This window comes from Delphinus delphis, chromosome 15 (genome assembly GCF_949987515.2).
Source record: "Delphinus delphis chromosome 15, mDelDel1.2, whole genome shotgun sequence".
In the NCBI taxonomy this organism is placed as follows: Eukaryota; Metazoa; Chordata; class Mammalia; order Artiodactyla; family Delphinidae; genus Delphinus; species Delphinus delphis.
Genome location: NC_082697.1, coordinates 30,414,024 through 30,486,112, shown reverse-complemented (window position 1 = coordinate 30,486,112; position 72,089 = coordinate 30,414,024). Strand labels below are relative to the sequence as shown.

Genomic DNA, 72,089 nt, shown 5'->3' with positions numbered 1-72,089 from the left:
TTTCTGGGAAAGTATATTTTAAAAAGGGACATATTAACATGATTGGCTTAACCAACCACGATTTGTCTTCAGAAGCTGGGCACATTGCCACCCTAAACAAACTCCTCAACAGGGATTATCTGGGTGATAATCCATATTTTATTAGAACAACAATCAGTTATTTTAAGCTGAATTGTAAACATGTTTAAAATAAATGGTTAAATAAACCTTCAAACAGGCTAGAGGTATGGCCATCTGATTGTCTTCACTGAGAGCCTAGGATAGATAATAACCCATATGTTAGTGACCCCAGGTGGGGGAAATTTAGAGGAACTGTCATGAGAAGATGGAACAGCAGTTCTCAGAAGGGCACAGGGTCTGCTTTAAGCTCCCAGACTATTCTCAAAGGGCTAGCAACAGGACCCAGAAACTGCCAACAGCCCGATCTTTTTTGAGGACATAAGTTGCACCCATGTCTCTTTCTTCATGGGGCTGGGGACTCCCCTCAGGACCCAGGTAAGTTGCTTTGTCCAAGATGCTGACTGACAGGTGAGTTCTACCTAGCCCAAGATACTGATTAGCACCCCTGCTGGAAAAAGGAGTGATCTCACAAAATGCCATGAATCAGAGCAGGATCTGAGTTCTTGCAAAGCTGTTACACTTTCTAGCAAGTCTCTTCACCGTAACAGTATTCAGTTCCCTCATTTGTTAAATGAGGCAGATGGATCCATAATCTCAAAGGCCCCTTCCTGGTCTGCAAGGCAACAAACATTCTCCATCCACCACAGCCTCTGTGAAATTCACTCTAGGGGTCCAACACACCTGGATTCAAATCCCAGCTCCCCCCTTACAAGGTCTGTGACCTTGGGAAAGTTATTTACCCCCTTCAAATTCATTTCCTTATTTAAATAACAGAAAAAGTAATTCTTCACAGGAGAGGAGGCTCACCAGGTTTCCACTCCAGCCAAACCTACTCTTTCTGGGGTCCCAAACCAAGTGGGCATTCCTCTGTCCTTATCTTGCCTCTTTGCAACATCTGACAGTATCTCTTACATCCTCCTCAACATCCTTAAAGTTCTTCCCTCTTCTTCGACCCCAGCCTCTCCTGGTTTTCTGCTCCTTCCCCAGCCACTGCTTCTCATTCTTTCTTATGTGATTTTCTTCATCAAATGTCAGTGTTTTTAAGCACATAAAAAGATGCTCAACTTCACTCACAATAAAGGAAATGAAAATTAAAATGAGATCATTTTTCACCCATCAGGTTAGCAAAACATGAAGAGTTTGGCAAAAGTCTGTGGGCAATGACGTAGGGAAACAGGCACTTTTGTGCATTGTAGAAGTGTAATTGGTAAGCCCCTTTGGAGGGCAATTTGGCACAATCAGAATTTTTAATGTATAAGAGGATTTAACCCAGCAATTCCATTTATAAGAATTGGTACTAGAGAAAAAATCTACTAGACACGTTCCCAAAGCCCATTCTCTCCTTCTTTACAACAGAACCTAACTTTGTTGATAGAGCAACAATCCAAACTAAAGGACATTTCCCAGGTCCCTTAAGATAGGGATGGTTGCTTGACACAGATCTGGCCCATGAGATATAACCAAAAATTTTTGGAAGGCTTCCAGGAAATCTCCTTAAAAGAATAACAGACTCAGCTGACGATGTACCTTTCTCCCCTCTGTTGTCTTCCTTCCTGCCTGCCTCCTGTCTGGAATGTGTATGTGATGGCTGGATTTGGAGCATCCATCTTGTAACATGGAGAAGGACATGGAGACTTTGTTGTGATATTATTGAGACACTAAACCAATGCCAGCATTTGCCTACCCAGATTTTTCATGATATGAGAAAAAAATATATATATATATATATTTTTTTTTTTTTGCGGTATGCGGGCCTCTCACTGCCGTGGCCTCTCCCGCCGTGGAGCACAGGCCCAGTGGCCACAGCTCACGGGCCCAGCGGCTCCACGGCACACGGGATCCTCCCAGACTGGGGCATGAACCCGTGTCCCCTGCATCGACAGGCGGACTTTCAACCACTGTGCCACCAGGGAAGTCTGAGAAAAATAAATTTTTGTATTGTTTAAATCTCTATAGTTTGAGTTTTCTCTTACATTCAGCCAAATTTAATACCCAAATTATGTTTGTATAAACAAGGATATTTTTTCAATATTGTTTATATAGCAAAAGCCTGGAAACGTACTGAATTCCCACTTGTAAGGAACCGGTTAATTAAATTATGGTATATGCATATGATAGAATATTATAAAATTGTATAAAAGAATGAGGTAGATTTTTAGCACTAATAAGAAATTATTTCCAAGATATTTAGATAACTTTTAAAAGAATGATATAGAAAGGTAAGCACAGTGTGCTAACGTTTATATAAAATTGCTTTACAGGCTTAGAACTTTTGCAGAATACAGAAGAAACTGGTATGCCTCTGGAAATGGGGCCTGGGTTGCTAGAGATCAGGAGTGAGGGGGACTTGCCATTCACTGCATACCCTTTTGTATTGCTTGGATATTTACCACCTGCATATTTTATCTTTCAAAAAAGTTTGTTAATTAGAATTAAATTGTACTGCTTTATCAAAAAGAGAGAGAAAGAGCAAGAAAGAGAGCAATAAGAAGGAAAGTCAATGATTTCCATCACTCATTCTTTTCCCTTCATTCTTTTCATTAGATGACCCTGTCCCATGGCCTCAACTACTACATGATGGACCCAAATCTGAATATTCAGTCGTGAGCCCTCTGATGAATCCACACTTACCCATCTGACCACTCTCTGGACATCACCATGTGGAAGTCCTATGGACACCCAAAATTCAATGTGTCCAAACATGCAGTCCTGCTCCTCCACCTGTGTTCTCTGTAAAATATGCCAGCCTTCAGCCAGCAATGTCTATTCAGTGGCTCTGCCATCTGTGAAAGGAAAAATCACTTTCAGCCTTGCTTTCTACCCTCTGTCTCAAACCTCACCCCTCTCCCATCTGGTTTCCTTGGTCTTCCTAGAGATCCTTCACTAGTCAGAACCTTCCAAGAGTGTAGCCAGATGCCCAAAACCCCATTAGTGGCCACTTCCTTGCCCCTTGGTAGCATACACCACTCTCATCATTTCTTTTTTTTTTTTTACATCTTTATTGGAGTATAATTGCTTTACAATGGTGTGTTAGTTTCTGCTTTATAACTAAGTGAATCAGTTATACATATGTTCCCATCTCTCATCATTTATTTTTCACTCTCTTCCCTCCTCAACTGAAATTCCCATGGGAAGAGGAACCACTTCTGTGTCTTTCTCTGATAAATTCCTCATACTGATAGCAAAGTCTGATAGCAGGAGTCACAAACCAATTGCACAAGCTAAAAGCTGTGGCCATGAACTCACCCTCCACGTTCAATCATATTCCATTAATACAACTCCCCCACTAACCCCAGAACCATTCACTTCTCTCCATCTCCAAACCCACTGTCCTAATCCAGGCCTTGTCACTTCTCCCCCAAATCCATAGCCACAGTCCTCAACAGGTCTCCGTAAGTCCAACTTGGGCCCTCTGATGCTAATGTCAGAATGGAATATGTAAAATGGTAATCTTGTCATGTCACTCACCAAATAAGTAATAATAATTAATAAACAAGGATTGTAAAGGCTCACTGTTGTGTTCAGACCTTATTACAGCCGCTGGGCCTCCAAAAGGCCCTCCCACCCCTGCCTCTGAACCCATCTCAAAACTTTGACCTCAGTTACATGGAACCATTTATGCTTTCCTCAAAAGTGTCACTGCTTCAAACCTCTGTGCCTGCACACAAGTTCCTTCCTCTGCATGGAACACAGTGACCATTTCCCACCACCACCCTTTAATTTTCCTTTTAATTAAATTGTTCAAACTTAGCTCAAAGATTACCTCCTTCAAGAAGCCATCCATGACTACCCAGTCTGACAGAGGGGCCTCTCCCATTAGTGTCTTCACCTCGGAACTCTCAGAGTGAGCTCTCAAAGGGATGGGCCATGTTTCATTTGACTTATATTCCTGCTGCCTAGAAAAGTACTTAATATATGGAAGGCTCTCAGTAAATATTTGTTGAATGACCAAATAAATGCATGAATGAACAGATGAGTGAGTTCTTGCTGAAATAAAATGAGGTGTGTGTGAAGTACCTTCTACCATGCCAGGTATATAACTGTCCAACAAATTTACTTTCATTCTGTCCTGCCACTCTCCTGTGACTCCATTTCCCCAGTTTTCTTCTAGCCTGTGGGTACAAGTAGGGTCCCTTTGACAAGAAGGGTGCATATGCTGCTCTTGTTTGGCCTTCCCTGCTCCCCCTAGCAGGCCCCTTCCTCCCGAACCTACTGTGGGGCTCCCTTATAGCCCTTGGCCCTCCCCAACCCCTTGGTTCCAGGCAGCCCCTTTCCCTCTTTCCTTTCCCAGACTTGGGGACCCACCCAGACTTCTCTGAGTACATTTCTGCCTCCTGGGCCTGGCCTTGGCTCTGGAGTCCTGATTGCACAGCTGGGAGCTGGATCCCTACAGCCACGAGGAGACCAGAATGGACAAGGTTTGTTCTCATTGCCGCTTCCCTCTAAATCTGAACCATGGCCAAGAAGGTAGGGGGGCAAAATGCAGAAGAGAGAGAGACGAGAAACCATAGGAACAGGACACCCTTTTCAGTTGCATTTCCCATTCTGTCAGGGGCTTAGTCCAAAAGAGGCTTTAATTGGTCAAACTATGTGTTTTTCACTGAAAGAAAATGTCATAAATGACATAAAATCACATTTGGCATAGCGAGGCAGGGGGGAGGAGGACCTCGCCTTTGTCAGGCCCTTCAAAAGGGAATTGGGGTGGGATAAGCAGGGCTCAGAATCCCCATGACCCGCAGGGGGACAAGGACACATCCCAGGGGCGCCATGGAGTCTGCATCTTGTGTCAGGCCACAGTGGTCAATACTGTCTTCCCTCGCTTCCCAGATGGGTGCCCAGTACTGACCTCACATGGCAGCTGTACCCTAAGCGTGTGGGGCCTGCAGCCCAGGAGCACTGGAGCCTTGAGCAGGGGAGGCCAGGAGGAACTTCCAACCCCTAAGAAGAAGAGGCACCCAGAGGCCTGTGCGAGTTGCAGACAGGAGCAGCAACCTCTCTATTACCCACATCTGCTCCCTTCCCCCATCTCACTCCACACTCAACAGCATCCCATTTACATAGTCCTGTGAAGTCCTTCCAAACAGGGAAGAGGCTCCCTGTCTACTAGGAGATAAGAGCTAGAGACAAGATGTCAAAATGACAAAAAAGTAGTCAATTCAGTGTGTGTCACAAACTCGGGACCAACCACCCTCTGGTAAATTTCAGAATCTCCCAGATAAACTCACCCCCTCACCCAACCCTGCCCCTACTGAGGCTTGGAATTCCACCATGAGAGCTCCATCCCACCAACTTGAGATCTGAAAAACCTGTGGGAAGGGCATATCAGTTTCCTAGAAGGTTTTGGTTAGGGGAGTAGGGAGTGATCATGAGGACACTGTACATCCCCTGTGTGTGTATGATGACAGGGATAGCAGGAGGGGGAGAAGGAATGCAGGAAGATGGGTGGATAAAAGGTGGAGGAAGGAAAGCCCTAATGTAGAAAGAAGTTGGGGTCCACACCCCCCATCAACCCAGCTTCCCAGAAGGTCACAGAAGCCCAGGATCTGGATGGACCAGAGCAATCAAGAAAGCCTTCCTGGAAGAGGCAGGATTTGAGAGCTCCTGCAATGAAAGGGACAGCATAGGCCAAGGTGAGTGGGAGTACTGTTCCAAGAAGGCTCTTTTAAAAACAAATGCATTTCTCCTGAGAAGACAGAGACGTGGAGAGGTGTCCTCTGGCAAGCAGTTTGTTACTTCCATGAGCAAAGAGAGCTGGATCCCAGGAAGGAGGAAGTGGGGCAGGGGTGGACCAGGGAAGGGAGAGACCAGCAAGATGAAGCCAGGGCGAGTGACCTAGGACCAAAGGAGCAGAAATGTGCCCAGAGGCCAATGTGAGCTGTTAAAAAGGTTGGCATGACAGAGCAAGGAGCCCAGAAGGGATCCTGAAGACCATGTGTGCCCACGTGGCACCAGCCCTGGGATATAAACAGGCAAAGTGTCCTGAAGGTTTGTTAATGTGCCCTGGTGTCTTCAGTCCCTGGCAAGTCCTAGAACTCACTTAGATCTCATCAGGGTTTCAAACTCAGACTGGCATTCAATGCCCCTATGCTTACTTCCCTCTTCAGAACCTGATTCCCTGAACCCTATCTGGGCCTACCCAAGCATATGTTCAAAAGAGTCTCTGTCCCAGCCTCTTGCCATGTAGGTCCCACCAAGCACCTTCTGCCTCTCTCTCTCTCTCTCTCTCTCTCTCCCTCTCTCCCTGTCTCTCTCGCAATGTGAAAAGAACCTTGTCATGTCAAAAGGAGGGTCTCTGGAGTGTGGACTTCTGGAGTTTGGAGGTCTCTTGTTACCAAGAAAGTGAAGTCCTGGGTACTGGTAATTCCAATTAGAAGGTGGAGCATCCATGTGGCTGACAGGGTCTTGGTGCTCCAGCCGGGTGTCAGGCTTGTGTCTCTGAGGTGGGAGAGCCGAGTTCAGGACATTGGCCGACCAGAGACCTCCAGGCTCCATGTAACATCAAGCAGTGAAAGCTATCCCACAGATCTCCATCTCAACGCTAAGACCCAGCTCCACTCAACGACCAGCAAGCTACAGTGCTGGACACCCTATGCCAAATAACCAGCAAGACAGAAACACAACCCCACCCATTAGCAGAGAGGCTGCCTAAAATCATAATAAGGTCACAGACATCCCAAAACACACCACCGGATGCGGTCCTGCCCACCAGAAAGACAAGATCCAGCCTCATCCACCAGAACACAGGCACTAGTCCCTTCCACCAGGAAGCCTACACAACCCACTGAACCAACCTTAGCCACTGGGGGCAGAGAGCAAAAACAACGAGAACTACGAACCTGCAGTCTGCAAAAAGGAGACCCCAAACACAGTAAGTTAAGCAAAATGAGAAGACAGAGAAACACACAGCAGATGAAGGAGCAATATAAAAACCCACCAGACCAAACAAATGAAGAGGAAATAGGCAGTCTACCTAAAAAAGAATTCAGAGTAATGAATAGTAAAGATGATCTAAAATCTTGAAATACAATGGAGGAAAAACAAGAAACGTTTAACAAGGACACAGAAGAATTAAAGGGCAAACAAACAATGATGAACAACACAATAAATGAAATTTAAAATTCTCTAGAAGAAATCAGTAGCAGAATAACTGAGGCAGAAAATGGATAAGTGACCTGGAAGATAAAATAGTGGAAATAACTACTGCAGAGCAGAATAAAGAAAAAAGAATGAAAAGAACTGAGGACAGTCTCAGAGACCTCTGGGACAACATTAAATGTACCAACATTCAAATTATAGGGGTCCCAGAAGAAGACAAGAAAAAGAAAAGGACTGCAAAAATATTCGAAGAGATTATAGTTGAAAACTTCCCTATTATGGAAAAGGAAGGAGTAAATCAAGTCCAGGAAGCACAGAGAATCTCATAAAAGATAAATCCAAGGAGAAACACGCCAAGACACATATTAATAAAACTATCAAATACAAAGAAAAAATATTAAAAGCAACAAGGGATAAAAAACCAAATAATATACAAGGGAATCCCCCTAAGGTTAACAGCTGATCTTGCAGCAGAAATTCTGCAAGCCAGAGGGACTGGCAGGACATATTTAAAGTGATGAAAGTGAAAAACCTACAACCAAGATTATTCTACGTAGCAAGGATCTCATTCAGATTTCATGGAGAAATTAAAACCTTTACAGACAAGCAAAAGCTAAGACAATTCACCACCACCAAACTAGCTTTACAATGAATGCTAAAGGAACTTCTCTAGGCAGGAAACATAAGAGAAGGAAAGACCTACAATAACAAACCCAAAACAATTAAGAAAATGGTAAGAGGAACATACGTATTGATAATTACCTTAAATGTTAATGGATTAAATGCTCCAAACAAAAGACATAGACTGGCTGATGGATATAAAAACAACACCCATATATAGTGTGTCTGCAAGAAATCCACTTCAGACCTAGGGACACATACAGACTGAAAGTGAGGGGATGGAAAAACATATTCTATGCAAATGGAAATCAAAAGAAAGCTGGAGTAGCAATTCTTATATCAGAAAAAATAAACTTTAAAATAAAGACTATTACAAGAGACAAAGAAGGACACTACATAATGATGAAGGGATCAATCTAAGAAGAAGATATAACAATTGTAAATATTTATGCACTCAACATAGGAACACCTCAATACATAAGGCAAATGCTAACAGCCATAAAAGGGGAAATCGACAGTAACACAATCATAGTAGGAGATTTTAACACTCCATTTTCACCAATGCACAGATCATCCAAAATGAAAATAAATAAGGAAACACAATCTTTAAATGATACATTAAACAAGATGGACTTAATTGATACTTATAGGACATTCAATCCAAAAACAAGAGAATACACTTTCTTCTCAAGTGCTCATGGAACATTCTCCAGAATAGATCATATCTTGGGTCACAAATCAAGCCTTGGTAAATTTAAGAATGTTGAAATCATATGAAGTACCTTTTCCAACCACAACGTTATGAGACTAGATATCAATTATAGGAAAACAATCTGTAAAAATACAAACACATAGAGGCTAAACAATACACTACCTGAGAACCAAAAGATCACTGAAGAAATCAAAGAGGAAATAAAAAAATACCTAGAAACAAATGACAATGAAAACACGATGACCCAAAATCTATGGGATGCAGCAAAAGCAGTTCTAAGAGGGAGGTATATAGCAATACAATCCTACCACAAGAAACAAGAAACATCTTAAATAAACAACCTATCCTTATACCTGAAGCAACTAAAGAAAGAAAAACCAAAAAAAACCCCGAAGTTAGCAGAAGGAAAGAAATCATAAAGATCAGATCGAAATAAATGAAAAAGAAATGAAGGAAACAATAGCAAAGATCAACAAAACTAAAAGCTGGTTCTTTAAGAAGATTAAAAAAATGATAAACCATTAGCCAGACTCATCAAGAAAAAAAGGGAAAAGACTCAAATCAATAGATTTAGAAATGAAAAAGGAGAAGTAACAAATGACATGGCAGAAATACAAAGGAGCATGTGAGATTACTACAAGGAACTTTATGCCAATAAAATGGACAACCTGGAAGAAATGGACAAATTCTTAGAAAAGCACAACCTGCAGAGACTGAACCAGGAAGAAATAGAAAATATAAACAGACCAATCCCAAGCACTGAAATTGAGACTGTGATTAAAAATCTTCAAAAAAACAAAAGCCCAGGACCAGATGGCTTCACAGATGAATTCTATCAAACATTTAGAGACGAGCTAACACCTATCCTTCTCAAACTCTTCAAAATATAGCAGAGGGAGGAACACTCCCAAACTATTCTACAAGGCCACCATCATCCTGATACCAAAACCAGACAAAGATGTCACAAAGAAAGAAAACTACAGGCCAATATCACTGATGAACATAGATGCAAAAATCCTCAACAAAATACTAGCAAACAGAATCCAACAGCACATTAAAAGGATCATACACCATGTTCAAGTGGGGTTTATCCCAGGAATGCAAGGATTCTTCAATATATACAAATCAATCAATGTGATACACCATATTAACAAATTGAAGATAAAAATCATATGATCATCTCAATAGATGCAGAAAAATCTTTTGACACAATTCAACACCCATTTATGATAAAAAAAACCCTCGAGAAAGTAGGCATAGAGGGAACTTACCTCAACATAACAAAGGCCATGTATGACAAACCCACAGCCAACATCATTCTCAGTGGTGTAAAACTGAAACCATTTCCACTAAGATCAAGAACAAGACAAAGTTGCCCACTCTCACCACTATTATTCAACATAGTTTTGGAAATTTTAGCCACAGCAATCAGAGAAGAAAAAGAAATAAAAGGAAACCAAATCAGAAAAGAAGAAGTAAAGCTGTCACTGTTTGCAGATGACATGATATTATACATAGAGAATCCGGAAAACTACTAGAACTAATCAATGAATTTAGTAAAGTAGCAGGATACAAAATTAATTCACAGAAATTTCCTGAATTCCTATACACTAATGATGAAAAATCTGAAAGAGAAATGAAGGAAACACTCCCATTTACCACTGCAACAAAAAGAATAAAATACCTAGGAATAAACCTACCAAAGGAGATAAAAGACCTGTATGCAGAAAACTATAAGATACTGACGAAAGAAATTAAAGATGTTACAAACAGATGGAAAGTTGTACCATGTTCTTGGATTTGAAGAATCAACATTGTGAAAATGACTCTACTACCCAAAGCAATCTACAGATTCAATGCAACCCCTATCAAACTACCAATGTCATTTTTCATGGAACTAGAACAAAAAAAATTCAGAATTTGTATGGAAACACAAAAGATCCCGAATAGCCAAAGCAATCTTGAGAAAGAAAAATGGAGCAGGAGGAATCAGACTCCCTGACTGCAGACTGTACTACAAAACTACAGTAATCAAGACATTATGGTACTGGCACAGAAACAGAAATATAGATCAATAGAACAGGAGAGAAAGCCCAGAAATAAACCTACGCACATATGGTCACCTTATCTTTGATAAAGGAGGCAAGAATATACATTGGAGAAAAGACAGCCTCTTCAATAAATGGTGCTGGGAAAACTGGACAGCTACATGTAAAAGAATGAAATTAGGACACTCCCTAACACCACACACAAAAATAAAATCAAAATGGATTAAAGACCTAAATGTAAGGCCAGATACTATCAAGCTCTTAGAGGAAAACATAGGTAGAACACTCTATAACATAAATCCCAGAAAAATCCTTTTTGACCCACCTCCCAGAGAAATGGAAAAAAAAATAAACAAATGGGACCTAATTAAACTTAAAAGCTTTTGCACAGCAAAGGAAACCATAAACAAGACGAAAAGAGAACCCTCAGAATGGGAGAAAATATTTGCAAATGAAGCACCTGACAAAGGATTAATCTCTAATATATGCGAGCAGTTCATGAAGCTCAATATCCAAAAAACAAACAACCCAATCCAAAAATGGGCAGAAGGGCTTCCCTAGTGGTGCAGTGGTTGAGAGTCCGCCTGCCAATGCAGGGGACACGGGTTCGTGCCCCAGTCCGGGAAGATCCCACATGCCACGGAGTGGCTGGGCCCGTGAGCCATGGCCGCTGAGCCTGCACGTCCGGAGCCTGTGCTCCGCAACGGAAGAGGCCACAACAGTGAGAGGCCCGTGTACCACCAAAAAAAAAAAAAAAAATGGGCAGAAGACCTAAACAGACATTTCATCAAGGAAGATATACAGATTGCCAACAAACAGATGAAAGAATGCTGAACATCACTAATCATTAGAGTAATGCAAATCAAAACTCAATGGGGTTATCACCTCACAGCAGTCAGAATGGCCACCATCAAAACATCTGCAAACAATAAATGTTGGAGAGGGTGTGGAGAAAAGGCAACCCTCTTGCACTGTTTGTGGGAATGCTAATTGATACAGCCACTAGGGAGAACAGTATGGAGGTTTCTTAAAAAACTAAAAATGGAACTACCATACAACCCAGCAATCCCACTACTGGGCATATGCCCCGAGAAAGCCATAATTCAAAAAGAGTCATGTACCACAATATTCGTTGCAGCTCTATTTACAATAGACAGGACATGGAAGCAACCTAAGTTTCCATCGACAGATGAATGGATAAAGAAGATGTGGCACATATATACAATGGAATATTACTCAGCCATAAAAGGAAACAAAACTGAGTTATTTGTAGTGGGGTGGATGGACATAGAGTCTGTTACACAGAGTGAAGTAAGTCAGAAAGAGAAAAGCAAATACCGTATGCTAACACATATATATAGAATCCAAAAAAAAGAGAAAAAAAGGTTATGAAAAACCTAGGGGCAGGATAGGAATAAAGACGCAGACATTGAGAATGGACATGAAGACATGGGGAGGGGGAAGGGTCAGCTGGGATGAAGTAAGAGAGTGGCATGGACTTATATATAATACCAAATGTAAAATAGATAGCTAGTGGGAAGCAGCCGCATAGCACAGGGAGATCAGCTCGGTGCTTTGTGACCACCTAGAGGGGTTGGATAGGGAGGGTGGGAGGGAGACGCAAGAGGAAGGAGATATGTAGACATATATATATGTATAGCTGATTCAATTTGTTATAAAGCAGAAACTAACACACCATTGTAAAGTAATTCTACTCCAATAAAGATGTTAAAAAAAAAGAGAGAGAGAGAGAAAGAGAGCCTTGGATGAGGAGTCCAGGTCTGGTCAGGGCCAGAGACAAGCCAGCACCCATTTCTGGGCTTCTGTGCCCTCCATGAGGAAAATGGGAGCCATACCACCATCCCTGCCTATGTCACAGGGCACTTTAGGATAGAACAAGGTAAATACATGGGAAAGCTCTTTGGAAACTTTCAAATGTTGTGAAGGTTTATTATGATTATTATTCATGTCTGATTTTGCCGCCTCTGTGGAGCCCCAGCTCAAGTTCCTGCCTATGCAATGCCAAAACAACCAGTCAAATCCATCAAAAAGTCACTCAGTTTAGTGGAAAAAAATGCAGGCAGCTCTGTTGCATGCTATCAAAAAAATAAAGCCACCAGACGATCACTGGTGTTTTTGAGAATGTGCAGTGGGTTGTTTTAGGCACTATTTTTGAGTTTTTCTAGGGCTTTCACCTCCTGTGAACCAAAAAAAAAAAAAAAAAAAAAAAAAAAAGGACAATGGATAAAATCAAGGCCCTCAATTGTTTCCCAGAGATGAGTACAGCTTCAAGATTTCAGGCTTAGGGAAAGGAAGGGAGACAGAAATTCATGCAGGGAAGGGTCTGTGTGTCACTCTTGACCTCCTCACTCATGACAGTTCTTAGGCCAGTGGATTGTATTCTGTTGGCAAGATCACCTTCTCCAGCTGAGAAGGGACTTTGGAAGATCCCATAAAGGTTAGGGAGAAAGAAGGAGATATCTAGACAGTTAGCCAAACCAGCAAAGGCTGAAGGAACCCTGGCCCTGACCCAAGGGGTTGGCACCCAGGAGATGGAAACTGGGTTAGAAAGGGTTGACATCTAGGGGAAGAGAAGATTCTGAGATAAGATGTTTTTAAAGCATAATTGTCCCAAGAGGGTTGCCTCAGAGTGGCAAGTAATTCAAGCCAGTTGGTTTTGCTCCACACGAGCAGTTCTAAGTGTTTTGCTGGGGGAAAAGATGGAATCTACTTTTTAAGAAGAGGCTTGGCTGTCATCCATAAGTTTTATTTATGCAGGCCTCCCCAGCACAGCATTCTCCTCAGGAGGCATCTGCCTCTAAAAGGACGTTTCTGGATGAAAATGGGGATATATATGGGTGAAAAAAAAATAAGTCATATCTTGAATTTAATTCTATCAGTTAACAAGTCCTGCCTCCCTCACCTCACTGATGGGGTAACTGTTCTTCACAGTCATCCAGAGTTGCCCATGGGAAATAAGCCTCAAATGCCACAGTGGTAACTGGTTTGATAACTCACCTTTACTGGTTTCCTTCCCATCTGTCTCACTTCTCCACTCAACCAGTGTTCTCTGGGATCACCTCCCAAATAAACTACTTGTACTCAAATCCTTGTCTCAGGGTCTACTTCTTGGGGAACTAAATTCTACATGTATTTTTATCATCCTTTTAAGTTTAATTTCATATTTTTATCCTATTTAATCCTCCAGCAGCCTGAGGAAGTAGAATTATTCTCATTTTTCAGATGATGGAATCAAGACCCTGAAAGTTGGTAACGAGCTGAAGCTCACATAACAAGTAACTGACAATTTACTGGGTTGTGTTTAACGTCCAATTTGCTGACTCTTGGTCTGATACACTCTCCACCACACCCCACTGCCTCTGGTCATTCCCGTCTCTAAATATATTCTGCACAATAATGTAGCTCTAGAGTTCACTGATGGCAGTGTCCTTGCAGAAGGGGGCTATGGAATAATGCATTTTCTAGGACTTTGCATATTTAAGCTATAAAAAATACATTCCTGTTACCTTTACATATGAACAACAACTTAGTGGAGCCAAGAATTATTGGGTCACAATCCTGGGACTCTGTTCCTAAGTAATTCCCAAAGTAGTGGGAATTATCTATGGATATTAACAGAGGCATAATATTTGTTAAAGGGAAATATTGAATAAACAAAAATAAACCATTTATTTTTTACTAAATTATGGGACTTTGTAAACTTAAAAAGGAACTATGTAGTTTCTAGCATTTCCCAAGCATGTATCTTTCTTCCAGGACAGTGATAGACTTAACGTCCTCTTAAGAAATGATACTGCAGCATTTACCCCACTTTCTTTATCAGGGAGAAATCTGAGTCCAGACTGAATTTCTTTTCTCAATATATCTGAAATATGAAATCTTCACCAGAATGCATTAAAATATCAGGCTCTTTGTTACTCTTTTTTATTGACACACAGTTCAGTTCTTTTGATTTTTATCGTTTCTCATCTCAGGGAGTACTATTTATGCCTTTAATTATTGCTTCCATTTCATTTTTGTAATGGGCTCCATGCTGTCTCTTCAGAGTTGTTATCCTCTCTCTCATCAGTTTCATCTCTTTGACCTGTTGCATGGCATTCTAGGAGATTTTCCTAAATTGCCCTCTCCATCCCTAATTTTATTTTCTACAATGTCATTTAGGTTCTTGACTATTTTCAATGCATACTTAATGGTGTTATTGAACTTTTGTCTTGCTTGAATAGATAATGCACAAACAGGAAGCAAAACTGAGAAAGGAAAAATGCAAACAGTGAAAAGTAGGTCTTCCTTCCAACCCTGTCCCTGAGGCATTTCTCTCCACAGAGGTAAACATTGTTCCCAGTTTCTTAATCCTTCTAGAGATTATCTATATACAAGTGTATATACAAACACACACACATACCTATCTATATATTTCTTTATGTTTTTAGTGGTAAATCCCTATACTGTTTGGGATGGTAATATGTATGACAAATAAGTATATTTTCTAACTTTCTCCAGCCTCATGGTGTCAGTTATTACAGCAAAAAACAGATAGCCCAACTCAAAGTAGAATATAAGGACATGAACTGTTTCCCACAACAGAATGGCAGCTTCAGGGCTTCTTGACTCACCAGCCCACACAAGTCATCAAGAACCCAGATTCCTTCCATCTTTTTGTTCCACCAGGTCCACCAAATTATCTTGTTAATGCGAGTCTTTGTGGACCCAAGATGACTGCAGGACTTCCAAGCATTGTACCAGAAATAATAATTTCTATCGAAAAAGTGGCTATCTTTTCCTGTGTCTTTTATAAAGAATTATAAAATAATTCCCAGAAGACATCCTTTTGCTTTCCATTAGACAGAATTTCATTTCAGGCCTATACCTCAGCTAAACATTAGGTACAAAAACAGGATTTTTTGATGGCTTTAACCAATTAGGACCCACTCCCTAGGGCTAGGGAAGGGACAAATACAAAGCTTGAAGATAGAGAGCTAAACAACCACAAGGCTCTTTTAGAAAGGAGGAATTGGGTGGGGGAAAGTACAGCGAGGAATGGATGTTGGGTAGGCAGTAAACCATGTCTCAATGCCACACATCCTTAATCATATCAGTTACCATTAGTCCTCCCAAAACTCCCAAATCCTCAGCTAATAACTCCCTGTGACTACCTTTCGTGATGTAAACCACCACCTTTCCCTGCCCTCCTAAACACTTCTACTGTGTCCTCCCACTCTGTGAGAAGCACTCCCACACTACAAGAGAGGAATTCTCAGGACATTCCACTCACCTCTTGCTTTAGTCTAGCTGCCCCTATGACACTCCTTCCCTGAGACCCTCTCTAGTGGTTATCTGTTTCATCTTTCACATCCCCAAAATCTCAGGCTTGGATAATTGCTATGGACTAAATGTTTGTGTCCCTCACCTCCAAATTCCTATGTCAAAGTTTTAACCCCCAATGTGATAGTATGAGGAGGTGGGGCCTTTGGAGGTAATTAGGTCATGAGGAAAGAGCTCTCATGAATTGGATTAGTGCCCTTATAAGAAGACATAAAACAGCTCGCTTTCTCTCTCTGCTCGCCACCATGTGAGGATATGAGAAGATGGCCAACTGTAAACCAGGAAGTGGACCCTCACCAAACACCAGATCTGTTGACATCTTGATCTTAGACTTATCCAGAACTATAAGAAATAAATGTTTGTTGTAACCAGTCTTTAGTAATTTGTTATAGTAGTGCAAAACAACTGACAGTAGTCCTATTGCTTCCTAACCCAGGTCTCCCCACTGGCTTATTGAAACTCCAGACACTTTGAGGTTCATGTCATATGGTTTTGTCACCTTTTCCTGTTTCTCACTGCTGCCATCCCTCAACCTCCTAGTCACTCTTCCCATTTGCTAACAATCATAGCACCTAATGACAGTCTTCTTCTCATTTCCAGTTCTTGTGATTTCAACATCTACAACTATAACCCCACTCAAAACCCTGGTCTTAACTGTGACACTTCCTTCTCCACTCGTCTTCCATCAACTATTCCTAACTCACACTCTAGACTTTTGTATCACACAAATAATCTCTAATAACTACTTGTTTTTTAAAAGCTCTCTCATTTGACAATACCTAGGAAAATTCACATATGTATGTACTCTTCGATGCAGTAATCTCACTTCTAGGAATCTATCCCAATGCTGAACTATCAAAAATATAAAAATGTGTGTGAGTAAAGCTGTTCATGGCAGCAGCATTCTTTGTACAGTGAAAGACTAGAAACGATCTAAATATCAAAACATACGGAAGTGGTTAAATTAGTTACAGTTCATGTATGCAATGGACTACAATGCCACTATAAAAAGCAACAAGGAACTCTCTACATACAGTTAAAAAGTGATCTCCCAAATATTTTAAGTTCAAAAAGAATCAAGGAGTAAGACAATGTGTATAGTTTGCTATCTATTTATAAGAAAAGCAAGAGAGAGGGAGGGAGGGAGGGAGGGAGAGAGAGAGAGAGAGAGAGAGAATGTGTCTAAAAGTTAGGTGTCTTAGTCAGTTTGGGTTGCTGTAACAAAAATACCATAGAGGGACTTCCCTGGTGGTCCAGTGGTTAAGACTTCACCTTCCAATGGAGGGTGTGCAGGTTCTTTTCCTGGTCGAGGAGCTAAGATCCCACATGCCTCGGGGCCAAAAAAGCAAAACATAAAACAGAAGCAATATTGTAACAAATTCAATAAAGACTTTAAAAGTGGTCCACATAAAAAAAATCTTAAAAAAAATCATAGAATGGGTGGCTTAAGCAACAAACATGTATTTCTCATAATTTTGGGTGCTGGAAAGTCTAAGATCAAAGCACTGGCAGAGCCAGTGTCTGGTGAGAGTGCACTTCCTGATTTGTAGACAGCTGCATTCTTGCTATATTCTCACATGACTGAATGAGTAAGAGGAAGCAAGCTCCTTCATGTCTCTTCTTATAACAGCACTAATCCAAATTGCCTCCTAAAGGCTCTACCACCAAATACCACCACATTGGGTATTAGGGTTTTTCAACATATGAATTTTGGGGTAACCAAACAAGAAGGTAAGCCAAAAACTAATTGTTTAATAGTTAATAATAAGGAAAAAGGGAGAACTTAGCAGGTGAAATGGAATTTTGGAATCATGTAAATGTTTCATTTTTCTAATAAATAAGTTAATTCAAAAAGAAAAAAAGCATCTCTACAAGTAAAAAAGTAAACTGAAGCAAATGAACTGACTGTATACAAATTTGGTGGAATAACCATACAGAGGCAAATTATTTCAACTGACTTAGAAACATAGTATTTTGATGATGCATCCCTAGTGAGTCATATTCTAAAGACAAAATGAACCACAAAGAAATCTTAAACTATATGCAGTAGTCTTTTTGGTAGAAATAAAGTTGGTGTCTTGGTTTTCTATTGCTGCTGTAACAAATAACCACAGATTTAGTTATTTAAAACAACACAAATATATAATCTTATACTTCTGGAGGTCAGAAGTCTAAAATGAGTCTCACTGGATTAAAATCAAGGTGTCAGCAGGTTTGTGTTCACTTCTGAAGGCTCTAGGAGAGAATCTGTTTTCTTGTCTTCTCCAGCTTCCAGAGGCTGCCCATATTCCTTGGCTTTGTGGGTCCTTCCATCTTCAAAGCCAGCAATGTCCAGTCTAATTTTTCTGCCATCTCTCCGGTTCCAACTCTTCTGACTTTTTCATCTCCATTTAAAGACCCTTGTGACTATTTTGGCTCACTTGGATAATCCAGGATACTCTTCCTGTTTTAAGTTCAGTTGATTAACAACGTTAATTCTCCTCTGCAGACTTTTCTCTTGCCATATGATAAAACATATTTACGGGTTCTAGGGATTTGAAGTGGACATCTTTGCAGGGCCATCTTCCCACTGGCCCCCAAATATTCACAACTATCCCACATGAAAAATGCATTCGCTCCATCCCAAGGTCCCCAAAGTCTCAATTCATTATAGCATGAAGTCCAAAATCTCATCTAAATATCATTAGTTCAAAAATCTCAAATCTCATCATCTAAGTCAGGTGTAGGTAAGGCTCTGGCTATCATCCACCTTAGACAAAATTCCTCTCCATCTGTGAGCCTATGAAACTCCAGAAATAAGTTATCTCCCCCCCACCAAGGACAATGGTGGTAAAACCAATTATAGATATTTGGTTCAAAGAAGAATAAAGTGGAAGGAAAAAAGGAGTAACAGATCCCAAGCAATTTCAATATCCAGCTAAGCAAATTCCATTTGGTTCTATGGTCTGGGAATAACCCTCTCTAGCTCAAGCCTCCACCCTTGGAGTCATGCTCTCTCTCTTTTATGAAAGGTCTTGGGTCTGCAGCTGAATAGTTTTATCAGCTTGTTTCTTTCCTATAGAATTTTAGGGGTCCAGAATCTTTCTTTCATTTTCTCCTTTCTCTGTACCATTTGAGCCAAGTTGGCAGTGTTTCTGCTGGCATAAGTTCTCAAAAGCCTTGTGGATTTCCTGCACATATCTCAGGGATTCACTCCACTAGACGAGAGGTTCCCCTACAGAAATTTCCTGAATGATCCCATCTCTATTCCTGGCTTTGGCTGAGACTGGTGAGGGATCCATGAGTCACGCACCTACAAAGAGCTCTCTGTATGATCAGAAATTCTGAACTTTGATATTTTCAAGGTACTAACAAAAGTTGTCCATCCATAGCCTTAGATTTCTCTCTAGAGTGTGCTTTCCTGACATTGAATCTCCTAATTTAGCTTCTTTTGCAATCTGGATAAGCTGAAAACTTCCCAGATCATCAATTTCTGGTTCCTTCTCTTTTAACAGTTCTTTCTTCAACCTATGTCTTTCCTTCACATTTTGCTATAAGAAGCAAGAAGAAATAAGACCACACATTTAACACCTTGTTTAGAAAGCTCAGCTAAATATCTAAATTCATCATTTGCAAGTTTTGCTTTCCATGTAACTGCAGAACACAATTCAGTAAGCTTTCAGCTAATCACCTTTCCACCAGTTTCCAATAACATGTTTCTCATTTCCATCTGAGCCCTCACCAACAATACTTTTAATATCTGTGTTTCTAGCCACATGGATATTATTCTATCTGTTCATGGAGACATTGCTCTGGGAAAGATCCTCAGTGTTCTCCTTACTTGCTGCAAGTAATAAATCCTTCCTTCTCAAACAAAAACAAACAAAAAACATTCTGTTCATAATGATTTATGTACCCTCTAAGACAACTGAGGCTTTCTCTACCATGCCTCTCACTTCCTTCTGAGTTATCACTAACAAAGCTATTAACATCCATATTTCTATTAACAATCTATTCAATGATCTAGGTTTTTTTCCTAGATTCATTCTCCTAAAAATTCTTCCAGCCTCCAGCCACTGCCCACTTTCAAAACCTCTTGCACATTTTTAGGTATTTGTTTTAGCAGCACCTTGTTTCAGGCACAAAATAATTGTATTTTCTTCCTATTGCTGCTATAACAAATTACCACAAATTCAGTAGCTTAAAACAATGCAAATTTATTATCTTACAATTTTGGAGGTCAGGTGTCCAGAATGGACCTCACTGGATTAAAATCAATGTGTTGGTAGGGCTGCACCCCTTTCTGGAGATTCTAGGGAGAATCTGTTTTCTTGCATTTTCCAGCTTCTAGATGCTGCCCCACATTGCTTGACTCGTGGCCCTCTTCCATCTTCAAAGCCAGCAATGGCCAGTCTAATCTTTCTCATGATGCTGTCTCTCTGGTTGTGACCCTTCTGTCTTCCTCCTCATCATTTAAGGGCCCTCATGATTGCATTAGACCCACCTGGATAACCCAGGGTGTTCTTCTTGTTTTAAGGTCAGCTGATTAGTAAATTTAATTCTGAAGCCTTAATTTCTTTCTGAAAACCTTATTTCCCCTTGCCTTAAAATATTTAAAAATTTATGGATTCTAGGGACTAGGTCATAGACATATTTGGGGGGGGGGCATTATTCCACCTACTATAGTTGGTACTGTTATTTTGAAATATACTCACAGATACATGTAAACACACATACATGTATGTATTAGGATAAAGCAAATTAGTAATTATGTTAAGGTTATAAGGAATCAAACTGATTTTCAGCATATGATAAAAGAGGTACAAATATAAAATCAAATAAAGTTAAGTAAAACCCCTGTGATTTTAAATTGAATTGGAAATGCTATATTAAACTTATGATTAATTACTCTTTCTAAAATATAGATATGTATTTTCAAACTCTGTCTACTGGAAAGGCAGTATGATGGTCTTAAGGCTTGTACACAAATGTCTGCAAATTCCTTGACATTCCTTTCATCAAGATGTAGAGTTTATGTCCTCTCCCTTTGAACCTGGGTAGGGGATGTGACTGCCTCTATAAATAGAATACAATGGAAGTAATGCTTCACTACTTCCAAGGCTAAGTTAGAAAATACCATATTGTTTCTGCTCATTTCTCTTGCAACACTTGCTCTGGGAGTCTTCATTACCATATAAGAAGTCCAGATATGCTGAGGCTGCCGGATGTAAAGAGCACAGAAAGGGTGGTGAAGAGAGAGATGCCCAAGGAATTTCAGACATTTCTACCCCTAGAAGTTATTCTAGTCCAGACGTTGGACATCTAAGTGAATAAGTAGTTAGGACCCCAGACACAGGAACTAGCTGAAACCACATGAGAGATCCCTACCCCTCCAGGTGGAAACTACCAGAGTCCAGGTCAATTGCCAGAACCCTTATTGAAAAAAATGAATTCTTGTTACTATTTTAAACTTCATCCTTGGGGTAATATGTTACACAGCAATAGATAATCAGAACAAGTGGTTAGCACTTATATTGTGATCCCTAAAATTAAAGCAAACCAGGACTCCTTGGAGAAACAGCTGAGCCCAGGTCTAGAGCAGGAAATGTACATGATGATCTTGGAATATATTGTTGTGACTGAAAGATCCATAGTAATAAGCTGGCATAGGAGCTAACTTAAAGGATCTTCACAGCTTTAGAAGAGAATCTTCATATTGCCCAAGAGATAAAAATGACTGCAGTGAATTGAAACACACCAAAAACATAAAAATCCATGAGTACTTAAGAATTTTTTGAAGGACGAATAGAATTGATAGGACACCAACTCATTATTCTGAAAGTTGATAAAGAAAAAAAAATCAAGCTTCACATAAAGACAAATAAATAGATCAATGGAATAGAATATAGATCCAAGAAATAAACCCTCACATATGATCAAATGATCTTCAAGAAGAGTTCCAAGACCACTCAGTGGGAGAAGGACGGTCTCTTTAACAAATTGTGTTGGGGAAAAACTGAATAGCCATACACAAAAGAATGAAGTTGCACCCTTATTTAACACTATATACAAAAATTAACTCAAAATAGATTAAAAACCTAAACATAAGATCCAAAACTATAAAATTCCTGGAAGAAAACATAGGGGGAAATCTTCCTGACATTGGATTTTGACAGTGATTTCTTGCATATGACACAAAAAGCACAGGCAACAAAAGCAAAAATAGACAAACAGGAATACATGAATCTTTAAAACTTTTGTGCATCAAAAGACACAACCAACAAAGTAAAAATGCAGCCCATTGAACGGGAGAAAATATTTGCAAATCATATACCTGATTGGGGGTTAGTATCCAGAATATCTATGTAAAGAACTTCTGCAACTCAATAACAAAAAAGTAAATTATCTGATTAAAATATGATCAAAGGACCTAAACAGGCATTCTTCCAAAGAATATATACAAATGGCCAACAAGCATATGAAAAGATAATCAACATCACTAATCATCAGAGAAATGCAAATCAAAACCACAATGAGATATCACCTTATACCCATTAGGATGACTACTATTTAAAAAACCTAGAAAATAACAAATGTTGGTGAGGATGTGGTGAAATTAGAACCCTTGAGCACTGTTGGTGGGACTGTAAAATGCTGCAACCACTATGGAAAACAGTACAGAGGTTTTTCAAAAAATTAAAAATAAAACTACCATATAATCCAGCAATCCCACTTCTGGGCATATACTCAAAAGCAGGATCTTGAAGAGATATTTGCATACCCAAGTTCATAGCAGCACTATTTACAATAGCTAAGAATCAGAAGCAACACAAATATCTATCAACAGATGAGTGGATAAACAAAATGTAGTATATGCATACAATGGAATATTATTCACCTTCAAAAAAGAAGAAAATCCTGTCACATGCCACATTGATGAAACTTGAGGACATTATGTTAAGTGAAATAAGACAGTCATTGAAAGACAAATACTGTATGGTTCTACCTATATGAGGTATACAAAATAGTCAAATTCATAGAAACTGAAAGTAGTACGGTGGTTACCGGGGGTTGAGGGGAAGGGGGGAGGGGTGGTGATTGTTTAATGGATATAAAGTTTCAGATTTGCACGTTTAAAAAGTTCTAGATCTCTGTTTCACAATAATGTGAATATAATTAATACCACTGAAATATACACTTAAAATGGTTAAAGTGGTAAATTTTGTTATGTGTCTTTTTGTCATAATAACAAATTTTTAAAAAATCAAATTTCTATCATTCTTTTCTTGCATAATTATATTCCAGAATAACCAAAAAATGATGACGGAAAGTTCTTCATAGATGAACCACAGCTAATAAATGCAGAAGGAATGACAAATGTAGAAAAATCACAGTTTCACAACCTCTAAAGAAATAATGAATCTAGGCAAAAAATGGCTACACAAACCATTGTGTGAAGTTTGTGAGGAAGCTTTATAACGAAGAGACTGGGCTGACAACACCTAAACTCACAGTTTAGTCTTAACATCCTAAATATATGACAGGATATTACAGAATTCCTAATGTGATGCAGTAGGAAATATACAACACAACCTATGAAATGTACTTGCTAAAGAAATAAAGACAAGAAAACAGAAACACAGAAAAACAAAACAAAATCTAAAAACACCCAGATGAATATGTTAAACAACATCATGAGGAGATGGCATGAGCAAAAATGGCAGAGTAAGGATCTCTGAAAATTGTCTCCTCCATAAAAGCAAAATTCATCAGAATTAGCTTTTTTACAACTCTGGTAATTAACCAGGGTTTATTGTTAACAGAGTTATTTATTCAAAGAAAAACAAGTGAATCTTATTAAGAACAGTGAGCTTTGCTGCATTTTAACTTGTCTTCATCTCATTCCCCACTCTCCAGCTCCACAGTAGTCTTAAGAAAATAACAACCCACAGTCTCAGTGAAAAGTAGCTGCCTGGCAGCCACCAAGAGCACCACAGAGTTGGAGCGCTTTCAAAACTACAATCCTTAAGAATTTCCATAATTTGACCAGTTTGATGATTCCTTGGAAGATCTGCAGACTTGCAAGGCTGTCTGTATTTGACCTGACTCAGTGCTTTCCAAATATGAAAAATGATTAAAGGCAAATGCTTAACTCCATGCTATCTATAGTGGTGGACAGCAGTTGGATCAAACATTAGACTAACCAAAAATTTTAAAGGAAAACATTAAGAGTGAGATATCCATAGGGACTTTGAAAATCTCTGACATACTCCTGGGAATCTAGAAGACCACTTGCATGCACAGGGCTGCGCACATGCTCAGAAAAGGCCTGAGAAGGCCCTCAATTCTCATCCCTGGCTGACTTTGAGGAGATACACAAGCAAGAGAAGGCAAAAGGAGGAAGGGGTATCAATTGCCTGGCTGAGTGTTAAGTTTGTGCCTCAATATGAACACAGATCCCCTTGGCCAAGAATGGGAGACTTATCTAAGGAAATCTCTGTTTATTCATTACCTGACAACTGAGCTACCAAGCAGACATTTCAGTGGCCACACATGACAAACAACACAGACTTTACAGAAGTAGTTCAGAAAAGTCATTAAACAAACAAAAAACAAAAACGCTTACAAAAAACAGCAACAATGGGCTTCCCTGGTGGCAGAGTGGTTAAGAATCTGCCTGCCAATGCAGGGGACACATGTTCAAACCCTGGTCCAGGAAGATCCCACATGCCGTGGAGCAACTAAACCTGTGCACCACAACTACTGAGCCTGCCCATGAGCCACAACTACTGAAGCCCTGTTACCCTAGAGCCCATGCTGCACAAGACAAGCCACTGCAATAAGCCCGCACACAACAACGAAGAGTAGCCCCCATTCACTGTAACTAGAGAAAGCCCGTGTGCACAGCAATGAAGACCCAATGCACCCCAAAATAAATAAATAAATAAATTTATTAAAAAAACAAACAAACAAACAGCAACAACAACAAACACTGATGGGGAGGAGGGGGAAGAATCTGATTTCCAGACTTGCCATACTGTATTTTTTTACAGACTGTATTTTTAAATGTACAGATTTCAGCAAAAATTTAGGAGACATGCAAAAAATCTAGAAAGTATGACCCATATACAAAAAAAGGGCAATCAATAGAACCTATTCCTGAGAAACCCAGATGAGGAATTAACTAGACAGAGACTTTAAATCAGCTACTTTAAATAGAATGGAGCAATATTCATCCATAAAGAGGAATGAAGTACTGAAACATACTACAACATAGATGAATCTTGAAAATATTAAGCAAGGTGAAAGAAGCCAGTCCCAAAAGACATATACTATTCTGTTTGTATGAAATGTCCAGAATAGGCAAACCTATGGAGATAAAAAGTAGATTAGTGATTGCCTAGGACTGGAGAGGGTAAGTGTGAAGGCATGGGGAGTGACTGCTCATGGGTAGGGATTTTATTTTGGTGGAGGAGGGAGAGTAAGTAATGAAAATGTTCTAAAAATGACTTTGGTGGTAGTTGTTCACATCTATGAATCTAATAAAAACCACTGAATTGTACTCTTTAAATGGGTGAATTGTATGGTATATGACTACATCAATAAAGCTGTAATTTTAAAAAATAATAAAACTAGACCTAAGCAAGAAGTGCAGCCAAGGTGTGACCATACAAGGGAAAATCATTTCTTTGCCAAATGCTGCTTACCCAGCTTCTTCACACTCAAAGGAACTCTTGAAAAAAATTGTACTTACATACCATGTCTACTTTAACTTGCCACAATAACCACTTGTGCCCATTCAATTCAGCCTTGATGATTTAGATGCTGATGCACTGAGAGAGAGTCACTTGCTGGCTTAAACTGCTGCATGGAATTAAAGTGGAAACCAGCTACTATTCATTTATTCATTACTTCAGTAAGTATTTGCTGGGGTTTTTATTTTCTCCTCTTTTTTGCTATTGTGGTTCTGTTTTACATTCTGGTTATTGTTTTGTCTATATTTTTATTTTTTTAATTTTTTCTAATATATCTGTTAGTTTTCTAATATATTTTAATTTTGCTCTTTGTTATTTTTCTTCTCATTTTTTCTGCCACCCCATGTGGCTTGTGGGATATAGGTACATGAACAAGGGGTGGGCACTGAGCTCCTACAGTGGGATCTCTAAGTCCTAATCACTGGACTAACAGAGAACCTCAGACCACAGGGAATGTTCATTGGAATGAGTTCTCCTAGAAGTCCTCATCTTGGCACCAAGAACTAGCTCTACCCAACAGCCTACAAACTCCAGTGCTGGAAGCCTCAGGCCAAACAACCAGTAAGAAAGGAATAAAATTCCACACATCAAAAAAAAAAAAGTGAGACAACAAAAAAATATGTTACAGATTAAGGAGCAAGGTACAAACCTACATGACCAAATAAATGAACAGGAAACTGGCAACCTACCTGAAAAAGAATTCAAAGTAATGATAGAAAAGATGATCCAGAATCTCAGAAATACAATGGAGGCATGGACTGAGAAAATACAAGAAATGTTTAACAAAGACCTAGAAGAACTAAAGAACAAACAAACAGATGAACAACACAATAACTGAAATGAAAAGTACCGTAGAAGGAAGCAATAACAGAATAACTGAGGCAGAAAAACAAAGAAGTGAGCTGGAAGACAGAATGGTAGAAATAACTGCTAAGGACCAGAATAAAGAAAAAAGAATGAAAAGAATTAAAGACAATCTCAGCGACTTCTGGGACAACACTAAACACACTAATATTCAAATTATATGGGTCCCAGAAGAAGAAGAGAAAAAGAAAGGGTCTGAGAAAATATTTGAAGAGAGCATAGTGGAAAACTTCCCTAACATGGGAAATGAAATAACCACCCAAGTCCAGGAAGCACAGAGAGTCCCATACAGGTTAAACCCTAGAAGAAGCACACCAAGACACATATTAATCAAACTAACAAAAATTAAATTCAAAGAAAAAAATATTAAAAGCAGCAAGGGAAAAGCAAAAAATAACATACAAAGGAATCCCCATAAGGTTATCAGCTGATTTTTCAGCAGAAACTCTGCAGGCCAGAAGGAAGTGGTAGGATATACTTGAAGTGATGAAAGATTACTCTACCCAGCAAGGATCTCATTCAGATTTGACAGAGAAATCAAAAGCTTTACAGAGAAGCCAAAGCTAAGAGAATTCAGTACCACCACACCAGCCTTACCACAAATGCTAAAGGAACTTCTCTAGGCAGGAGAAACAATAGAAGAAAGAGAGCCGCAAAAACAAACCCAAAACAATTAAGAAAATAGTAATAGGACCATACATAACAATAATAACCTTGAATGTAAATGGATTAAATGCCCCAACCAAATGACACAGACTGGCTGAATAGATACAAAAACAAGACCCTTATATATGCTGTCTACAAGAGACCGACTTCAGACCCAGGGACATATACAGACTGAAAGTGAAGGGATGGAAAATGATATTCCATGCAAATGGAAATCAAAAGAAAACTGGAGTAACAATACTCATATCAGATAAAATAGACTTTAAAATAAAGACTGTTACAAGACATAAGGAAGGACACTACATAATGATCAAGGAATCAATCCAAGAAGAAGATATAACAATTATAAATATTTACACACCCAACACAGGAGCACCTCAATACATAAGGCAAATGCTAACAACCATGAAAGGGGAAATCAACAGTAACACAATAATAGTAGGGAACTTTAACACCCCACTTACACCAATGGACAGATCATCCAAAAAGAAAATAAATGAGGAAACACAAGTATTAAATGACACAATAGACAAGATAGATTTAATTGATATTTATAGGACATTCCCCCTGAAAGTGGAAGAATACACTTTCTTCTCAAGTGCATATGGAATTATAGGGGTCCCAGAAGAAGAAGAGAAAAAGAAAGGGTTTGAGAAAATATTTGAAGAGGTTATTCTCCAGGATACATCACATCTTGAGTCACAAGTCAAACCTCAGAAAATTTGAGAGAATTGGAATGGTATCAGGCATCTTTTCTAACCACAGTGCTATGATATTAGAAATCAAGTACATGTTAAAAAAAACTGTAAAAATCAAAAATACATGGAGGCTAAACAGTGCACTACTAAATAACCAAGAGATCATTGAAGAAATCAAAGGAGAACTTAAAAAATACATAGAAATAAATGACTTTGTAAACATGATGACCTGGCACTTCCCTGGTGGAACAGTGGTTAAGAATACACCTGCCAATACAGGGGGACACAGGTTCGAGCCCTGGTCCAGGAAGATCCCACATGTCCCAGAGCAACTAAGCCCATGGTCACCTGTGCTCTAGAGTCCACGAGCCACAACTACTGAGGCTGTGTGCCACAACTACTGAAGCCCACACATATAGAGCCTGTGTTCTGTAACAGGAGAAGCCACTGCAATGAGAAGCTCATGCACCACAACGAAGAGAGCCCTCACTTGCCACAACTAGAGAAAGCCCATGCACAAAAATGAAGACCCAACACAACCAAAACTAAATATATTAATTATTTTTTTTAAAGTAAAAGAAAATATGACAACCTCAAACCTATGGGATGCAGCAAAAGCAGGTATAAGAGGCAAGTTTATAGTAATTCAATCTCACCTCAAGAAACAAGAAAAATCTCAAATAAAAAATCTAACCTTACACCTAAAGCAACTAGATAAGGAATGAAGGAAACCTAGGGTCAGGAGAAGGAACGAAATCATAAAGATCAGAGCAGAAATAAATGAAATAGAAATGAAGAAAATAGCAAAGATCAATAAACTAAAAGTTGGTTCTTTGAGAAGATAAAAAAATGGATAAACTGTTAGCCACACTCACCAAAAAAAAAAAAAAAAAAAAAAGGGAGAGGACACAAACAAATAAAATTAGAAATGAAAAAGGAGAAATCAGAACTGACACCACAGAAATACAAAGGATTATAAGAGAATACTATAAACAGTTATATGCCAATAAAGTGGACAACCACAAAGAAATGGACAAATTCTTGGAAAAGTACAATTTTCCAAGACTGAACCAAGAAGAATTAGAAAGTATAAACAAGCCTATCACAACTAATAAAATTGAAACTGTAATTAAAAATCTTCCAACAAACAAAAGTCCAGGACAAGATGGCTTAACAGGCGAATTCTATCAAACATTTAGACAAGAGCTAACACCTACTGTTCCAAAAATTGCAGAGGAAGGAACACTCCCAAGCTCATCCTATGAGGCCACCATCACCCTAATACCAAAACCAGACAAAGATGCAACAAAAAAAGAAAATTACAGACCAATCTCACTGATGAATATAGATGCAAAAATCCTGAACAAAATCCTAGCAGACAGAATCCAACAGCACATTAAAAGGATCATACACTATGACCAAGTGACATTTATCCCAAGGATGCAAGGATTCTTCAATATATGCAAAACAGTCAATGTGATACACCATATTAACAAATTAAAGAATAAAAACTGGGCTTCCCTGGTGGCGCAGTGTTTGAGAGTCCACCTGCCGATGCAGGGGACGCGGGCTCATGCCCCAGTCTGGGAAGATCCCACATGCCACGGAGCAGCTGGGCCCGTGAGCCATGGCCACTGAGCCTGTGCATCCGGAGCCTGTGCTCTGCAATGGGAGAGGCCACAACAGTGAGAGGCCCGCATACTGCAAAAAAAAAAAAAAAAAAAAAAGAATAAAAACCGTATGATCATCTCAACAGATGCAGAAAATGCTTTTGACAAAATTCAACACCCATTTACAATAAAAACTCTCTAGAAAGTGGGAATAGAGGGAACCTACCCCAACATAATAAAGGCCATATGTGACAAACCCACAGCAAACATCATTCTCAATGGTGAAAAACTAAAAGCAGTTCCACTAAGATCAGTAACAAGACAAGGATGTCTACTCTCGCCACTCATATTCAACATAGTTTTGGAAGTCCTAGCCATGGCAATCAGAGAAGAAAAAGAAATAAAAGGAATACAGATTGGAAAAGAAGAAGTAAAACTGTCTACTGTTTGCAGATGACATGATACTATACATAGAGAATCCTAAAGATGCCACCAGAAAACTACTAGAGCTAATCAATGAATTTGGTAAAGTTGCAGGATACAAAATTAATGCACAGAAATCTCTTGCATTCCTATACACTAACAACAAAAGATCAGAAAGAGAAATTAAGGAAACAGTCCCATTGACCATTGCAACAAAAAGAATAAAATATCGAGGAATAAAACTACCTAAGGAGACAAAAGACTTGTACTCAGAAAACTATAAGACACTGATGAAAGAAATCAAAGATGACAGAAACAGATGGAGAGATACCCCATGTTCTTGAATTGGAAGAATCACTATTGTGAAAATGACTATACTACCCAAAGCAATCTACAGATTCAATGCAATAACTATCAAATTACCAGTGGCATTTTTTACAGAACTAGAACAAAAATTCTTAAAATATGTATGGAGACACAAAAAGCCCCAAATAGCAAAAGCACTCTTGAGGGAAAAAAACAGAGCTGGAGGAATCAGACTCGCTGACTTCAGACTATACTATAAAGCTACAGTAATCAAGACAGTATGATACTGGCACAAAAGCAGAAATACAGGTCAAAGGAACAGGATAGAAAGCCCAGAGATAAACCTACACACCAATGGTCAACTAATCTCTGACAAAGGAGGCAAGGATATACAATGGAGAAAAGACAGTCTCTTCAATAAGTGGTGCTGGGAAAACTGAACAGTACATGTAAAAGAATGAAATTAGAACAGTCCCTGACACCATACAAAACAATAAACTCAAAATGGATTAGAGACCTAAATGTAAGACCAGACACTATAAAACTCTTAGAGAAAAAGATAGGAAGAACACTCTTTGACATAAATCACAGTGAGATCTTTTTTGATCCACCTCCTAGAGTAATGGAAATGAAAACAAAAATAAACAAATGGGACCTAATTAAACTTAAAAGCTTTTTCAAAGCAAAGGAAACTACAAACAAGATGAAAAGACAACCCTGAGAATGGGAGAAAATATTTGTACATGAATCAATGGACAAAGGATTAATCTCAAAAATCTCCAAGCAGCTCATGCAGCTCAATATTTAAAATAAAAAAAAAAAACCCAATCAAAAGATAGGCAGAAGTCCTAAATAGACATTTCTCCAAAGAAGACATAAAGATGGCCAAGACGCACATGAAAAGCTGCTCAACATCACTAATTATTAGAGAAATGTAAATCAAAACTACAATGAGGTATCACCTTACACCAGTTAGAATGGGCATCATCAGAAAATCTACACACAACAAATGCTGGAGAGGGTGTGGAGAAAAGGGAACCCTCTTGCATTGTTGCTGGGAATGTAAATTGATACAGTACGGAGGTTCCTTAAAGAACTAAGGAACAGTACGGAGGTTCCTTAAAGAACTAAAAATAGAACTATCATATGACCCAGCAATTCCACTACTGGGCATATACCCAGAGAAAACCATAATTCAAAAAGACACATGCACCCCAATGTTCATTGTAGCACTATTTACAATAGCCAGGTCATGGAAGCAACCTAAATGCCCATCGACAGATGAATGGATAAAGAAGATGTGGTACATATATACAATGGAATATTACCCAGCCATAAAAAGGAATGAAACTGAGTCATTTGTAGAGGCATGGATGGACCTACAGACCATCATATGAGTGAAGTAAGTCAGAAGTGCAAAGCAAATATCATATGTTAACGCATATATGTGGAATCTAGAAAAGTGGTACAGATGAACTGGTTTGCAAGGCAGAAACAAAGACAAGACGTAGAGAACAAACGTATGGACATGAAGAGGGGAAAGCCAGGGATAGGGTGGTGGTGGGATGAATTGGGAGATTGGGATTGACATATATACATTAATATGTATAAAATAGATAACTAATAAGAAGCTGCTGTATAAATAAATAAATTTAAAAAAAAAAACACTACTTAACACCATACACAAAAATAAACTCCAAATAGATTAAAGACCTAAATGTAAGACCAGACACTATAAAAACTTTTAGAGGAAAACATAGGAAAAACACTCTTTGACATAAACCACTGCAAGATTTTTTTTGACCCACCTCCTAGAATAATGAAAATAAAAACAAAAATGAAAAATGGGACCTAATGAAACTTAAAAGCTTTTGCACAACAAAGGAAATCATAAGCAAGATGAAAAGGCAACCCTCAGAATGGGAGAAAATATTTGCAAATGAAGCAACAGACAAAGGATTAATCTCCAAAATATATAAACAGCCCATGGAGCTCAATATCATAAAAACAAACAACACAATTAAAAAATAGGCAGAAGACCTAAATAGACATTTCACCAGAGAAGGCATATAGATGGCCAAGAGGCACATGAAAAGATGCTCAACATCACTAATTATTAGAGAAATGCAAATCAAAACTACATTGAGGTAGCACCTCACACTGGTCAGAATGGCCATCATCAAAAAATCTACAAACAATAAATGCTGGAGAGGGTGTGGAGAAAATGGAACCCTTTTGCACTGTTGGTGGGAATGTAAATTGATACAGCCACTACGGAGAACCTTAAAAAACTAAAAATAAAACTACCATATGACCCAGCAATCCCACTACTAGGCATATACCTTGAGAAAACCATAATTCAAAAGGACACTTATACCCCAATGATGATTACAGCACTATTTACCATAGCCAGGACATGGAAACAACCTAAATGTCCATCAACAGATGAATGGATGAAGAAGATGTGACACGCATATACAATGTAACATTACTCAGACATAAAAAGAGATGAAATTGAGTTATTTGTAGTGAGGTGGATGCACCTAGAGTCTGTCATACAGAGTGAAGTAAGTCAGAAAGAGAAAAATAAATAACATATGCATATATATATATATATATATATATATATATATATATATATATATATAAACAAAAAATAATAAAAGGTTCTGATGAACCTAGGCACAGGACAGGAATAAAGATGCAGACCTTCAGAATGTACTTGAGGACATGGGGAGGGGGAAGGGTAAGTTGGGACGAAGTGAGAGAGTAGCATTGACATATATACACTACCAAATGTAAAATAGATAATGGGTAGCAGCTGCATAGCACAGGGAAATCAGCTTGGTGCTTTGTGACCACCGAGAGGGGTGGGATAAGGAGGGTGGGACGGAGACACAAGAAGGAGGGGATATTGGGATATATGTATACATATAGATGATTCACTTTGTTATACAGCAGAAACTAACACAACATTGTAAAGCAATTATACTCCAATAAAGATGTTAAAAAAAAAAAGGTGTGGTACATATATACAATGGAATATTACTCAGCCATAAAAAGGAATGAAATTGGGTCATTTGTAGAGATGTAGTTGGACCTAGAGTCTGTTACACAGAGTGAAGTAAGCCAGAAAGAGAAAAATGAATATCATATATTAACACATATACGTGGAATCTAGAAAAATGGTACAGATGAACCTATTTCCAGGGCAGGAATAGGGAAGCAGATGTAGAGAAAGACATGTGAACACAGGGAGAAAGGGGAGGGTGGGGCGAATTGGGAGATTAGGTTTGACATAAATACACTACCATGTGTAAAATAGATAGCTAGTGGGAACCTGATGACTAGCACAGGGAGTGCAGCTCAGTGCTCTGTGACAACCTAGATGAGTGGGATTGGGGGAGTGGGAGGGAGGTCCAATGGGGAGGGGATATAGGTATACATATAGCTGATTCAGTTAATTGTATAGAAGAAACTAATACAACATTGGAAAGCAATTATACTCCAATAAAAAAATAAAAAGCATTTGCTGGACACTTGTAAATCTCTTGCAAGCAGGAAGCATGTGGAATGGTCAAGCTCATAATCAGAAGAGTTGCTTCTACCTTAGATGGTCAGTGGGTCAGTCATGATGAGTGACCCAAGCCCAGAGTGGAAACCCAAGGGTGAACAGAACCCCCATGCTTCTGCCCGCAGGGAGCCTCGAGTCTAGTGGGAGAGGCAGCCATGAACCATATCATCAGTTCAGGTGAGGACTGAAGGAAAGATGGCTGTCCTGCAGGAGCCCCTAACTAAGGGGCCTCACCAGGACTGGCAGCTGAGAAGGGCCAGTTGCTCACCAAGAGTCTCCAGTGGGATGAGAGTGGGTTAACATTGGGTTTCTTGATCTGGGCAATGGTTACACAGGTAGGTTTACTTTGTGAAAATTCAGCAAGCTATTTACCTATGATTTGTTCATTTTTCTCTATATATGTTATACTTTAAAAGTTTACTCAAAAACATTCCATTGTGTAGAAATTTGAAGTTAAATACAGATGCACAGATTTCTACATCCCTGTGTGCCCCCAGCTTCCTCTCTAGCAGCAACTCATGCCCTCAATCCTCATACTCTATGCTCTAAGCTCACCAGCCTTCATTTGGTGCCAAGAATGCCAAGATTTTCCTGGTCTGAGACTTTTCTACTCACTTTTCTTATGTCTGAGGTGCATTTGTCTGCTCTTCACAAACCTGGTATTTCTGAAAATCCAATCTCAGTTGAAATGCCACACTCTCACCTAAGTTGCCCAGTGCCCTCCATGATCCGGCACAGTGCCTTGTGTGTGTTCCTTGCACTAGATTCATTGCACTTTTGTTTTTATCATCTGTCTCCCATGATAGACTATAAGACCTGTGAAAGTCAGAGCTGTGTCTTGCTCAACATTTTATCACCAGTGACCAGTAAAGTGCCAAATATATAGTGCCTGATACACTTGTAATTCATATTTGAATGAATGAATCAAGAAATGGAAGGCAATGCTCAACCCAAAAGAGTGGAGCAATATGTGGCCTTTCTGGCACTGTGGTAAGGAGTGAGTGAGGTTTCAAAGATGACATAAATGTATGGAGAAATATACCATGTTCTTGGATTGGAAGAATCAATATTGTGAAAATGACAATACTACCCAAAGCAATCTACAGATTCAATGCAATCCCTATCAAACTACCAATGGCATTCTTCACAAAATTAGAACAAAAAATGTTACTATTCATATGGAAACACAAAAGACTCCAAATAGTCAAAGCAATCTTGAGAAAGAAAAATGGAGTTGGAGGAATCAGGCTCCCTGACTTCAAACTATACTACAAAGTTACAGTAATCAAGACAATATGGTACTGGCACAAAAACAGAAATATAGATCAATGGTACAGGATAGAATGCCCAGAGCTAAACCCATGCACATATGGTCACCTAATTTATGACAAAGGAGGCAAGAATATACAATGGAGGAAAAACAGCCTCTTTAATAAGTGGTGCTGGGAAAACTGGACAGCTACATGTAAAAGAATGAAATTAGAACACTACCTAACACCATACACAAAAATAAACTCCAAATGGATTAAAGACCTAAATGTAAGACCAGACACTATAAAACTCTTAAAGGAAAACATAGGAAAAACAATTTTTGACATAAAACACAGCAAGATATTTTTTGACCCACCTCCTACAGTAATGAAAATAAAAACAAAAATGAACGAATAGGACCTAATTAAACTTAAAAGATTTTGCACAGCAAAAGAAACCATAAACAAGACAAAAAGACAACACTTACAATGGGAGAAAATATTTGCAAATGAAACAGCTGACAAAGGATTAATCGCCAAAATATACAAACAGCTCATGGAACTCAATATCAAAAACACAAACAATCCAATTAAAAAATGGGCGGGAAACCTAAATAGACATTTCACCAAGGAAGATATACAGATGGCCAAGAGGCACATGAAAAGATGCTCAACACCAAATGCATTATCTATAGATAATAATACATGAACCCCTTGCGCCTTGCTGCTCATGGCTTGTCAGATTCATGCCAACCTGGTAAATCAGCACTGGGCTTGAACTCCACACCCTTTGTATTGAATTCTCAGCTGTTTATTACCAGTTTAGCACCCAGGTTTTGTTATTGGTTCCCATTTGTTTGCATCGTTGGTGGAATTAGGACATTCCTTTTCATCTTTTTGGTTCTCTTTTATGCTTCTATTTTGAGTGATGCTGTTAAAGTTGTTTTTTGTCACAAGAAGGAGAAGCACAAGGAAAAACACAGACATAGGCCCCCTTTAGGCTTGTTGATCAAGCCAGCCTCATACCCCTCATAGGTGACTTTGTGGTTCTCATTTATACTGGCTGTAGGTCACCAATAAAATTGGGTAACATTCTTCTTTCATCCCAACACTTTTCCCAGACAGAGTATTCTCCCTGGCTTTCTGTAGGGAGTAAATTGTCAGCTCTGCATTTGGAGACAGCCAACTGTCAAGCTGAGGGTCCGAGACACAAGATGCCCAAACATCACATTTCTATCCACCATTGCCAGCTCTCATGGGGTCATCAAAGTCCTCTCCTCCTCCAGGAAAAACTACTGGTTTTTGTATGTATTCTCATTAGAATCCTAATTCTCTCTCTAAATGGATAAACTTCACCAGGGATCATTTGGACCTGCAATTGCCACTCTAGGAAATATGTGACTTGAACAAAATTGTTCATTTTAGAGGTGCTTTAGAAAACAAAAGGAATAAGATACTTTGATCAGTATTCAGAGGCTTCCAAAGGAAATTCTGATTTTAAAACTGCTTCACTAAAAGATTCTTTGGCCTATAATGAGCAATAGGCCAAACTTAGGCAACAACAAACTAGACTCATTTTTATAATAAATCTCCCCCCTCCTTTTCCTCCAGTTAATTCTTTAGATCTAATCCTACCTCTTCCACCTTCTCCTCCCAAATGTTCAGCCTTCACACCTCCACTGATGCTTCCCTGCTCATCCCCTGTCTAGGCCTTACACTTTCCTAACAAATCCAAAGATCTTTAAATATCAGTTACCTCTAAAGATATAGATAGCCCTTCCATAAGGTAGCTATGCAGACAGCTGTAGAATTTAAACCTTGGACCAGAGCTGAATTAATGACTATAATTAAGGATTGTCCTAAACCCAGACAAGACCAGCAACTAGTCACAGAAGAATTTAGAATTCTTTTGGGCACATATGACCCAGGGTTTCCTGACCTATATCAATTTTTTACATGTTGGTCAGAACCTCAGGTACTGAATCATGGATGACAAAAGCTGATTAGACTGACTTAGATTCCTCTTTCTACTATAAACTTGAAGGTCAAAAACAGGTCCAAAAAGCAGGGTAAAGTCTCCTAAAAGCCATACCTAAAACATTTCTATAAAAATCTATTGGCCCATAATTCAATTATGCAAAAGTATAAAAGCTGGGCTATGGTTCCCTGTTGTTTGCTCAAACACTAACCTAGGTGTTGCAGTGAAGGTATGTTGTAGATGAGATTAACATCTACAATCAGTTTACTTAAAATAAAGGATACTACCCTCAATAATGTGGGTGGGCTTCATCCAATCAATTGATGGTATTAGGAGCATAAACTGAGGTTTCCCAGAGAAAAGAAATTCTGCCTAAATAATGTAAAATAGGGGAGAGCAGCCAAGATGGCAGAATAGAAAGACCCTGAGCTCAGCTCTTTTCGTGAGCACACCAAAATCACAATTATCTACAAACCAATCACAGATTAAAAGGACTGGAACCTACCAGAAAAGCTCTTCTATGACTAAAGATATAGAGAAGGAAGCACAATGAGACAGGTAGGAGGGGCAAATTCATGATATAATTAAGTTCCATACCCTCGGTGGGTGATGCACAAACTGGAGAATAATTATATTGCAGAGGTTCTCACACAAGAGTGAGAGTTCTGAGCCCTACATCAGGCTCCCCAGTCTGGGGGTCCTGCACTGAGAAAACAAGGCCAGCAGGGCTTAGTTTTGGGAGCCCCACAGGACTGGGGAAAATAGAGACTTCACTCTTAAAGGGCACACACAAAATCTCATGCACACTGGGACTCAGGGTTAAAGAAGTAATTTGATAGGAGTCAGGGTCAGACACACTTGCTGGTCTTGGAGAGTCTCCTTAAATGTAAATGGAGTGAATGCCCCAACCAAAAGACACAGAGTGGCTGAATACATACAAAAACAAGACCTGTATATATACTGCCTATAAGAGACTCACTTCAGCTCTAGAGACACATACACACTGAAAGTAAAGAGATGGAAAAAGATATTCCATGTAAATGGAAACCAAAAGAAAGCTGGAGCAGCTATACTTACATAAGCTAAATAGACTTTAAAATAAAAACTGTTACAAGAGACAAAGAACCCTAAAGATGCTACCAGAAAACTACTAGAGCTAATCAATGAATTTGGTAAAGTAGCAGGATACAAAATTAATGCACAGAAATCTCTTGCATTCCTATACACTAATGATAAAAAATCTGAAAATGAAATTAAGAAAACACTCCCATTTACCACTGCAACAAAAAGAATAAAATATTTAGGAAGAAACCTACCTAAGGAGACAAAAGCCCTGTATGCAGAAAATTATAAGACACTGATGAAAGAAATTAAAGTTGATACAAATAGATGGAGAGATATATCGTGTTCTTGGGTTGGAAGAATCAACATTATGAAAATGACTCTACTACCCAAAGCATTCTACAGATTCAATGCAATCCCTATCAAACTACCACTGGCATTTTTCACAGAACTAGAACAAAAAAATTCACAATTTGTATGGAAACACAAAAGACCCTGAATAGACAAATCAATATTGAGAAAGAAAAACGGAGCTGGAGAAATCAGGCTCCCTGACTTCAGTCTATACTACAAAGCTATAGTAATCAAGACAATATGGTACTGGCAAAGAAACAGAAATATAGATCAATGGAACAGGATAGAAAGCCCAGAGATAAAGCCACACACATATGGTCACCTTATCTTTGATAAAGGAGGCAAGAATATACAATGGAGAAAAGACAGCCTCTTCAATAAGTGGTGCTGGGAAAACTGGAGAGCTACATGTAAAACAGTGAAATTAGAACACTCCCTAACACCATACACAAAAATAAAATCAAAATGAATTAAAGACCTAAATTTAAGGCCAGACACCATCAAACTCTTAGAGGAAAACATAGGCAGAACACTCTTTGACATAAATCACAGCAAGATCCTTTTTGACCCACCTCCTAGAGAAATGGAAATAAAAACAAAAATAAACAAATGGGACCTAATGAAACTTAACAGCTTTTGCACAGCAAAGGAAACCATAAACAAGATGAAAAGAGAAAACTCAGAATGGGAGAAAATATTTGCAAATGAAGCAACTGACAAAGGATTAATCTCCAAAACTTACAAGCAGCCCATGCAGCTCAGTAACAAAAAAACAAACAACCCAATCCAAAAATGGGCGGAAGACCTACATAGACATTTCTCCAAAGAAGACATACAGATTGCCAACAAACACATGAAAGAATGCTCAACATAATTAATCATTAGAGAACTGCAAATCAAAACTACAATGGAATATCATCTCACACCAGTCAGAATGGCCATCATCAAAAAATCTAGAAACAATAAATGCTGGAGAGGGTGTGGAGAAAAGGGAACACTCTTGCACTGTTGGTGGGAATGTAAATGATACAGCCACTATGGAGAATAGTATGGAGGTTCCTTAAAAAACTAAAAATAGACCTACCATATGACCCAGCAATCCCACTACTGGGTATATACCCTGAGAAAACCATAATTCAAAAAGAGTCATGTACCAAAATGTTCATTGCAGCTCTATTTACAATAGCCAGGAGATGGAAGCAACCTAAGTGTCCAACAACAGATGAATGGATAAAGAAGGTGTGGCACATATATAAAATGGAATATTACTCAGCCATAAAAAGAAACGAAATTGAGATATTCAATTTCGTAGTGAGGTGGATGGACCTAGAGTCTGTCACACAGAGTGAAGTAAGTCAGAAAGAGAAAAACAAATACTGTATGCTAACACATATGTATGGAATCTAAGAAGAAAAATAATGTCATGAAGAACCTAGGGGTAGGACGGGAATAAAGACACAGACCTACTAGAGCAAGGACTTGAGGATATGGGGAGGGGATAGGGTAAGCTGTGACAAAGTGAGAGAGTGGCATGGACATATATACACAACCAAACGCAAAATAGATAGCTAGTGGGAAGCAGCCGCATAGCACAGGGAGATCAGCTCAGTGCTTTGTGACCACCTAGAGGGGTGGGATAGGGAGGGTGGGAGGGAGGGAGATGCAAGAGGGAAGAGATATGGGAACATATGTATATGTATAACTGATACTTTGTTATAAAGCAGAAACTAACACACCATTGTAAAGCAATTATACTCCAATAAAGATGTTAAAAAAATAACTAAAAATAGAACTACCATGCGACCAAGCAATCCCACTACTGAGCATATACCCTGAGAATACCATAATTCAAAAAGAGTCATGTACCAAAATATTCATTGCAGCTCTATTTACAATAGCCAGGACATGGAAGCAACCTAAGTGTCCATCAACAGATGAATGGATAAAGAAGGTGTGGCACATACATACAATGGAATATTACTGAGCCATAAAAAGGAACAAAACTCAGTTATTTGTAGTGAGGTGGCTGGACCTAGAGTCTGTCATACAGAGTGAAGTAAGTCAGAAGGAGAAAAACAAATACCATATGCTAACACATACGTATGAAATCTAAAAAAAAAATGGTCATGAAGAACCTAGAGGCAAGATGGGAATAAAGATGCAGACCTACTAGAGAATGGACTTGAGGATATGGCGAGGGGGAAGGGTAAGCTGGGAAAAAATGAGAGAGTGGCATGGACATATATACACTACCAAACGTAAAATAGATAGCTAGTGGGAAGCAGCCACATAGCACAGGGAGATCAGCTCAGTGCTTTATGACCAGATAGAGGGGTGGGATAGGGAGGGTGGGAGGGTGGGAGATGCAAGAGGGAAGAGATATGGGGACATACATATATGTATAACTGATTCACTTTGTTATAAAGCAGAAACTAACACACCATTGTAAAGCAATTATACTCCAATAGAGATGTTTTTAAAAAAAGACGAAGAAGGACACTACATACTGATCAAGGGATCAGATGAAGAAGTTATAACATTGTAAATATATATACATCTGACATAGGACCCATAAATATATAAGACAAGTATTAACAGACATAAAAGGAGAGATTGACAGTAACACAATAACAGTAGGGGACTTTAACACCACACTTACACCAATGGACAGATCATCCAGACAGAAAATCAATAAGAAAACACAGGCCTTAATACATTAGACCAACTGGACTTAATTGATATCTATATAGAGCATTCCATATGAATGCAGCAGAATACACATTCTTTTCAAGTGCACATGGAACAGTCTCCAGGATAGATCACATGCAAGGTCACAAAACAATCTTCAGTATATTTAGGAAATTAAAATCATATCAAGCATCTTTTCCAACCACAACACTATGAGACTAGAAATCAACTACAAGAAAAAAACTGTGAAAAACACAAACACATGGAGGCCAAACCATATGGATGGCCAAAACAACCAATGGATCACTGAAGAAATTAAAGAGGAAATCAAAAATTACCAAGAGAAAAATGAAAACAAAAACACCTATGGGATGCAACAAAAGCAGTTCCAAGAGGGAAGTTTATATCAATACAATCTTACCTCAAGAAACCAAAAAAAATATCTCAAATAAACACCCTTACCTTACACCTAAAGAAACTTGAGAAAAACAAAACCCAAAGTTAGTAGAAGGAAAGGAATAATAAAGATCAGAGCAGAAATAAATGACATAGAGACTTTAAAAAAACGATAGAAAAGATCAATGAAACTAAAAGCTGGTTTTTAAAAAGATAAACAAAATTGATAAACCTTTAGCCAGACTCATCAAGAAAAAAAGGGAGAGGGATCAAATCAATAAAACTAGAAATGAAAAAGGATAAGTTACAAATAACACTACAGAAATACAAAGGATCATGAGAGACTACTACAAACAACTATATACCAATAAAATAGACAACCTAGAAGAAATGGACAAATTCTTACAAAGGTAAAATCTCTCAAGACTGAACCAGAGAAAAAATAGAAAATATGATCAGACTGATTACCAGGAATGAAATTGAATCAGTAATTTTAAAACTCCTAACAAATGGCTTCACAGGTGAAGTCTACCAAATATTTAGAGAAGAGTTAACACCTATCTTTCTGAAACCATTCCAAAAAAATTGCAGAGGAAGGAATACTTCTGAGCTCACTCTATAAGACCAACATCACCCTGATACCAAAAGCAGACAAAAAAAGAAAATTAGAGGCTAATATCAGTGATGAACATAGATGCAAAAACCCTCAGCAAAATAGTAACAAACCAAATCCAACAATACAGTAAAGGGATTATACACCATGATCAAGTGGGATTTAATCCAGGGATGCAAGAATTTTCAATATCTACAAACCAATCAATGTGATACACCACATTAACAAACTGAAGAGTAAAAACCATATAGATGATCACCTCATTAGATGCAGGAAAAGCTTTTGATAAAATTCAACATCCAATTATGATAAAAACTCTCCGGAAAGCAGGTAAAGAGGAAACATACCTCAACATAGTAAAGGCCGTATATATGACAAACCCACAGGTAACATCATATGCAATGATGAAAAGTTGAAAGCATTTCCTCTAAAATCAGGAACAAGGCAAGGATGTCCACTCTTGCCACATTTATTCAACATAGTTTTGGAAGTCCTAGCCACAGCAATCAGAAAAGTAAAAGAAATAAAAGCAATCCAAATTGGAAAGGAAGAAGTAAAACTATCACTGTTTGCAGATGACATGGTACTATACATAGAAAATCCTAAAGACCCCACCAGAAAACTACTGGAACTCATCAGTAAATTCAGTAAAGTTACAGGATATAAAATTAATACACAGGGGCTTCCCTGGTGGTGCAGTGGTTGAGAGTCCACCTGCTGATGCAAAGGACATGGGTTCATGTCCCGGTCCGGGAAGATCCCACATGCCACAGAGCGGCAGGGCCCATGAGCCATGGCCACTGAGCCTGCGTGTCCGGAGCCTGTGCTCCACAATGGGAGAGGCCACAACAGTGAGAGGTCCACATACCACACACACACAAAAAAATTAATACACAGAAATCTGTTGTATTTCTATACACTAACAACATAGTATCATAAAGAGAAATTAAGGAAACAAGCCCATTTACCATCACATCAAAAAGAATAAAATACCTAGGAATAAGTCTGCCTAAGGAGGCAAAAGACCTGTACTCCAAAAACTATAAGATGCTGACAAAAGAAATTGAAGACGACAAAACAGATGGAAAGATATACCATTTTCTTGGATTGGAAGAATCAATATTGTTAAAATGACCATAGTACCTAAGGTAACCTACAGTTTCATTGCAATCCCTATCAAAATGTCAATGGCATTTTTCACAGAACTAGAACAAATAATTTTAAAATTTGTACAACATAAAAGACCCCTCCCAATAGCTAAGCAATTATTCAGAAAGAAGAATGGAACTGGAGGAATCATGAGCCCTGACTTTAGACTATACTACAAAGCTACAGTAGTCAAAACAGTATGGTACTGGCACAAAAACAGACACATAGATCAATGGAAAAGAATAGAGAGCTCAGAAATAAACCCACACACCTAGGGCCAATTAATCTATGACAAAGGAAGCAAGAATACACAACAGAGAAGAGACAATCTCTTCAATAAGTGGTGCTGAGAAAACGGGACAGCTACATGTAAAAGAATGAAATTAGAACATTCTCCAACACCATATACAAAAATAAACTCAAAATGTATTAAAGTCCTAAATGTAAGACAGGATAGTATAAAACTTCTAGAGGATAACATAGGCAGAACACTCTTTGACATAAATCGCAGCAATATTTTTATGGATCCATCTCCCAAAGTTAAGGAAATAAAAGCCAAAGTACACAAATGGGACCTAATTAAACTTAAAAGTTTTTCCACCACAAAGGAAACCATCAACAAAATGAAAAGACAACATACTGAATGGGAGAAAGTATTTGCAAATGATATGACTGATAAGGAATTAATATTCAACATATATAAACAGCTCATACAACTCAACATTGAAAAATAAACTCCATTAATAAATGGGCAGAAGAACTGAATACACATTTCTCCAAAGAGGAAATGCAGATGACCAACAGGCACATGAAAAGATGCTCAACATCACTAATCATCAGTGAAAATCAAAACTACAATGAGATATCATCTCACACCTGTCAGAATGGCTTTCATCAAAAAGAACACAAATAACAAATGCTGGTGAGGATGTTGGAGAAAAGGCAATCCTCATATACTGTTGGTGGGAACGTAAATTTGCTCAGTCACTGTGGAAAACAGGATGGAGGTTTCTTAAAAAGCTAAAAATAGAAATACCATATCCCCCAGCAATTCCACTCCTGGGTACATATCCAAAAAGAAACCAAAAATGCTAGTTCAAAAAGATACATGGATCCCAATGTTCACAGTAGCATTATTTACAATTGCCAAGATATGGAAACAATCTAAGTCCATCAACAGATGAATGCCTAAAAAAGATGTGAGATTTTATATATATATATATATAATCTCACATACACACACACACACACACATATATACACAATGGAATACCATTCAGCCATAAAAAAGAATGAAATTTTGCCATTTGCAGCAGCATGGATGGACTTGGAGGGCGTTAGGCTAACGGAAAAAAGTCAGACAGAGAAAGACAAATACTGTATGATATCAATGGTGTCTGGAATCTAAAAAATACAGTGAACTAGTGAATATAACCAAAAAAAAAGAAGCAGACTCACAGATATGGAGAACAAACTAGAGGTTACAAGTGGGGAGGGGCAGGGAGGGGCATTATAGGGGTGGGGAGTGGGAGGCACAAATTATTAGTTGTAAGATAGGTTTAAGGATGTACGATATGTATAATTTTTTAAATTAAAAATAAATAAATAAACAAACAAATAAATAAAACACCTTCCCCTCAGAACAAATAAAAAAATAAAAAGCACCTTCCCCTCAAAAAAAAAGTCTACCTGAGTCTCCAGCCTGCTGGCCTGCCCTACAGATTTCAGACTCAAGACTGAAACTTAAACCCTTAATTTCCAGCCTGCCCTAAATACAGATTTTGGACTTGCCAACACACCACAATTGAGTGAGCCAATTCCTTGAAATAAAAATAAAGCTTAAATAAAGACTTCTAAATTTATTTATTTACAGATATGTATACCTCTCTCCTATTGGTTCTGTTTCTCTGGAAAACCTGACTGTTACAGCCCTGCAGATCAAAGAGCTAGATGGCCCACTTCGCAACTGACCACCTTTGTTAATAACGACATGTGTCAATATTGTAAACAGAATGCACACTGGTAAAACATCATCCCATTTTACAAACAAACAAACAAAAAAACCCCAAGACAACTAAAAGTCTGTCAATTTAGGTCAATGAAGGTGCTACAAGAAAGGAAAATGCACCCAATATATTGTCTTACCCCTAAACATCCAAGGTATATTAACTATACATATAGATGGTCACCCTCATCCCTGTTGACGCCTCTCAGAAGCATTCCTCCTAGGAGAAAGGTACTCATGCCTGCCCTAACAGACCAGGCTCCCTATAATGTGTGAAAACCCTCCCCAGTCTATTGCAAAAGGCTGGAACTCTGGGACCGAGACATATACTCTAACCATCAGTGACACTCGAAGGTGCACAGTCCTTCATGCTTTTGTGCATTTATTCATTTCTTCATTTGTTGATTCATACTTTCACTATCTCCAGCTACCACAGGTAAACAATGAAATTACAAAACACTAATCAACAGAGGAATAAATCAAAGATACTGGGGACCCAGAGGAGGAGGTAAATGGGATTTTTGCCAACAATCTTCATGTGGGTCAGAGTTATTATCACTATTTTACACTTATGGGGAAACGAAGGATCAGAGAGATTAAGTGACTAACCCATAGAGGACAGAGGAAGGGAGAACTGGTAGAAGCCCAAGAGATAAGGCATGGAGAACACTAAAGTGGGGAGAGCCAGCCTCACTTCCTAATTTTTTTCCTGGGACACTTGGGATTTTTTGCTTCTTCCATTCTTCCTTTCCTCCAAGGAATCATTGTCAAGGGAAATCCTCCTTTCTTCACAGTCTTCTCCAGAGACTGAATCTTGCCCCAGGAAAAAGGAAATAGAAAATGGCTCTATGCCATCTTATTTGTGAGCTGGAAGCTTGATATCCTAGCAGGAGTTGCCTCAGCCTCCCTAATTGGGATTGGAGTCATGCAACCCTCTCAAGTTGATTACATGTCACTTCCTCAGAGCTGACTGGCCTATTTTGATTCTGTTTTAGGAAATCTCCCTCATTAGCATTTGCTGCTCCATTTGGGGGTCAGGTTAGCCAAGTTTACACCTAGAATTTTCTCATATTTCTTTTCATTACCACAGAATATCCCTATGGAACTTGTTCCGCACTCCTCACAGTTCCACATCGCACAATGGGTAATCAGATCTCAGGGGCTGGAGGAGATGGTAACCTTATATGTCACCTCTACTAGGAGGTACAAAGAATTTGTAAAGTAATGAGAAACACTGGTTCTTGGAGTTAGAAGACCTAGATTGTAAGGGTGGGATTTGGGGCTGTAATAAAGGAAGGGAAGAGATTCCCCTTGCCACTGGGTGGACTCTACTAGAGAGGGGTTGCTTATTCTCCAGGGAGGTTAAAGCAATGCTAGCTGAGTTCCCACTGCCCACCTTAATTCTCCCTTTGCATTCCCAGAGCTGAGTGAATTGGAATTATCATTGTCACCAGCACATTCCCAAATGGCATTCTCAACTCTAATGTTTTTTTAGTAAGCCATACTGGAAATGTGTACATTGGGCTTGGTCTAGAAGGAATAGCCACATGAAGAGTGTCAGCGGCCTGGGTAGAATATTAGCCAGGGGTTCAGATCAGCCAACCTACCTGCTCTTTTCACAATCCACCCATCGGGAATTGCCTCATTAATGCTCCAATGGAGTCTTCCTGGGACTCTTGCTTTCCTACAGCATAATGTCCTGCAGGCTGAATGGTCATCAAGTCTATTCCCTATTCTTGAGCACTTGGCTGACCCACATTTCTCCCTTGCATCTAAGTGGGGGCATGAGCTTAGACACGAGCGCTGTGCTTGACTCCTAAAATGTCTACATAATCCTCCACAAAAGGAATCCCTTTTTTCTTTGGGCAGGTGGATGTAGACAATCTAGAAGAGGTCTCCAGGGCCCTGGAGAATTCCAGGGCTCTAGAAAATAGTGGCGTCACACATTGTGGCTTTGTCCAATATCCTGCTTCCCAGCTTATTTACTCTCCTGAAGAAAATAAAAAGAAACAAAAGAATATCTCTTCGGGGCAGAAGAAAACACAGCTGCAAAGCAAACAGCCACACCAAGGGTCCCCAGAGCAGTAGGCTGCTTGCCAGGCTTCAACAAGGAATATCATTCCACTGGTGCCCATCCCCATCCTCTACCATTTCTACTATCATGGGAAATATAGTCACTAACTTCCAACTCCATTAATTTAGGCAAGTATTAGCATAAATAATCAAATAACGGGCTTCTCGTTCCCTGTAGCTTCTGTTGACATAGGAATGAGGCTGCAAAGATGAACTACCAAGTACATATCTCCTTTCTGCTTATCTTTTCAATAATATCTTTTCCCCACATACTCAACAATATCTTTTCCCCACATACTCCATAACCCACAACCACTGAGAGGTAGCCAGCAACAAACTGTACTGTCCTTATGGTGGAAGAGAGTAGCACTGAGCCCTCACCCCTTTACCCAGTACCCCTGTTGACCATAGTAGGCATCTAGGATGAATGGCACTATTAGGGGAATTGGAAGGCTTAAGTTTGGGGTCAGTCAGGTTGTGGGTCAGCTTGTAGCCAGAGCCATTGTAAGCTTAAAGGTCAGGCCAGAGGTAGAGATCCACTTGCAGCTGAAGAATAGAAAGGATGTCTATGTTCTTCATAGGAACTGATCCCAGGAAGTGGCAGCATTAGCCAAGTTTTCTAGTTGACATACATGAATTTACACCCTTTCAGCCTCCACTGCTATTCTGAGGCAGGGAAGAATTGGAAAACAGTTCCTTTGCATTTGGATTTTCTTTGAGAATTTAATTGAAAAGAGTCTCCAGGACCCAGATACCAAACCCAAAGAAAACTTTTTGTCCATAGGAAAGATCTCCTCTTAACTCTTCTGGGTAGCACTTTCTACAATTTGAATGTAAGCCCCAGGATGGCAGGGATTTTACTTTATACAACATCATATCCCCAGTGCCAGGAAAAGTTCTTAGCATATAGCTAGTGCTTGGTTAATTTGTGTTGAATGAATGAATAAAAGTTGTCCAGGCTTGGTGGGGTAGGAAGGAACTGTAGGTTGACTGGCTGGCCCCCACAAACAGGATATCTGTCAGGAATGCCTGCCTTCTCTCCCATTCAACACCCTGACTGAAAGAAACAACCACCCTGCACCATTTCCATGAGAGTCCAAATCTCCTCATACCTCTCATGATCTCTTGTAGGGTTCCTTTAAACCTCCTCTTTAAGGGCTAAAGTCCCAGTTTACCAGCCTAGGAGTTAACTTCTCAGTTGTGGGATAAACCTTTCCTTTTTCTTTACTCTCACTCTAAAGGGATCTCATAAAGGAGATGCTTAGTTTTCCTTCTTAAACTAGAAGCCATGCTGTTGGATCACAAAGAACCCAAGGGCCACCCAGGTCTCCAGGGCTCACAGGTCCAGCAATTTGATCCCTTCCCAGATTTGAGCATAATAAACTGGTAGAGAAAGCTCACAATTTCACACCTCCTGCCTTTCCCTGTTTCTTCCCCTAGAGCTCTAGAACCTCCAAAGCCCTCTTGTAGACCAAGATCTGAGACGTGGTAGAGCTGCCCCATCTCCTTCCAGGCACACTATCCCACAATTTCTCCTCACCCTGCTGGCAAGTATACCTCCAGCCAGCCTTATGCTGGTTCTCTAGACCAGGATCAGGCACAGATCTCTATGTGACCCCTGTCAGGTAGCCCCCTACCACCCCAGGCTCAGCTTAGATTTAACTTTGTCTCCTATTCCCAGTCATCCTTGAAAACTGACCCAGCCCAGAATCAGATGTACTCCACGAGGGTTATCCCTGTCTTACACTGTGAGATGGCAGCCAGTCACAGACACAGAGGCTGCCATCTGACACTCCCATGTGAGAAGCTCCTGGCCTCTCCTTCCGGAGCCCTCTGCCCCTCTCCTTCAGAGAGGAAGCCCAAACCCACAGTTCTGCTTTTGATCAGCTGCCAAATAATCCTCATAAGGCACCTTGCTTTCAACTCTCCACAGTAAGCCCCCAAAGACCCAAGTAAAAGATGGAAGATGGAATGGGAAGCTGAGGGCCTTGGAAGAGCTGTTTCTAAGCTATGACTCTAACGGCTTTGGCTTCCTAGGCTGGGGAGGGGATGGGGAGGGGGGGTTACCCATCTCTCCCATTTCTCCCATTTTTCTTCTTTTCTCCAAAGCACTTTCTCATCTAGGACTCTCATACATCCTGAGATGTCATTCACAGCTAGTGGGCACTGAGGCCATGAGTTCTTTGCCCCCTCCCAGATACCTCTGTAAACAGGTCCTCATCTCCCTGGCATGGCTCAAGACTTCCTCATCCTGCACTTACTTGGTGGCATTATTCTCCCTGCAATTCCCCCCTCCCCTGGCCACCCAGAGTGTCCAACATAGCTTGACACATGACAGCAGCCTGGTTAGTATTTTTATGTTGGCCAAAGGAATGGTCTCTTTTTGTTTCTCCCTACCCAGTCTTGTTAGTCAACAAGAGGCTCCTTAAACCCACCCCTCCACCTGTGGCCCGAGTTCATACCAGCTCCACATTCCCTCTGTCCTCTGTCCTACCTGTTCAAATCCTGCCCTGCGTAGTCCCACTCAGCTAACAAATATAGGCACTGCTCTGGGGCCCTAACAGATATTAATTCATTCAGTCTTCACGCTGGTAGGTAGACACTACTCTTATCTTCATTTTACAGATGAGAAACTAAGACACAAAGAGGTCAAACAGCTAACATAGGGCGGAGCCTAGATTTGGAGCCAGACTGTCTGCCCCACCTCCTTTAACCATCCCGCCAAGTGGCCTTTCCCACCCTCCAGTACTTAAACCCTCCCTCCCTAGAACGAGGCCACTTATTCAGTGTAGCAATGGGAAGTTTTATTTCGACATCCGATATGGAGTAAAGTAACAGTGCAGAAGTTGGTGTATGCAGACCAGTGTGTCCTGGGCAGGGTCTGAAGGCTGTAACCATATAAGTAGTCTCTTGTTCCTTCGCCCATCATAGGCCCGCAAAGCTTCCGACACCCTCTGGAGCTCTCCACGCCACGGCACTGGACAGAGGTGTTTGAGACCCTCCTTTGTCCAGTCCCCTGAGAGAAGGAAGGAGGTGCAGCAGCTCCATCCGCGGCATGGCGTGGTCCCGTCAGCAGGCTGCAGATCCCAGGCGCTTGCTGCTCTCTGGCGGCCGGAGCCGGGAGTCCGGGGACCCGGGAATCGCACCTTCTACACTCGGCGCGCCCAAGGGCACCAGCAGTGACCGAGACGCTGGGGAAAGGGCGGGAGGGAGACTTAACTGAGTGGTAAGAGAGAGGAGGCGGGGTAGGGGCGCGGGAGGTGGAAGGGAGCGGACCGCGAGGGGAGAGGGCGGGCGTGAGCACCAGCGGCGCGGCGGGGGTGGCTTCCGCGGGGTCGGAGCGCGAGCCAGCGCCACCACCCTTTGGGACCCCGGAACGCCAGCTCGCCCAGAGCGCAGATTCCCTTCTTCCGGCAACTGTGGCGCTGGGTCCCTCGGTGCCAGCGTCCCCTCTTCATCCCCGGCGCTGCCCTTCCTCCGCTCCGTCCCGGCCCCGCGCCCAGTAGCTAGCTCCTCAGTGGTCGCCGCCCGCACCGCCCGGCCCCGAGCCGCCGCTTTGCCCGCTCGCCTGGGCACGCTGCGAGAGAGGCGCGCGTCGCCAGCTCGGGCTCTTCGGTCCCACTCCGCAGCCGCCCGCTCCGCTCGCGGGCAGCAGTGCTCCACGTCACAGGAACTGAGGCAGGACCCCGACAGGACCAGCGCGCGGGTCTGGAGCCGGAGCCCCCAGCCCTACCAGTCGCTCGTCCTGCGCCCAGCCCCGGCCCCCGACGGCTGCGCGTTGAGATGACTTTCCGCTATCTCCTGAACGTCAGTTTCGAGGGACCCTGCTCAGACAGCAGCGCCGGGAGCTCCAGCGCGGGCGGTGGCGGGGGTGGCGCGGGCGGCGCGGCCGCCTCCGAGGGCCGGGCGGTGGACGGCGTGCGGGTGACCGCAGGCGGTAGCAGCGGCGGCGGCGTGGTGGGCGCGGGCAACGGCGAGGACAACCGGAGCTCCGCTGGGGAGCCGGGGAGCACTGGCGCCGGCGGCGAGGTGAACGGCACGGCCGCCGTCGGGGGGCTGGTGGTGAGTGCGCAGGGCGTGGGCGTGGGCGTCTTCCTGGCTGCCTTCATCCTCACGGCCGTGGCGGGCAACCTGATGGTCATCCTCTCCGTGGCCTGCAACCGCCACCTGCAGACGGTCACAAACTATTTCATTGTGAACCTGGCCGTGGCCGACCTGCTGCTGAGCACCACAGTGCTCCCCTTCTCGGCCACCATGGAGGTTCTGGGCTTCTGGGCCTTCGGCCGGGCCTTCTGCGACGTGTGGGCCGCCGTGGATGTGCTGTGCTGCACGGCCTCCATCCTCAGCCTCTGCACAATCTCGGTGGACCGGTACGTGGGCGTGCGCCACTCGCTCAAGTACCCAGCAATCATGACCGAGCGCAAGGCGGCCGCCATCCTGGCGCTGCTCTGGGCCGTAGCCCTCGTGGTGTCTGTGGGGCCGCTGCTGGGCTGGAAGGAGCCGGTGCCCCCTGACGAGCGCTTCTGCGGCATCACGGAGGAGGCAGGATACGCTGTTTTCTCCTCCCTGTGCTCTTTCTACCTGCCTATGGCCGTCATTGTGGTCATGTACTGCCGCGTGTATGTGGTAGCGCGAAGCACCACGCGCAGCCTGGAGGCGGGAGTCAAGCGCGAGCGGGGCAAGGCCTCAGAGGTGGTGCTGCGCATCCACTGTCGCGGCGCAAGCACTGGCTCAGACGGAGCCCACGGTGGGATGCGCAGCGCCAAGGGCCACACCTTCCGCAGCTCACTGTCAGTGCGTCTGCTCAAGTTCTCCCGTGAGAAGAAGGCGGCCAAGACGCTGGCCATCGTCGTGGGCGTCTTCGTGCTCTGCTGGTTCCCCTTTTTCTTCGTTCTGCCACTGGGTGAGTGATCCCTCTCCCACCAGCCCCTTCTCTTCCTCCCTGAGCCTGTGACCGTCCCTTCCTGGCACCCAGACTTGTATGGCCCTTCCCAGTGGAGGGTGACTCTCCACCTGAACATGGAAGGTTTACTGCCTGGTCTCTTAGACACGTGCGCATGCTGCCTTGTGGGACACAAATAGGTTCTTCATGCTTGCAGGATTTGTTTTATGAGCTTCTAACTTTTCTGGCCTTCCCCCTTCTTCACTGCCATTACAAGCCCTGGGCTTGTTTTACACTCCCCACTCCTCTAAATACAAAAGGTCAGTGGAAATCTGTGCGGGCATCTGCTCCCATAGTATGTGGCAAGCAGTGTAGGTGCTTGTCTACATATCTCCCTCCCTCCACCACCAGGGCCTACATTCATTCATGGGCAGCAATCCCTGGCCAGTCTACGTGAACATCAGCAGACACCGGAAGCCACCTGCTTTCTCTGTTTGGAAGCTGGGCCCCCCTGGGAGGCCCTCCCCAGCTGGTATCTGTGAATGCTGTGGGCTCTCATTTCTGAAATCTCCTCTTGGTGGGGGGGGGGGGGGTCTGTGTGGGGGTGAGAAAGAAAGGGAAAGGGCATCTTATCAAATGGAAAGTTAATATTGTTCATCGTAGTTTCTTAAATTTACGGAGTCCTAGCACTTCTGGAGAACTTTGTTATTTCTTTCACAGGCTTTCCTGTAGTCCTGGGAGGTGGGCAGCTGTTCTCAGGACCTTCCTCCCATGCCTTGAGGCCCCTCCTGGAAGCCTTGGGGCTCGGTCAGCACAGGGAGAAGAAAGGGAACGGCATCTATGGGGTTGCTTTTGCCCTGAGTCACTGCACCCACAGGTGCAACCAGCCAGCCCAAGCCAGGACCTCCCATGTACCTGTAATCACCCACATTGAACAGATGATAACATTTCGCCATATTTGCCTCAGATCACTTCCTCTCTCTCTTTTCAGATAAACAGAACAGCCACAACTAAGTTCCCTCCTCCTGTCCCTTCCTCATTTTCTCCCTCTCTCTGCAGAGGTAAATCTGGTGTTTATCACTCCCACACACATGTTTATACCCTTACTACAAACACCTGAATCTATAATAATAAATAGCATTGTTTTGTGTGTCCTTTGGACTTATATAAATTGCACCAGCTGTGCACATCCATCTTCCGTTTGCCCTTTTCACCCAATGTTTTGTTGTTGAGATTTATCCGTTCTGGTTATTTTAGCAACAGTATAGTATTCTGTTTGAAAGTATGCCATGGTGTGTTGATGCAGTCTCCTGCTGAGTGTTCGGTTTTTCTAATTTTTCGCTGTTATAATCTACACTGCAAAAGGCTACTGTTTTTTGAGGTCGAGATCACGTCTCCCTCTTCCAAAAAGCATCCCTAAATCTCCATGGCCTCTGCCCTTGCTGGCAGACACTGCTCTTCCTCAACCCCTCATCTCTGCTGCTCCTCACACCTCGCGTGGGAACCCTGGGGCTATCTTGCCTCTCCCTTCCTGCCCGTCTGCACTGTGCCCAGCCTCCCATGGCATCTCACCAAGTCTAGAACAAAGCCCAGGGCCACAATGGAGCTGAATTTAGTGGAATCGGGTAATAATGAGCAAGCAGGACAGAGGCCAAGCAGGGAAACAGAATATTCTGATCTGCCATGACGTGGCTTGGAGGGCAGGACAGCAGAGAGAACAGGAGGACAGAGCCTGTGGTACAAGCAGGAGTGGCCTGAGGGTTGTGCAGGAAGAAGGGGGGCCAGGAGCAAACCCCCCCCAGGAGCTCTGGGGCCAGGCCTGGGAGGAGGGAGGCATCTTTGGAGGAACAGGGAACATTCTGAGCAGCAACTTTTGGGGTTGAATGTGGAATCCAAGGGGCTGGCATATTTTGGTAGGAGGTGCCAGTATGTGCTTGGGGGAAGAGGATGTTGGGAACTTAGGTAAGGGAACCAAGGATGGATATGGTTGCAGAAGCAGGAGTGTGGGGTACAGTCTCCCAGAAAGAGGATGGATGGGCAAAGAGAAGAGGTGGGCTGGGGAAGGAGCCTTGGGGAGTACCCACTTTGAAAGAACCCAGAAGGAGGCAGAGAAGGGGGCAGCCAGGAGAAGGTGGTACCGCCCTCCTTGCAGGCCCTGGTTCCCACACCAGGTGTGAGGAACAGCAAACGTGGGAGGATTGAGAAAAAGCACTGTGTGCCAGCCAGGGCCACAGGCCATGGAAATGAAGGTGCCCAGTAGGGCCACAACCTGGGGTTGTTGAGCAGACCCAGGGTGCCCTTCACCCACATCTCCACACACAAAGCCAAGTGGAAGCAGGAGCCCCAGCCACAGCAGTGATATGGCCAGTGAGCAGCCCAAATAGCCCGGAGGATATCAAAAGCTTTAGGAAGTGGGCCCAGGGTCCCAGTGGTACACGCACAGGGGGCCATGAACAGCCATCTATCACCTGAAATGTTTTAGTCAAGCCAGAGCTGCAGCAGAGGGAGATATAGACAAGGTATGCTGACCTGTGGGGCCATTGGGGCTCAAGTTGCTGGGCAGGAAAGAATGGCACACAAGCACAGGGCACCTAAAATCCTGAGGGTCTCAGAGAGGGACTAGGGGTCATCCCCCACACCTCCGTTTCCCTGTCTGTGACTCGATCTAGGCAGTGACTACATTGGTGAATATATATGTAAAGTCATCAGTCTATACTCTTAAAATGTACACACTTTATAAACTTGACTGTCAGTATCTTATGCCTTAATGAGAGAGAGAGAGGGAGAGAAGGCGGGAGGAGGCAGGAGGAGGTTGTGAGCCATCTGAGGAAATGGTGTCTAGGCTGGAAAGCACATTTTGGCAGCCAGGTGTGGAGGGCAGATTCAGCGTTTGCGTCTCAGAGTGCTGGCCAAGTACCGAAGGACCCATCTCCACAGGCTCCCTGAGGTGGTGCAGGGCCCACAGACTCAAGGAGAGAGGCAGGGGGTGCGCTGCAGCAAGTTCTCAGGAGTGGCATTACTGTTCCCTGGCCTAAAAGCCTGAAGAAGAGGCTGGCATTACATCTCCTATCTGTGCCTTTGTGGCACCTGGCACATAGTAGATGCTTGGTCAGTGTGTGTATAGGAGGAAGAAGTGGCAGAACCCATGGCCTTTTCACATCCTTCCGTGCCGAGGATCTGGTTGACAAAGCACAGCCCTCTATCTTTACTATTATTATTATTATTATTCCTGTGGTAAGAACATAACATGAGATCTACCCTTTTAACAAATTTTTAAGCATGCAGTATTGTTAACTCTAGGCACAAGGTTGTACAGCAGATCTGTAGAATTTATTCATCTTGCTTAACTAAAACTTTATGCCTATTGATTAGCAACTTCCCATTTCCCCCTCCCCTCAGCCCCTGGCACCCACCATTCCACTCTTTCTTTGAATTTGACTATTTTAGCTACATTCATGGAAGTGGAGTCATGCAGTCCTTCTGTGACTGGCTTATTTCACTTAGTATAACAGCCTCTGTGTAAGCAGAGACCTCCCTTACTCGCAATGCATTGGGGGTGATCCCCATTTATGTGACCTAAAAAAGTTTTTAAACATAACAGCTAACATTTATTGAGTGATTATTATGAACAAGCAGTGAGCTAGGGGTTTTATTTTCCATTTTTAAAAATCATGGATAGTTTCAAACACATAAGTAGACAGAACGGTGTGATGGCCCCAGCTTCAACAATATCAACCCAAGGCTGATCTTCGTTCATTTCAAACCCCGCCCACTTTCCACCACTGCTTATTATTTTGAAGAAAATCCCAGACACCATATCAGTTCATCTGTAAATTCTTCCATGTATATTTCTAGAATAACTTTTAAAAAACAACCACAATCCATTATAACACAAAAAATAGTTGTTTAATAGTACCAAATATCTTAGTGTTCAAATGTTGCTGATTGCCTCATAAAATTTTAGTTTATTTGTTTGAATCAGGGTCCAAAAAAAAGTACATACATTGCATGCACTTGATTTGTCTCCTCAGTTTCTTTGATTAATAAGATTCCCCTACCCCCACCTTTTCCCTTTCAGCTTGTTTGGTGAAGAAACCAGATTGTTTGTCCCAAAGGAGTTACCCACAGTTTGGAGTTTGCATCCCTATTAGTGCCATTTAATGTGTCCCCTTGTTCCGTGTACTTCCTGTAAACTGGCTTGATCAGATTCAAGTTCAGTGTTTGGGACAAGATTTCTTTTCTTTTGTGATGTTAAGATTGATCAGGGGTTCAGATGCAGTCAGCCTGATTCATTCATTATAAAATGTCCCATCAGCTTTTCACCTGCTAGTTTTAGCAGCCATTGACCATGGCCTGGACCCATTATATCACTGGGACTGAAAGTGGTGATATCCAAATTCTGTCATTCCTTCTGCATTTGTAGACTAAAATTCTAAAAAGAATTCACCACTAGCTGTTTGGTCACTTGAAATAGAGTACATACAGCAAAATCAGGAGAGCTGCTCGATGCTCTCCTTTATCAAAAGAAGAGTCGGGCTTCCCTGGTGGCGCAGTGGTTGAGAGTCCGCCTGCCGATGCAGGGGACATGGGTTCGTGCCCCGGTCCGGGAGGATCCCACATGCCGCGGAGCGGCTATGCCCGTGAGCCATGGCCGCTGAGCCTGCGCGTCCGGAGCCTGTTGCTCTGCAACGGGAGAGGCCACAACAGTGAGAGGCCCGCGTACCGCAAAAAAAAAAAAAAAAAAAAAAAAAGAAGAGTCAATTTCCTAGCAATCTTTCCAAAGGGGACCAATAGGTTTTTTAGTACCATGTTAAAAGTGATTTTTAAATCTGTCACACATTATAGACATCACTATTTTGGGGTTGGCCAATGGGTGCCCTTGGCCCTAGGGTCCTTGTTACTTCCTGCCTAGGTCAGAGATCAGAGGTCAAACTGAAGCCAGGGTTAAGGGTCAGTTGACAGACATGCTTTAAGCTTTAAATCTCACCAAATGCCTCAGCACCTGCTTACCTCCCCCCAGGCTCAGTTCCAGGCTCGCTTCTGCCCCAGATCCTGGCCATGAGGGCCCTGAGCATTGCCATAGGACATGACCACTTCCTGTGTGGCTTGGTCCTCCCAGACCGCCAGAGCCTTTGAGCCCACTCCTCATGGGAAAGTCTCTGAGTTCCTGAACCCACCTCTGACCCCACCTGAACCCTGCCCCATCCTGCTTCATGAGCTATATGCCCACCAAAAAGGTCTCCTTGAATGCTAGAAGATTTGCCTGCCCTCCTTTGCAGATGGTGACCCAGCAGAACATTGGCCTGGGCCCCTGAGAGCCAGCATTGGGACCTAGTGGGCAATGCCCCAGCAAGTCAGTGCTGGGACTCCTGGACAGAGTGACCACTGTCTGGGAACTTCTCTCCTCTGGCGAAAGCACTGATCCGCTCCAACTTATGAGCCATTTGTCAGTGTGGCCTGAGAACTGAAAGGTTCATGTTCAGATCAGGGTCATGTTCAGCCGAGCACAAGGGCCATTTGGCAGGGACTTCAGCCTTGGGCACGCAGAGCTTGGGGTGTGACCACTCCAAGGCCGCAGATCAGGGAATGAGCTAAGAAGTGACAAGAGTGGAAAAGAGAGGGAGAGAGGGAAGGTGGAGAGAGAGAAAGGGGAGAAGGGGAGGGAGAAGAGCTGAAGGGGAATGGGTGGGGTCCAGTGTAGGACACTGAACAGGTCTGTGACTCATCTCCCTGCCTTGGGCCCCACCAGGCAGCCTCTGTGGCTCTAGGAACTACCCCTCCCTGCCAATCCGCACAGCTGCAGAAGGATGTCCAGGGCCAGACCAGTAGCTCTAGGCCAGCCCCACAGAGCTCAAGGATCCTGAGGTAAACACAGGGCACAGAAGGACTTCTGATCTATTCTTTGTCTATCTCAAGCCAGAGGACCCACCAGTTACCTCTCACCATGGAAGATTGGCAATGCAAGGAATTCAAGAGATTTAGCTTGGCACAGCTAGCCCCACAATATCCTCAACTCTGTGTCTTTATAATCCATCTGAGACCTGGACCCTATTCAGGTCACCTCTTCCTGACAGCCTTTTATGATTGTCTCTGCTTCAAAATGGCCTTATCTCTTACCATCTCTCCCTCCCCTTCTCTGTTCCAGCAGTCCTAACTTCTTGGTTGTCCTTGAACTTGTGCGGTACCCTGCTGCCTCAGGGCCTTTGCACATGCCCTCTCCTCTGTCTGGAATTCTCTTTCTTCAGGTAGATGCATGACTCACTCCCCCAGAGGGTCTTCAGGTCTCAGCTCAAGTGTGCCTTATGAGAGAGGCCGACCCTTTAAAATATTGCAAAGAGGTCCACTGCTTCCCAGCCTCTCTTGGGGAAGGTGCAATTGAGTTCTAGAGTCAGAAGCACTGAGTGAGCAGCTGAAAGAACTAGGAGAGAGAAAGGGAGTCTAGGACTGGGAATTCCATCTCTGCTAGCCCTGTTGGCAGAGAAAGACCTGAATATGGTACATGGTATTTTTAACCCCTCTATTTCTTTCTGGCTAGAGAAAATGGCTGCTTGTGGATAGAAAAGTCACTGGTGAGGCAGGAGGTGGGAAAGGGGAAAGGCTGGGGTGCAGCCTAATAGTTCATGGTTGGCTGCAAGCTATGAACAAGACTGGCTGTGAATTATGACATTCTGCCAAGAACAAGTTCCCTTCTGGCGATGCCAAAAGAGTGCTGTTAATCACACAGTCCCCCCTTGGCTTCAGCGCTGTCACTCCTCAGCGAGGCTTGGCCAGATTGGCCAGTTTCAGCCTTAACCACCATCTCAGCAGCATCTCCTGGGCCTGGACATGGCTCTTACTTAGGAGAGGGGACTGGCCTGTGATAAGGCTGCAGACCTCCGCCGCCAATCTCAGCCTGCCTTAGTTTCCCCAACAGTGTGCAGGCCAGGCTAGCCCAGCCAACATGCCAAAGAGTGGGGTAACCTGCTGACACAGGAGAGGCCCTGCCTCTTCTGACTAGTGGATGTTCAGCATCCCTGGACATTACGTTAGACTCCTGACAAAGGCACCCCAAAACAGGGAATAGGGGAAGGCAGGTGGGAGCAAGCTTGACGGATACATGCAAGAAAAGGCCAAGGAGCAGAGAGAAGCAGGCAAGAGTTGTGTTTGCAGTCATCTGCTACCTACATCCTGACCACCTCTCCTCATAGGTAGGTCAATGTGTTCACTCCTGTGCTCCAGCCTGCCTGTTGAGTGGAGAGAAATGGGCATGAACATGCAAATTCATGCCCTGCCTTTCTCAGCAGTGGGCGGAAGAGTTGAAACAGTGACCAAGAGCTAATCCCTGGATTATAGGTTTAGGACCAATCAAGAGAGCTTGAAGACACATCCATGCAAAGAGTGTCCTGGGTCATGTCCCTGTACGTAGAGACTGAGACAGGAGTTCTTATGCGAGTGATGGATTGAGGGAAGCTCTCAGGAGGTACCTGGGAGGGAGGGAAGCAGGATAAGTCAGAAAAGAGCTAAACCTAGGATGTGGTCTCAAAGTCTGGCCTCAGCCTGATCCCTGGAACAAGAACGACAGCAGAGAATTGTGCCACCTCGAGACAAGGAGTCTGGCCTTTTCCATCCCTGCTGTCTATCACTGGCTGTGGGCTGCCACCTTGGTGGGAAGGTGTCATCTCCCAGTTGAAGCAGCTCCCATTGGTCAAGGGCAATTCTCCATTAGCAGCCAACTATAAGCCATTAGCAGCCAACACTCACAGTAGCTGGGGACCAGGGGCACCTGGGTGGGGCACTAATAGCATCAACTTCAAACCTTAAAGGTGACTTTTGAGCAAAGACTTGAAGAAGGGGAAGGAGATGGCCAAGTGGCTTTCTGGGGCTCCTTCCAGGAGGCTGGGGTCTGTTTCCTGAGATGCAGCGAGCAGGCAACAGCCCAGCCTTTCTGAGTGTTCTGGATGGGCATGTGTGCACAGGAGCCGAATTCAATGTGGCAGTCCTCACAGGCCACCCTAAAGGCCATAGAGAAGGCCAATGAATGCCACTTGGTGGAGGCAGAATCAAGAAGTGCTCAAAGGCACACACACTCCAGAAACCAGTCTCACCTCCGCAGACCCCGGGAGTGGAATTAATCACAGAACTGCTCCTGGAGAGGTGGTTCTATGCCCAAGTCTGAAGAACTGGAGAGACCTGCTATGGAGAAAGGAAGAGGGCCATCTTCCAGACCAGGCCAAATGTACGAAAGTCCAGAGGTAGGGATGGGCATGCTGCTTGTGGATCAGCTGCTGGAAGGTATTGAGTCTTTGTGGATCCTGACCCCAGGACCCCTGGAAGACCAGGGGAAGTTTTTTTTCTATCTTTACATGATGTCAAGGAAAGACCAAGCACTTTAGGGCTAGACTGACGCAGGTTCAAATCCTGATGCTGCCACTTGCCCTCCGGAGATAACTAGAATCTCTGCAAAGTGGGATGCTAATGCCACGAGAATTAAATGAGAAGTGCTACATACAGGGCCCAGCATGCAGCCTGGTAGGTACTGAACACTCAGAAAGCAAGCGTGAGCTCCCATTTCCTTCCTCGTCACTTTAGAGGCTACCTACATCTACGCAAACAGCACTTATTCACTCACTCAACAGATACTTTATGACCCCTGCTCTGGATCAGGCAAGTGTGTTAGAGGCTGGGATGAAAAGAATAATTAATCCCATCCCTGTCCTCAAGAAACCTAGAGTCTAGGAGAGTAGATAGAGCAGTAACAAATTTTATTTGTTAAGATGCAGGCGTGCATAAAAGGGCACCTAACCCAGGCTTGGTGGGGGAGGACACCTGACCTGGGCTGGAGGGATGGGTGGACGGAAGCAGAAAGCACCGTGGGAGCAGTTAGAGCCACGCAGGAAGGCAGAAGGAGCCCAGCCTCTGTGGGAAGACATGCTTGTGGCTTCGTATGGCCAATTTGGGAGGGATGTAAGCTGAAGACAGCTTAGGATTCTAAAAAGACTTGAATGCAACACAAGAAAATTTGGGTTTATTCCTCAGAGCCATTAGAAGCCACCAACGTTTTCAGAGGGGAAAGGAGAGAAACCATTTTTTTTTACAATAAGTCTCCAGCAGCTGTGTGCAGAGTAGAGGAGACAAGGGACCACTGGGGGCTGTCACAGCCATGTAAACAAAATGAGATGCCAGAGTCAGCAAAGGCTTCAGGAATGAGGTGAAGGGAGGGACTCCACTAGAGAGAAAACTGAATGTACCAGACATGGTGACATATAGCGTAGAAAAGAGGGACTCATTCAGCAAACTCAGCAAGTGTTGAGCGCCTACTGTGTTCAGTGTGTTCATGAGGTCTTCTGGGCAATGGGAGTGCAGCATCAAGCAAAACAGACACTAGTCCTGCCCCATGGACTCTTACTGCAGGCAGAAAGGTGATAGACAAAATGAAGAAGAACTCAAATAGTACAAGAGAAGGTGATAAGGGCCACAGATAGAGCCAGCTGAGGGAGATGGGGAGTATGGGGTGGGGGACACTGCAATTTTTTTTATTGTAGTTGATTTATAATATCGTGTTGTTTTCAGTTGTACAGCAAAGTGATTCAGTTTTTTTCAGATTATTTTCCTTTATAGATTATTATGAGATACTGAATACAGTCCCATGTGCTATACAGTAAATTATTGTTGCTTATCTATTTTATGTATAGTAGTTTGTGTCTGTTAATCTCACACTCCTAATTTGTCCCTCCCTCCCTCCCTCTCCCCTTTGGTAACTATAAGTTTGTTTTCTATGTCTGTGAGTCTGTTTCTGTTTTGTATATGGATTCATTTGTATTATTTTTTAGATTCCACATGTAAGTCATATAATATTGGTCTTTCTCTGACTTACTTCACTTAGTATGACAATCTCTAGGTCCATCCATGTTGCTGCAAGTGGCAATATTTCATTCTTTTTATGGCTGAGTAACATTCCATTGTTTATATATACCACATCATCTTAAACCAGTCATCTGTTGGTGGGCCCTTGGGTTGTTTCCAGGCACACTGCAATTTTAGATGAGAGGTCAGGGAGCCATGTGGATTTCTGGGGGAAGAAGATTCTGGGGAAAAGCAAATGCAAAGGCCCAAGGAGGGAGTGTGTCTGGCATGTCCAAGAAGCAAAAGGAGGGTAGTGTGGCTGGAACAGAGTGGGGGGGGGGAGTAGGAGAGGATGTCAGGGGGTCAGGGGACCACATGTCGAGCTGTGAGGGGGAATGGCAGCCCTTAGAGGGTTTTGAGCTTGAGGAGTGACATGATCTATTTCTATTGGGTTGGCCAAAAAGTTCCTTCGGTTTTAAAGTAAAAATAAAAGACACATCTTTAGTTTCACCCAGAACTTTATTGAACAACATAGTCACTGTTTTGTTCCACTACCTTCTGAAATTTTTCAGACAACTTCATAATTCCATCTTTCCAAAACTTTTTATCTTTTTGAGCAAAGAACTGTTCCTTTTACAGTCTTCCAGGGAATTGAAATTTTTTTCCGTTAAGAGAATTTTGTAAAGACTGAAAAATATGGAAATCCGAAGGTGCAATGTCTGGTGAATATGGTCAATAGATCAGAACTTCCCACCCAAGCTGTAACAGTTTTTGCCTGGTCATCAAAGAAACATGTGGCCTTGCGTTATCCTGACGGAAGATTATGCATTTTCTGTTGACTAATTCCAGATGGTTTTTGTTGAGTGCTGCTTTCAGTTGGTCTAATTGGGAGCAGTACTTGTTGGAATTAATCATTTGGTTTTCCAAAAGGAGCTCATAATAGAGGACTCCCTTCCAATCCCACCATATACACAACATCATCTTCTTTGGATGAAGACTGGCCTTTGGTGTGGTTGGTGGTGGTTCATTTCGCTTGCCCCACCATCTCTTCCATTCCACATTATTGTACAGTATCCACTTTTCATCGCCCGTCACAATTTCTTTTAAAAACAGAAACTTTTCATTACGTTTAAGTAGATAATCACATGTGGAAATACAGTCAAGAAGGTTTTTTCGCTTAACTTCTGTGGAACCCAAGCATCCAAGCGATTCACATAACCAAGCTGGTGCAAATGATTTTCAACACTTGATTTGGATATTTTGAGTATGTCAGCTATCTCCCACGTGGTATAATGTTGATGGTTCTCAATTAATGTCTCGATTTGATCCCTGTCAGCTTCAACTGGTCTACCCGACCATGGAGCATCGTCCAGCAAGAAATCTCCAGCATGAAATTTCACAAACCACTTTTGACACGTTCGATCAGTCACAGCACCTTTTCCATACACTGCACAAATCTTTTTTTTTACGTTTCAGTTGCATTTTTACCTTTCTTGAAATAATAAAGCATAATATGCTGTAAATGATGCTTTTCTTCTTCCATCTTCAATATTAAAATAGCTACATAAAAATTCACCAATTTTGATAAGTTTGTTTTTAAATGCATGCTGATATGACAGCTGTCACAATACAATCTAACAAAATTGTTTTGAATGAAGTTAAAGATAACTAAGCACTACTCGAGCCATCTTATGGAAGAAACTGAACAAAACTTTTGCCCAACCCAATATTTTTAAAGGATCATTCTAGCTGCCAAGTTGAGGGTAGATTTCAGGCTGCAACAGTACATGCAAGAGACAGTCGGGAGGCTGCTGAATTACTCAAGGGGAGAGGGGATTGTGTCTCAGACAGGGTAGGAGGGCGCAGGGAGGAGGGTAGTGGTTGAGTTTCAACCTCATCCCCTTCTGCTGTGCACTCAATCACTCCATTCTATCCACACTAGCCTTGTCATTGTTCTGCAAACATACCAGGGCCACCTCAGGCCCTTTGCACTTGCTGTTTCCTCTACCTGGAATGCTTTTCCCCAAAATGTCCACATGCCTCATTCAGCTCTTTACTCAGACGTCATATTCTCAGCAGTTTGCCCAAAATTTATAGCACCACCCCCAGCCACACGCACACACATACATAAACACAACTAGGTATCTTCCTTCCCTGCTTTGTTTTTTATTAGCATGTTTTATTATCTGATACGTTTGTATTTTCCTTGTTTATCATATGTTTTGCTGGTCTTGCCCTATGAAATGTAAGCTTTATGAGGGCAGGATAAGTGTGAGATGCCAGTAGACATCCAAGTGGAAATGTCTGGGAGGCAGTGAGTCTTGGATCTATGAGTCTAGAATTTGGGAGAGCAAACTGAGCTGGAGATAGAACTGTGGGCATTACCAGCCAACAGTCTGTGAGCCTGGCTGAAATTGCCAAGAGAATGCAAAGAGAAGAGATTACAAGACTCTTCTTATAAGGGCACTCCTACACGCAGCAGTGGGGACATGAGGAAGGAGCAAAGGCAATTGACAAGGAGTAGAAAATCCAAGAGAATGGTGCCCCAAAAGCCCCGGGTGAGATGAGAAGTGTCCAGGATGGATGAGAGCTGTATCTGCATGTGGGAGGGCTGGGGTGGAGTGGGGCAGTGGGGCAAAGCAGTGGAGTGAAAAGCAGGTGGGGAAGAGGAGATGGCATGTGTGGATAGAAAGCGTGGAGGGAATGAAGTCATAGCCAGAGAACCAGCAAAGAGGGTGCAGCTGTGACAGAGGCAAGCTCACGAGTGACTGATGGGTCGAGAGCTCTACAACACAAGTAGGGACGTGAACCTTGGGTGGGAGGAGGGACTCCTTTCTTACAAAGGAGGAAGACAGGTGAAGAAGGTTTAAGTGAGTGCCCAACTTCTTTGTCTTGTTTTCTCTGTGAAACAGGAAGTGAGATCAATTGCTTTGGAGAAGGGAAAGGGGCAGACTGCAGAGCCTGTGGAGAGGGGTAAAGGCTCAAAGGAGCTGGTGCAGGAATAGGTGGGGGTGGGGGAGTGGGCTGAGAATGGGTGGCAAGATTGCTTGAAGCCAGGACACAGAGCTGAGGTTGGAGACCCTAAGCGTGTTCAGAGTGTGGGTGAATCTCTCCAGAGTTAGGCTCTGGCTGGATAAATACAACCCAAATCCAGAAGGACATGCACATGGAAGGACTGAGGAAAGAATGGCTGGGGTGCAAGTGAGGAGAAGTCTCAGCTAAGCAGAGATGATAGGAGAAATCCAAGGGGCTGGCAGGTCAAAGTTCAGATGAGAAAAAGAGAGAGGACAGAAAGCTGCAGTCAGCAGTGGAATATAGATTTAAGTGAAGAAATGAACTGCTCAGCCTTATGTTTTAAAAGGACACACACACCCCCAGCTGCTATGTGGAGAACAGGGTACTATGGGGGGCACAGGGGCAGGAACAGAGAGCCCACTTGGAAGGGCACTGTAGGTAGATGATGATAGTAGCTGGGACCAGGGTGGTAATGGGGAATGGTGCAAAGTGGGGGATTCAGGACTAACGGGAGTTGGTGATGGATGGGATGCAGAGTGTGACAGAAGGAGAGGGGTCAGAATGTGTGGAGCACCTACGATGTGCCAAGGATGGTGTGGGGAGCTCTCCATTTAAGGATCAGATAGATGGGAAACTGGTAGTTACCCGCAGTGTTCTTGGCATTGAGAAGTGAATAGATGTGCTAGGGGAGGGGGGAATACAACTAACTCTGCTGGGTCGGGAGGGGATGGTGTGACGAAAGCTCCCAGGAGGAGGTGCCACTGGAGCCAGCACTACCAGGTGGAGGAAGGAGGAAGGGCAGTCCAGGATGATCCTGTGCAAAAGCACAGAGACAAGACTGGGGAGCCCGCTGTGGCCAGAGGGCAGTGAACAGTCAGTGTGGCAACTTAGCTGATGCACATGAAGACAGAAGAGAAGCGGGAATTGCAAGAGAAAGGAGAACAAGGAGGTGGTGCTGGGCACCTGGATGGCGGGAGGCCGAGAGAGGAGGGTCCCATGAGCACCTGTTTCCAGTGACAACTGCCAAGATGAGTTAGCACAGCTGTGCTTTATGCCTGCAAGAATGGCTGTGGACAATGTGGGGAGTAGGAGAGGGAGCCAGCTCAGGACAGAGAAGGGGAGTGCCAGGTACTGGGAGACAGAGGCCTTGCCTCAGAGCCCCTATGTACCCATTGAAGCTTTCCTGTAGCTGGGCTTCCGGGGCTGGCAGAGGCTTGTGCTGGGCAGCTGGAGAGGACTGTGAAGGCAAGAGAGGTGAAACCAAGTGGTCGACCTAAGAGGCCATAAGTCAGAGTAGCTGGAGGAGGAGAAAGTTGGGAGTGGCTGAGAAGGGGCTTGTCCACTGATGCCCTGACAGCAGGGCAGTGCTGCAGGGATAATGCCAGTGAGCACCCTCGGGAGTCTCAGGACAGTTACCCACCTCGTCCATGGCAAAGGGGAGGGAAGTGCCCACAAGCCCCTCTCCCCCGACCCAGAGATCCTTAAAAGAGGCTGTGGGCAGAAGAGAGAACGTTGGGGCAGGCAGGCAGCAAAGAGTGAGGCAGGGTGCAAGGAGGCATGGGGGTAGACTGCAGCACTCTGGGCAGAAGTAGGTGTGAGGCTCAGGACTGCCATATGTGAAAGGAACAGAGTAAAAATCTCTTAGGAGCTCCTGCCTGTGAAAGCTGGAGCCCAAGGCACAGACGTCTGTATTTTCCAGGCAAGATGTCTGTGCACAGAGGGCAGACAGCAATGAAACAAAATTGTGGCGACTGCTGTCAGTGCCCCACCCATCCCCCCTGAACATGGGTCACTTTCCGCCCCAGCAGCTGCCTCCATATCTTCGCCTGCAGCATTCTCTGACCAGCAATATCCTCACTGTCCACCCACACAGCAAGCAGGAAGTATGGAAAATTAACACCCTGAGGGAGCAACCCAAACACTGGCTTATGGTAATGGGAGTATAGATACCCCACCTCCCTCACCTTACTGATCCTGTTCTCCAGTCCCCCAGAGCTCCCAGTGAGAGTGACTAACTTGTTAACTCTCCTTTTATTGGCTTCCTTCTCTTCCCTCTTTTTATCACACTTCACTATTGGTGTTTCATTTACCTTCCAAATTAACAACTTGCATTTGAATCCTTATCTCAGGTCTGCTTCTGGGAGACCCCAAAGTAAGACAGAACCCTCAGCAGGACACAGTAGGAAAAACCTGGGGCTGAAAGGCTGAGTTTGTATCCCAGCTCCTTTGTGTGTAAGGAATTCCCAGCTGGCAGCAGGCTTCTGCATAGGTTGGTTGAGCATGAATTAGAATTTTAATGCTTAAAACAAGGCCCAGGCCACACTACTATATGCCATGTTGCCCACCAATCCGAATCAAAACCACACCAATAACAAAGCCCTTTGGCTGGCTTTTGGCTTACTGCTTAAAGCATAGTCCCCTGATTTGTCATCCTGGGCTAAATATAAAAGAATTCTAGCCTGAGTCAGAAAGTTATTTTCAGCACTCTGTCTTATTTTGCAGCCATTAAGGGATGCTGTTCAGAAGGCTGCCTTCCTGGAGGCTAAGGTCAACACTGGTGGCCCCCACATTCCAGGGACAACTGCCCAATTCTTCTCCCAAGGGAAATTATCTCCTTACATTTTGATTGATGCCCCAGCCTCCCCCAAACCCACCAGGTCTTGGCTACTGTTTCTGGCCACTCTCCAGAGCTGGGAACGGGGTCCCTTCCCAGGGCTGAGGTCTCCTCTCTCAAAAGCCACAGAAGTAGGGAAAGGGGCAGTGAACAGACTCCAGTATTTACTACAAAACTGCGAAGCCTTGTGCCCTGAAATTTATGAATTGTCACAAAATCCCTTCAGAGAAATTGTTGTATGTATCTCACAGAAAAGAAGAGTGAGACTTAGATGGCCAAATAACTTGCTCAAGGCTGCGTGACCAGGGTTTGAAAATGCTGTGCCACGCGATACTGCCTGACACTCCTCTTCCTCCACAGTGTCTCTTAGCATCAGGAATCCCACTGGGTGGGAGGTGGGTGATACGCAAGGGTCCCCAGGTCAAAGAGAGGGGCATGATGCCTCTGCTCCCTCAGTAGGGGACACTGCTCTTATTTCTTTGAGGGCAAGGAGAAAAGCAAGCAGGTCTTGCTTTGTCAAGGACCACTACCCCTGGTCTGCTCAGCCTGGCAGACACCTGAAGCTTTTGCCTGGGATGGGACGCTCCTGCCGCCTACCCCCAACCCCTGCTGATGTTGAGGATAGTGAGGGTGACAAAGTGGCCTCTGCTTCCTGGGTGATGTCTTTGCATTTTGTTAGGTGCCTTTGGAGACATGACTCCTTGAGGTCTATGGTGGGGAAGACAGGGGAAAGGTATGCAGGGAGGAGGGTCTTCCTGGCACAGCTCAGACCCCAGTGTCCCCACCTCCTCCTGCCTGGCACTCTGCTCCCTTTCCAAGCCATCCCAGAAGCCTTCCTGACCACTTCCCGCTTCCACTGGGACAGCCCCACTACCCTGCATTCTGACAGCTCATGGGCATTGTGTTTATTGAGGCTTAATTCTAGGTTCTATCTCTTGCCTGCTCAAAAATATCCATGGCTCCTAACTACCCACAAAATAAAAGCCACTTCCCAGCATTTAAGGCCCTTCACCATTTGTCTCAAATGAAGTTTTCTGAGCATATCCTACAGGACATTCCCATGCCCCAAACTTGTTATCCTCTTGCCCACCTGTCCCTTCCACTCCTGATACCCTCTGCCCTTCCTCATCCTGCCTGGCTCCTGTCCATCCTGAGACCCTGGAAGCCCCCCGCCCCAATATACTGAGCACCACCATCATCCCACCTGCATGCCCATGATATGTGACCCACATTGCTACCGGGAGAGCAAGGCCTCAGGTGTTTGATGACAGCCCAGCACAGTGCCTGGCTCAGGGCAAGCCTTGGTCAACATTTAATTCAGGAGTTCTTACCCTTTTTATGCTAGGGACTACTTGGGCATCTGGCAAAGTGTATGGAGCCTTTCTCAGAGTTACTCTTTCAAATGCAAAAAATAAAATACAGAGGATTGCAGATGAAATCGACTTCATTTAATTGAAATCTGTGATTTAGTCTCCAATGTGTTTCCATGTGAAGGCTTTAAATAACAAGATCTAGTGGCGTGTTCTAGTGACTGACACTTCCAAATAGTGAGAAGCATAGACAATAATCCAAAATATCTGTAGCAACTGCTAATATTAGGGGGTAAACTGCCAATATTGCACCAGTTTTGAGCTACAAAACAGTGATTTCATATCGTTTTGTCTAATTCTACTCAGGTTTGTTGCTTACACTCGCTGGAAATGCTCAATTTCAGGTAAACGTGAGTAAAGCTGAAGATGACTATTTTTTTCTCATTCAAGTTTATGGACACCCTCGAATTATATCAGGGACTCATTGAGGAGAGATATCTTGAGAGCCACTGGTTGATGAATGGCCAGGGCCCCTGAAAGGGGTGGGGGGAGGGGGAGTAGTGCAGAGAGGGTGGCCCCTTTGCACCAGGCGCTGCTGGAACTCCCTCTCCCTGAGCATCTAACCAGCCTGGGTCTCTGCTTCCCACAGGCTCCCTGTTCCCACAGCTGAAGCCCTCAGAGGGCGTCTTCAAGGTTATCTTCTGGCTGGGCTACTTCAACAGTTGCGTGAACCCGCTCATCTACCCTTGCTCCAGCCGGGAGTTCAAGCGGGCCTTCCTCCGCCTCCTGCGCTGCCAATGCCATCGTAGTCGCCAGCACCACCGCCCCCTCTGGAGCATCTACAGTCACCACTGGCAAGCCTCGAATGGCGGCCCGCGCCCTGACTACGCTCCTGGCCCAGGCGCCGCACCCTCCGGGGCCCTGCTGGCCCTCACCACGCCCTCAGCCCCCGGCTCCCCAGGCACACGCAAGGCGCAGGCTCCGGTCGTCGGCCGTCGAAAGCCGCCCTGCGCCTTTCGCAAGTGGAGGCTTCTCGGGCCGTTCCGGAAACCCACCACCCCGCTGCATGCCAAGGTCTCCAGCCTGTCGCAAAAGAAACACGCCAGAGAGGCTGCGTGCGCCCTGCACTTGGAGGTGGAAGCTGTGTGCTTAGGCGTCCGCAGTGAGGCAGCTGAGGGCACTACCTGCCAGGCCTACGAATTGGCAAACTCTAGCCTTCTCCGGGAGACTGATATTTAAGGACCCCTGAGTTAGGCCGAGGAGTGTGCTGGGGGTGGGAGAAGGGTGTGGAGATGGAGGCTGGCTTTGTTCAAGAGGCCGGTGAGAATCAAGGACCCAGAAATCGATCAGGGCGACTGCTCTCCAGAATCCCCGAGGAACTGAGGTGTGGGTGAAGCCCCTGAAGGGCAGAAAGTTATGGGCTCCCCCTCCTGGACACAGATGCCCCCAGCTCCTCCTTTCAAGGGAGAGGCTGAGGGCTCCTTGGGGCCATTTGTTTCCAATCCCTGTTTGAGAAACACTGCCCCATCCATGCCTTGAACCCTGGGTAGATGGCCCCAAGTATGGCCAGGCAGCCCTGTCCCTCCTCTTGGGGAGGAAAGGGCACAGAGGCCCTGCCTGGCTGCCCCCAATGCCTCCCCTCCGGAAAAAGTCAGTGGGGCCAAAGCTTCTCAATGGACACAATTTATCCTTACTGCAGACTGGAGGAATCCAGTGGCCTGCCATTGCCACCCACAAGCTTTGGTGGCAGATTGGACGACTGTCCTACAAGCCTGTTGTATTAACCTGTGGGCCCACTTTGCCCTACTGAGGCTCCGCCCTGCCCCTCACTTTGTCTCCCCAAAGGCCTTACTGTTTACACTGTATATAGCTCCTTGTGCCTGTGCCCATCACTTCTTGCTGGGCTCTGGAACCATCAAATGGGGAGAACTTTGTCATTTTTAGACATATTTATTGGTCAGAGTACTTCTATTTTGTCCAAACTGTGCAAACTGTTCATCTTCAGCTTACAACCCATAAAGAACTACTTTTTGTTTTTCTAAAATCCTTCAAGTACTAAAGGCCCACAAGAGGATAAATTGGGTCTGTGTTCACCTTTCTAGTTTCAACCTGTCTCTTTAACTGATGGCTGCTGTCCTTTGGGACTTTCAGCATAACCAAAAGATTCGGGCATTTTGTTGGCTTTTAAAACTCACATGATTAGTCTTGGGAACAAACAGTAATTATAAGCACAAAGTTTCGCTTTTTCAGTCTCACCAGATATATCTGTGATGCTCTGAGGGCCTCAGTCTGGAAGGTGGCCATCAGTTAAATGGGTGAAACATTACTTTACATGAAAAAATGTACAAGCCCAAGTAGACAGGTATACATGGTGAGAGAACACCTACTTAGGAACCATGCTTATTGGCTTTGAGTAAAATGTCCAACACTTGTCATGTTCCCAAGAGACTACAGGTAGTTCAGTCTTCAGCTAGATAATATCAACCACATACATCCAACCAGCATGGGAATGATGACTGTAGCCCAATGGACCCTTGGAAGGAGAGCTGGTTAGATAATACTCTGGGCTGTCCGGAGTGGTGGTGTTCTGAAACTGGAAGAACCAACTGCTGGGGCCAACATGAACCAGTATTTTGAGCCAAAAGCTTCCATCCTGTAGTAGGGAGGTAGTCTGTTTAAAAGGTCACCACAATTTCAGACCCCTCATCCCAATATTACAAGGTAAAAAGACAGCCAGTATCTGGGCTCGGGAGCAGAAATTTCACACTGTGGGTCTACAGCAGGTACTGGACTTTCAGGCCTGGTAACCCCCACAAGGCACAGGAGGGGCAGTTAAAAGCAGGTACCGGGAGCATGTTGCACACCCCAAAGAGGGCCCCATCTTGCAGCACACTGGCTACCCTAAAGCTGGGGACACTGGGCACAGCCCCCACAGTCTTCTCACAGAGGTGGGGGCCATCCGTCAAAGCAAAGTTCAGCAAGGAGGCAGACCCTAGTGTCAGAGGATTGAACTCTGGGCTCCCCAGCAGGGGTTCAACAGCAGGGGAGGGTCTCTAAGAGGGTT

At 42.9% G+C, this 72,089-nt stretch overlaps 1 protein-coding gene across 3 annotated transcripts; it reads left to right on the top strand.

Moving 5' to 3' along the window:
• Positions 1 to 51,068: 51,068 nt before the first annotated feature.
• ADRA1D (adrenoceptor alpha 1D) lies at positions 51,069 to 71,082 on the top strand. 3 transcript variants are annotated; one of them, XM_060031185.1, is made up of 3 exons: positions 51,069 to 52,285; positions 52,676 to 52,796; positions 52,985 to 53,394. In XM_060031185.1, the coding sequence occupies exons 1-3, from the start codon at positions 51,166 to 51,168 to the stop codon at positions 53,196 to 53,198; spliced, it is 1,455 nt and encodes a 484-aa protein (XP_059887168.1). In that variant the 5' UTR covers positions 51,069 to 51,165; the 3' UTR covers positions 53,199 to 53,394. The 3 variants fall into 3 exon arrangements, with proteins under 3 accessions (XP_059887168.1, XP_059887167.1, XP_059887169.1); XM_060031184.1 differs by lacking the exons at positions 52,676 to 52,796; positions 52,985 to 53,394 and adding an exon at positions 69,675 to 71,082; XM_060031186.1 differs by lacking the exon at positions 52,676 to 52,796.
• The last annotated feature ends 1,007 nt before the right edge of the window (positions 71,083 to 72,089 follow it).

Bases quoted from the DNA above. Each gene is read 5' to 3' on its own strand.
- ADRA1D (XM_060031184.1), top strand. From the start codon at position 51,166: ATGACTTTCCGCTATCTCCTGAACGTCAGTTTCGAGGGACCCTGCTCA. The intron at 52,286-69,674 runs GTGAGTGATCCC...TGCTTCCCACAG, and splicing joins TTTCTTCGTTCTGCCACTGG to GCTCCCTGTTCCCACAGCTG.